This window comes from Chlorocebus sabaeus, chromosome 2 (assembly GCF_047675955.1).
Source record: "Chlorocebus sabaeus isolate Y175 chromosome 2, mChlSab1.0.hap1, whole genome shotgun sequence".
NCBI classification, from domain to species: Eukaryota; Metazoa; Chordata; class Mammalia; order Primates; family Cercopithecidae; genus Chlorocebus; species Chlorocebus sabaeus.
Genome location: NC_132905.1, coordinates 10,534,666 through 10,606,754, shown reverse-complemented (window position 1 = coordinate 10,606,754; position 72,089 = coordinate 10,534,666). Strand labels below are relative to the sequence as shown.

The 72,089-nt window shown below is 45.2% G+C and overlaps 1 protein-coding gene across 3 annotated transcripts; it reads right to left on the bottom strand.

Moving 5' to 3' along the window:
- Positions 1–30,814: 30,814 nt before the first annotated feature.
- On the bottom strand, positions 30,815–58,964 carry ZNF217 (zinc finger protein 217). Of its 3 annotated transcripts, XM_008013770.3 has the most exons (6): positions 58,436–58,548; positions 46,017–47,725; positions 42,877–42,993; positions 40,307–41,860; positions 35,434–35,566; positions 30,815–33,009 (listed from the first exon to the last, which is right to left on the bottom strand). In XM_008013770.3, exons 2-5 carry the CDS (start codon positions 47,380–47,382, stop codon positions 35,457–35,459), a joined length of 3,147 nt encoding a protein of 1,048 aa, XP_008011961.1. In that variant the 5' UTR covers positions 47,383–47,725; positions 58,436–58,548; the 3' UTR covers positions 30,815–33,009; positions 35,434–35,456. The 3 variants fall into 3 exon arrangements, with proteins under 3 accessions (XP_008011961.1, XP_008011953.1, XP_008011972.2); XM_008013762.3 differs by lacking the exons at positions 35,434–35,566; positions 58,436–58,548 and adding an exon at positions 58,786–58,964; XM_008013781.3 differs by lacking the exon at positions 35,434–35,566 and having other exon boundaries at positions 58,436–58,549.
- Positions 58,965–72,089: the final 13,125 nt, after the last annotated feature.

Below are 72,089 nucleotides of genomic sequence, written 5' to 3'. Positions count from 1 at the left end.
GGAAGGTTGAGGTTGCAGTGAGCCAAGATCGTGCCACTGCACTCCAGCCTGGGCAACAGAGCAAAACTATGTCTCAAAAAAAAAAAATAGGTTTCTAATTAGACTTAGGCTCCAGAAATGACTAAATAGAAAAATATACATTATCGGCCGGGTGCGGTGGCTCAAGCCTGTAATCCCAGCACTTTGGGAGGCCAAGACGGGTGGATCACGAGGTCAGGAGATCGAGACCATCCTGGCTAACACGGTGAAACCCCATCTCTACTAAAAAATACAAAAACCTAGCCAGGCGAGGTGGCGGGCGCCTGTAGTCCCAGCTACTCAGGAGGCTGAGGCAGGAGAATGGTGTGAACCCGGGAGGCGGAGCTTGCAGTGAGCTGAGATCCGGCCACTGCACTCCAGTCTGGGTGACAAAGCGAGACTCTGTCTCAACAAAAAAAAAAAAAGAAAGAAAAATATACATTATCTTCCCTCATAAGAAAATTTACAGATGATATTTCTATGAACATGAGATTAAATCCTATGGCCTTTTATTATGACATTTTAAAATTTATGTTCTGCCTCATTTCACAAAAGACTGAGAGCAGAAATTTGGACAACTTCTATGGAAATAACTATTTAGCTGAGACTATGCTCCATTGCTGTAATATTCAAAACGGTTTTTTTTTTTTTTTGAAAATTATATATTCGGAGGAAGGCCTGGGCATTCTAAAGAAGAGACATTAGATCAGAGGACGGCAAACGTTTTCTGCGAAAGGCCAGAGAGTCTGTGTTTTCGGCTTTGCAGGTTATATGGTCCATGCCACCATTGCCTCACTCAGCCCTTGCACCAGGAAAGCAGCCACAGACCACATGCAAACCAACAAGAGTGGCTGTGTTAGCAGAAAACTTTATTTATGGACACTGAAATTTGAATTTTAGGTAATGTCCACATGTCATGAAATATTACTCTTCTTTTACTCTTTTTTTTTTTTTTCCCGAGACAGAGCCTTGCTCTGTTGCCCATGATGAAGTGAAGTGGCATAATCTCAGCTCACTGCTGCAGCCTCCACCTCCCAGGTTCAAGCGATTCTCCTGCCTCAGCTTCCTGAGCAGCTGGGATCACAGGCACGTGCCACCACACCCAGCTAATTTTTGGATTTTTAGTAGAGACGGGGTTTCACCATGTTGGCCAGGCTGGTCTTGAACTCCTGACCTCAGGCGATATACCCACCTCGGCCTCCCAAAGTACTGGGATTACAGGCATGAACCACCACACCTAGCCTTCTTTTACTGTTTTTGAACTACTTAAAAATGTAAAAACTATTCTTAGCTCCCTGGCCACGCTAAAACTGGCAGCAGGCAAGATTTGGTCCACGGGCAGTAATTTCTGGAAACCTGTCCGAGAGCAATATTTTTCAGTGTTTCCTGAGACAAAAATCCTTCCTGGAAATGGTAATTGATGTCTCTCAAAAATAAAGATACGGGCCGGGAGCAGTGGTGTACGCCTGTAATCCCAACACTTTGGGAGGCCGAGGTGGGTAGATCACCTAAGGTCAGGAGTTCAAGACCAGCCTGGCCAACAGGGTGAAACCCCGACTCTACTAAAAATACAAAAAATTAGCCAGGCGTGGTAGTGGGTGCCTGTAGTCCCAGCTACTCGGGAGGTTGAGGAAGGAGAATCGCTTGAACCCAGGAGGCGGAGCTTCCAGTGAGTGAGCCAAGATTGCACCACTGTACTCCAGCCTGGGCAACAAGAGTGAAACTCCATCTCAAAAAAAAAAAACAAAAACAAAAACAAAAGTGACTCTTGGTCAAGTAAAGTTGAATCAATACTAAGTTTAATGAGTATTTTTACTAGAGAATTCTGAATCTTTGTTGTGTTAAGTGCATGGTAAATCCCCAAGAGATGCACCTATTATCCAGTGGTGAATCTTACTATTCATTATAAACATCTTATTAATAATAATAATATAATTAATGTTACTACATGGTGATCTTCTGCCAGAAACCGTGCTTAGCATTCTGTAGGGATTAACACATTTAGCTGGGCACAGTGGTTCATGCCTGTAATCCCAGCACTTTGGGAGGCTGGGGCAAGAGGATCTATTGAGCCCAGGAGTTCAAGACCAGCCTAGTAATATAGTGAAACCCTATCTCTACAAAAAACAATAGAAAACCATAGCAGGGCATGGTGGTGCACGCCTGTAGTCCCAGCTACTCGGGAGGCTGAATTAGGAGGGTTGCTTGAGCCCGGGAAGGCGAGACTACAGTGAGCTGTCATCGTACCACTGCATTCCAGCCTAGGCAACAGAGCAAGACCCTGCCTCAAACTCAAAACATGGATTCTTCACCAGAGTTAAGAATTCGTGAGATAAGAATCATTGTTGGCCGGGCGCAGTGGCTCACGCCTGCAATCCCAGCACTTTGGGAGGCCAAGGTGGGCGGATCGTGAGGTCAGGAGATTGAGACCATCCTGGCCAACACGGTGAAATCCCGTCTCTACTAAAAATACAAAAAATTAGCTGGGCATGGTGGTGGGCGCCTGTAGTCCCAGCTACTGGGGAGGCTGAGGCAGGAGAATGGCGTGAACCCGGGAGGCGGAGGTTGCAGTGAGCCGAGATCATGCCACTGCACTCCAGCCTGCAACAGAACGAGACTCCATCTAAAAAAAAAAAAAAAAAAAAAAAGCCAGGAAGAATCATTGTTAATAATCATTGTTAATTCTACAATGTTAATGTGGCAACGAACACAGTTTTGGAAATGCGACTCTAGACCCCAGAACAGGGTTTCTGTACCTCAGCATTATTGATAGTCCAAGCTTCTTTGTTACTAGCACTGTTCTGTGCATTATAGGATGTTTAGCGGCATCCCTGGTCTCTACTCAACATGCTAGGAGCACCCTCCCATCCCAATTGTGATTACCCAGTATGTCTCCAGACATTGCCATATGTCCCATGGGAGGCAAAATCACTCCCACTTAGGAACCACCGCTGCAGGCTGCTCCAAAGATAGTGCGTTATCTCGATTCATTGTTCACAGTCCATTACAGATAGAACTCCTGCTTCTACTCTTTCCCCCTTCTTACTACTGCACTCAACTAGCCTTAACAAATACATTAAAATATATATAATATTTTATATAATATGTTATAACATATAATATGTATATGAAACTATATGTTGGGCCAGGTGCGGTAGCTTACGCCTATAATCCCGGCACTTTGGGAGGCTGAGGCGGGGGGATCACGAGGTCAAGAGATAGAGACCATCCTGGCCAACATGGTGAAATCCCATCCCTACTAAAAATACAAAAATTAGCTGGGCGTGGTGGCGCGCACCTGTAGTCCCAGCTACTCAGCAGGCTGAGGCAGGAGAATCACTTGAACCCGGGAGGCGGAGGTTGCAGTGAGCCGAGATCACGCCACTGCACTCTGGCCTGGAGACAGAGCAAGACTCCGTCTCAAAAGTAAATAAATAAATATATATATATACACACACACACATACATAATTATAACATATAATTTTATATATTGTATATATAATTATATATTTTAAAAAGAACCACTGCTGTAGAGTCTGGAGGAATGTGTGTAGATTTTTTAGTGGAAACTGTGTTAGAAAGATCTTTTACCTGGATTTGAACAAACTTAGTCCTGGAACACTACCTTAAAAAAAACTGGCATTCCTGGCTCATGGTGTAATCAACAAAACAAGTGCTGCTATCTCTGATAAATCATCCTGTGTGCTCCTTGTAACACTTTCTGAGAGATATTCTAAAATATTCTAGCCTTTGACCCAATAATTCCACTTCTGAAAAATCTAACCATGAGGAAATCAGAAATGAGAACAAAAGTAAATGCACAAAAATGTCAACATACTGTTTCTATTAATAACGAACACTCCACAGAAACCAAGACTAAGCTTAGGGTATTGGTGTCAAAATATATGTTTCATTTATTAGTGAAAGGTGTTACATTGTTTAAAAATTATGACTACAAAGAATATTAATAACTGGGGTAAATGTTTTCTCTTATACCATTAGGTAAGCAAAAGAGGATCCAATTTTGATGATAAAGTTTAATCTTGGCCAGGCACAGTGGCTCACTCCTGTAATTCCAGCACTTTGGGAGGCCGAGGCGGGCGGATCACCTGAGGCCAGGAGTTTAAGACCAACCTGGCCAACATGGCGAAACCTCATCGCTGCTAAAAATACAAAAGTTAGCCGGGCGTGGTGGCAGGTGCTTATAATCCCAGCTACTTAGGAGGCTGAGGCAGGAGAATCACTTGAACCTGGGAGGCAGAGGTTGCAGTGAGCCCAGATCGCACCCCTGCACTTCAGCCTGGGCAACAGAGCAAAACTTGGTCTCAAAAAAAAAAAAATTCAATCTCAAAACAAAATTTTAATGTATAAAAAGAACAGTGCTCAAATGTTAACACTTCAAAACTGTGAGATTAGGCTGGGCGTGGTGGTTCGCGCCTATAATCCCCGCACTGTACTTTGGGAGGCTGAGCTGGGTGGATCACCTGAGGTCAGGAGTTTGAGACCAGCCTGACCAATATGGTGAAACTTCATCTCTACTAAAATTATAAAAATTAGCCAGGTGTGTTGGCATGTGCTTGTAGTCCCAGATACTTGACAGGCTGAGGCAGGAAAATCGCTTGAACCCGGCAAGCAGAGGTTGCAGTGAACCGAGATCACGCCATTGCACTCCAGCCTAGGTGACAAGAGCGAAACTCTGTCTAAAAAAAAAAAACAAAAACTGGGAGATTATGAGTATTTTCTTTTTCTATGCCCAGCTAGGGGTAGTTCTTAATTGGCCAAGAAACCTATCTCTTTTCTAGAGCAACTGAAGAAACCAGAGAACAGTAAAGCTCATTTGTAGTTGCTACTGTTTGGATCCACTCCTTAGCAATATGTCCTCACTAGCTGTGTACAGGTGCAAGGTCTGGTGTCCTCATCTATAAAATGGGGATGATAAAAGGTTCTTATCTCAAACAGTAGTTATGAGATTTAAATGAGACAATGCATGAAAAATGCGTGGCCCATTGGACATATTCCGTAACAGTGAACTATTTCCCAGTCTGTGGAAATGTACAATGTGCTCGGGGAAATTCAGATGAGTTATTCTTTCTTTGTTATCTTGATTTCCTTAAGAATTTTTCTCAAACCAAAAGAATTTTTAACACCTTTAAAACAATGCCTTCCAACACTGATCTTTATGCAAGTCTCAATGAAGTTTTCACTGATTTGTTTTTCATGAGGGTTTTTTTTTTAATTTAAAGGACAGTCCTTTAGTCTTCAATTATGTTTTTCCAACTGTCTTGCTTTCTCTTTTGTGAAATGATCATGAGAGTAAGTGCCAGCTGGATTTTTTGAATACCCTTTCTTACCTGGCAAAATCAAAACTTGGTATCCTTACAATGACACCAGTTTTTTTCAACGTTACTGGTTAATGAATTCCAAAACGCTGGGAGCTCTGGCTATCCACCCAAATTAAAGGTCTTCCTGGGACACTTACTTTCATCTGCTGTTGTTGTTGTTGTTGTTGCTGTTGTTGTTGCTGTTGTTGTTGAGACAGGTTCTCAGTTTGCTGCCCAGACTGGAGTGCAGTGGAACCATCACAGCTCACTGCAGCCTCAACCTCCCAGGCACCAGCAATCCTCCCACCTCACCTTCCCAAGTAGCTGGGACCACAGACACATGCCACCACATCTGACTAATTTTTCATTTTTTGTAGAGATGGGGTCTTCTGTGTCGTCCGGGCTGGTCTCGAACTCCTTGCTTCAAGCAATCATCCTGCCTTGGCCTGCCAAAGTGTTGGGATTATATGGGTGGGCCACCAAGGCTGGCTTCATCTGCTTTTCAAATAAGCATGTCATGCAATTGCCTGCCCCACAAAAAAAAAAAGTTCTTCGGAGGCTAAGCAGTGCCCTTTCCTTTGGGTCATCATCCGTGTGTGACAACGTAAGTACTGGGGGAATCAACTTGGGATCTTACGGGGCAGCTCCAGATGCAATTGTCCAGTAGAGAAGAGTGTATGCAGGGAGCTCTTACTCTCCAGCCTAACAGGTCGGAATCCTCACTGTGATGGTATGAGCCAATGGCTAGTCTGGTTTATATTTGTTTACCCAGAGTTCTACAGTTGCTGATTAATTTCCTAAGATGGGCCTAGAAATCCAGTAGCTGGTTTATTTTAGTTTCTCTTGCAGTCTTTGTTTCCAAGTTGCAACCAATTGCTATTCTTAGCTAATACTTCCCTCCTGTGGACAGAAGCTGCATTACCAGTGCCTGGGAGAAAAACCTTTTCCTCTGATCCATTTGACGTGCTCTCTCTATTGGGCTGCCTTTAATAAAACTAAAGGCTGTCTCTACCTGCATCTGGGTTCTGAGTGCTGTACAGAGAGAAGGTAACCCAACTGAGGTAACCCACAGAGACTGCTCTAGGCTGTGAGTGTGAATCTAGGTTTCACTGCTGGGATGACGCTCCCTCGGGCCTCAGTTTCCTAATAAATAAAATACAACAGGCCGGGTGCGGTAGCTCATGCCTGTAATCCCAACACTTTGGGAGGCCGAAGAGGGCAGATCATGAGGTCAGGAGTTCGAGACCAGCTTGATCAACATGGTGAAATCCCGTCTCTACTAAAAACACAAAAACTAGCCGGGCATGATGGCGGGCACCTGTAATCCCAGCTGCTCAGGAGGCTGAGGCAGGAGAATCGCTTGAACCCAGGAGGCAGAGGTTGCAGTGAGCCGAGATCGTGCCATTGCACTCCAGCATGGGCGACAAGAGCAAGACTCTATCTCAAAAAATAATAATAATTATAAAATAGAATAGAACAGAACAGTAGCTTTCACACACTAGGTATAAGACAGAAAAGTTAAAAGGAACATACAGCATAGTATCCCAGGCATAAATAAAAGTTCAATAAACATTCACCATAACTCAGTTATTGTAGAAATTCAATTATATGCCCAGAATTTATGTCACATATATAACAAAGTTTCAAATGTATTCAAATGTTACAGTTAATAAGATATGAAGCCATTGACTAGACAAATAAATGTCTTGGTAGTCTTTGTTATTAAGGGTTGCCTCAACTAGTATCATTCATTCATTTATTCAAAATATATTTATTCGGGCCAGACATGGTGGCTCATGCCTGGAATCCCAGCACTTTGGAAAGCCAAGGCCGGGGGATCACTTGAGCCCAGGAATTTAAAACCAGCCTGAACAACATGGCAATACCCTGTCTATACCAAAAAATACAAAAATTAGCCAGGCACCGTGGTGCATGCCTGTAGTCTCAGCTACTCGGGAGGCTGAGGTGGGAGGATTGCTTGAACCCAGGGGTTAGAGGCTGCAGTGAGCCGAGGCTGCACCATTGCACTCCACACTGGGCAACACAGTGAGATCCTGTCTCAGAAACAAAACAAAAAATGAAACAAAACAAAAAACCCAAAATATATTTATTTAGGTGTATTCACTGAAGACTTAGCCAGGCATGATGGCTCACACCTGTTATCCAGAACCTTGGGAGGCCAAAGAGGAAGGATTACTTGAGGCCAAGAGTTTGAGACCAGCCTGGGCAATATAATGAGACTTTGTTCCTACGAAAAAATTCAGAAATTAGCTGGGTATGGTGGCACGTGCCTATAATCCCAGATACTCAGAGGGCTGTGAGACAGGAGGATCCCTTGAGCCTGGAAGTTTGAGGTTCCAGTGAGCTATGATTGGCATACTACACTCCAGCCTGTGCGACAGAGCAAGACCACCTTTAAAAAAAAAAAAGTAAGTACTATTATTTAGACTAAAAGTCTAGGAAAGAGTATCACACTAATATGGGGTCTTAATATTGCAAAGTAAAGAAAAAAGGAGCAGGGTGACCCATGTGAGCAAGCAGTTCCACTCCTAGTTATATACTCAAAGAACTTAAAAAAGACATTCAGACCAAAACTTGTCCAGCAACGTTCAGAGCACCATTCATTACTCACAATAGCCGAAAGATGGATACCACCCAATGTCCATACTGATGAATAGATAAACAAAATGTGGCCTGTATTAGACCATTCTTACATTACTATAAAGAAATACCTGGCCAGGCACAGTGGCTCACGCCTGTAATCCCAACATTCTGGGAGGCTGAGGCAGGCAGATCACAAGGTCAGGAGTCCGAGACCAGTCTCACCAACATGGTGAAACCCCATCTCTACTAAAAATACAAAAATTAGCCAAGCATGGTGGTGTGTGCTTGTAATCCCAGCTACTCAGGAGGCTGCAGCAGGAGAATCGCGTGAACCTGGGAGGAGGAGGTTGTAGTGAGCCAAGGTCACTCCACTGCACTCCAGCACGGGAACAGAGTGAGACTCCATCAGGAAGGAAGGAAGGAAGGAAGGAAGGAAGGAAGGAAGGAAGGAAGGAAGGAAGGAAGGAAGGAGGGAGGGAGGGAGGGAGGGACAGACAGAGAGAGAGAGAGACAGAAAGAAAGAAAGAGGAAGGAAGGAAGGAAGGAAGGAAGGAAGGAAGGAAGGAAGGAAGGAAGGAAGGAAGGAAAGAAAGGAAAGAAAGGAAGAAAGGAAGAAAAAAAGAAAGAAAGAAAGAAAGAAAGAAAGAAAGAAAGAAAGAAAGAGAAAGAAAGAAAGAAAGAAAGAAAGAAAGAAAGAAAGAAAGAAAGAAAGAAAGAAAGAGAAAGAAAGAAAGAAAGAAAGAAAGAAAGAAAGAAAGAAAGAAAGAAAGAAAGAAAGAAAGAAAGAAAGAAAGAAAGAAAGAAAGAAAGAGGGAGGGAGGGAGGGAAGGAAAGGAAGGAAGGAAGGAAGGAAGCAAGGAAGGAAGGAAGGAAGGAAGGAAGGAAGGAAGGAAGGAAGGAAGGAAGGAAGGAAAGAAAGAAAGAAAAGAAAGAAAGAGACCTGAGACTGGGTAATTTATAAAGAAGAGAGGTTTATTGACTCACGGTTCTGCAGGCTGTACAGGAAGCATAGCAGCTTCTGCTTCTAGGGAGGCCTCAGGAAACTTACAATCATGGTAGAAGACAAAGGCGAAGAGAAGCGTCTCAAATGGCGGGGAGCAGGAGCAAGAGTTGGGTGGGGGTGCTACATACTCTTAAACAACTATATCTCATGAGAACTCACTCACTATTATGAGAATAGCACAAGAACATGGTACTAAATCATTCATGAGGATCCACCCCCATGATCCTGTCACCTCCCACCAGGCCCCACCTCCAAGACTGAGGATGACAAGTGAACATGATATTTGGGTGGGGACACAGATCCAAACCATATTATGGCCTCTCCACATCATGGAATATTATTCAGCTATAAAAAGGAATGAAACAATGATCCACGCTCCACCATGAGTAAGCCTCAAAAACATTATGCTAAGTATCGGCTGGGTTCAGTGGCTCACGTCTGCAATCCCAACACTTTGGGAGGTCTAGGTGGGAGGATCACTTGACGGAGTTCCCGACCAGCCTGGGCAACTTAGGAGGACCTCCTTGTCTCCACAAAAATAAATAAATAAATTACCCAAGTATTGTGTTGAACACCTGGGGCCCCAGCTACTCAGGAGGCTGAGGCAGGCAGGAGGATCACCTGAGCCCAGGAGGTCAGAGCAGCAGTGAGCTGTGATTGCACCACCCAACTCCAGCCTGGGAGACAGAGCAAGACCCTGTCTTGAAAAAAAAAAAGTTACACTAAGGGCAAGAAGCCAGACACAAAAGGTCACATAATTCCAGTTATGTGAAATGTCCGGAATAGGCAAATCCATACAGACAGAAGGTAGATTAGTGGTTACCAGGGGCTGGAGGAGGGAAGGATGGGGAGTGGTGGCCTAACAGGTACTGGGCTTCCTTTTGAGAAATGGAAATTTTTTTTTTTTTTTTTTTGAGACTGAGTCTTGCTCTGTTGCTCAGGCTGACACCATCTCGGCTCACTGCAAACTCCGCCTCCTGGGTTCACGCCATTCTTCTGCCTCAGCCTCCCGAGTAGCTGGGACTACAGGTGCCCGCGACCTCGCCCAGCTAATTTTTTGTATTTTCGGTAGAGATGGGGTTTCACCGTGTTAGCCAGGATGGTCTCGATCTCCTGACCTTGTGATCCGCCCACCTCGGCCTCCCAAAGTGCTGGGTTTACAGGCGTGAGCCACCGCGCCCGGCCTATAATGGAAATATTTTGAAACTTGATGATAAGGTGGTGGTTGTACAACGCTGTGAGTGTACTAACAGCTACTGAATTGTACACTTTAATACAGTTTTTCTTCTTTAATTTTTTTCTTCTTTTTACATGTATTTTGTGTATTGGCCTCCAGCTTTGCATAATGTGATATATTTTACGTTTTGTAAATTTTACCTCAATACAAATAAATATATACATTTTCAAAACATTTTTAAGTGTGTGTGATATACTGATGAATAGAGCTCAGGCTCTTGAGCCCAGCAATCTGTTTCCAGTCCCAACTCAGCCATGTGGCAGCTTTGTGTGTGTATGTGTGTGTGTGTGACGGAGTTTCTCTCTTGTTGCTGGGGCTAGAGTGCAATGCAGCAATCTTGGCTCACTACAACCTCCGCCTCCCGGGTTCAAGCAATTCTCCTGCCTCAGCCTCCCGAGTAGCTGGGATTACAGGCATGCGCCACCACACCCGGCTAATTTTGTATTTTTAGTACAGATGGGGTTTCTCCATGTTGGTCAGGCTGGTCTCGAACTCCCAACATCAGGTGATCTGTTCGCCTCGGCCTCCCAAAGCTCTGGGATTACAGGCGTGAGCCACAGTACCCAGCCCACGTGTAAGCTTTATAACCTTGAACATGTTCCTTAACCACCCAAAGGCTCGGTTTCCTCACCTGAAAATGGAAGAATATGTAGTTCCTTTTCTTTTGGTATTGTTTAGTTTTGTTTGAGACAAGGATCTCATGCCATTACCCAGGCTGGAGTTCAGTCATGCAATCATAGCTCACTGCAACCTTGAACTCCTGGGCTCAAGCAATCCTCCCACCTCAGCCTCCAGAGTAGCTGAGACTACAGGCACACGCCCCCAGGCCTGGTTAATTTTTAAATTTTTGGTAGAGATGAGGTCTCACTATGATTTCCAGGCTGGTCTCAAACTCCTGGGCTCAAGCAATCCTCCCGCTTCTGCCTCCCAAAGCTCTGGGATTACATATAGTTCCTTTCCATGAGTTTGTTGTGAAGATTAAACAACACATTTATCCCAATTAATATAGCATCATGCTCAGAGTGAGGACTGAATATATTGTAGCAAAGTTTTTGTCTTGTTTTGTTATTTGGAATCAATGGAGCAAAAGCAAACACACACACACAGGCACACACACACACACAGGCGCACACACACACAGGCACACACACACACAGGCACACACACACACAGGCACACACACAGGCACACACACACACACAGGCACACACACAGGCACACACACACAGGCACACACACAGGCACACACACACACACACAGGCGCACACACACAGGCACACACAGGCACACACACACACAGGCACACACGCAGGCACACACACAGGCGCACACACACACAGGCACACACACACAGGCACACACAAGGCACACACACACAGGCACACACACACACACAGGCACACACACACAGGCACACACAGGCACACACACAGGCGCACACACACACACAGGCACACACACACACAGGCACACACACAGGCACACACACACAGGCGCACACACACACAGGCACACACACACAGGCACACACACAGGCACACACAAGGCACACACACAGGTGCACACACACACACAGGCACACACAGGCACACACAGGCACACACACACAGGCACACACACACACAGGCACACACACAGGCACACACACACAGGCACACACAGGCGCGCACACACACAGGCACACACAGGCACACACACAGCCACACACACAGGCGCGCACACACAGGCACACACACACAGGCACACACACACAGGTACACACACACAGGCACACACAGGCACACACACAGGCACACACACACAGGCACACACAGGCACACACACAGGCACACACACAGAGGCACACACAGGCACACACACACAGGCACACACAGGCACACACACAGGCACACACACACAGGAACACACACAGGCACACACACAAGCACACACACACAGGTGCACACACACAGGCACACACAGGCACACACACAGGCACACACACAGGCACACACACAGGTGCACACACACAGGCACACACACAGGCACACACACACACAGGCACACACACAGGCACACACACATAGGCACACACACACAGGCGCACACAGGCACACACACAGGCACACACACACAGGCACACACACAGGCACACACACGCACACACAGGCACAGGCACACACACACAGGCACACACACAGGCGCACACACACACAGGCACACACACACACAGGCACACACACAGGCACACACACACATACACAGGCGTGCACACACAGGCACACAAAGGCACACACACACACAGGCACACACACACAGGCACACACGGGCACACACACACACAGGCACATACAGGCACACACAGGCACACACAGACACAGGCACACACACAAGCACACACAGGCACACACACACAGGCACACACATAGGCACACACATGCACACACACAGGCACACACACAGGCACACACACAAGCACACACACAGGCACACACAGGCGCACACACACAGGCACACACACACACAGGCACACACACACAGGCGCACACACAGGCACACACAGGCACACACACACAGGCGCACACACAGGCACACACACACACAGGCACACACACATACACAGGCGTGCACACACAGGCACACACACAGGCACACACGGGCACACACACAGGCACACACACAGGCACACACACACAGGCACACACACACAGACACACACAGGCACACACACAGGCACACACACACAGGCACACACACACAGGCACACACAGGCACACACACAGGCGCACACACACACAGGCACACACACACAGGCACACAGGTGCACACACACAGGCACACACAGGCACACACACACAGGCACGCACACACACAGGCACACACAGGCACGCACACACAGGCACGCACACACAGGCGCACACACACAGGCACACACACACACACAGGCACACACACAGGCACACACACGCACACACAGGCACACACACACAGGCACACACACAGGCACACACACACAGGCACACACATACACAGGCGTGCACACACAGGCACACACACAGGCACACACACAGGCACACACGGGCACACACACACACAGGCACACAGGCACACACACAGGCGCACACACACAGGCACACACACAGGCGCACACACACAAGCACACACACACAGGCACACACACACACAGGCACACACATAGGCACACACACACAGGCACACACACAGGCACACACACACAGGCACACACAGGCACACACACAGGCACACACACAGGCACACACACACAGGCACACACACAGGCACACACACACAGGCACACACAGGCACACACACGCACACACACACAGACACACACACAGGCACACACACACACAGGCACACACACACAGGCACACACACACAGGCACACAGGCACACACAGGCACACACAGGCACACACACACGCACACACACAGACACACACACAGGCACACACACACACAGGCACACACACACAGGCACACACAGGCACACACACACACAGGCACACACACACACAGGCACACACACACACAGGCACACACACACACAGGCACACACACACAGCCTTTGAAGTGAGAGACATGCATTGGAATTTTGCCTCTGCCACCTACAGCCTGAACCACAACGGGTAAAGCTGTTTGGACTCTCAAATCCTCAGTTTCCCAGCTCCTCAAGTACAGGATCACATCTGACCTTCCTCATTAACACTGAATCACTTCAATTTAAGCAACGCCTGCATATATGAGTGCTTACTAAAATATTATCTGTTGAGGCCAGCGTGGTGGCTCACTCCTGTAATCCCAACACTTTGGGAGGCTTAGGCAGGTGGATCACTTGAGGCCAGGAGTTCAAGACCAGCCTGGCCAACATGGTGAAACCCCGTCTCTACTAAAAATACAAAAATTAACCGGGCGTGGTGGTGCACACCTGTAATCCCAGCTACTCAGGAGGCTGAGGCAGGAGAATTGCTTGAACCCAGGAGCCAGAGGTTGCAGTGAGCTGAGATTGCACCATTACACTCCATCCTGGGCAACAGAGTGAGACTCCATCTCAAACTTTAAAAAAAAAAAAAAAATTGTTGAAATGATAAAATAGAATCTTAACTTTTCCAGTTATTTTATAGGCTGTGATAATCAAACATGTGACAACATTAAGCACCCTGGTAGAGGCATGATTTGCCAGGTGGCTCTCACATCCCCCGCCTCCCACAATACGACGAGATGGCAAGGCACTTTACCTCTGCATTATGCTCCCCAAAACCCATAATTCCAAACCATCATGAGAAAACATCAGACAAACCCAGATTGGCAGACATTCTACAAAACACCAGCGAGTACTTCTCAACACTGTCCACGGCACGAAAAACAAGGAAAATCTAAGAAATGGTCACAGACCAGAGAAGACTACAGAGGCATGATGACTGAATGCAAGGTAGGATCCTGGGACAGAAAAACAATCCCACCATTAATGGGAAAACTAGGGAATTCTAAATAAAGTAATATACCAGTGTTAATTTCTTAGTGTTGACAGATGCATTGTGCTTATGTAACATGGTAGCACTAGGGCCAGCTGGGCGCAGGGTTGGAACTTAGGTTGGAATTCGGGAACTCTCTGCAATCTTTTTTTTTTTTTTTTTTTTTTTGAGGCGGAGTCTCGCTCTGTCGCCCAGGCTGGAGTGCTGTGGCCGGATCTCAGCTCACTGCAAGCTCCGCCTCCCAGGTTCACGCCATTCTCCTGCCTCAAGACTCCCGAGTAGCTGGGACTACAGGCGCCCGCCACCTCGCCCGGCTAGATTTTTGTATTTTTTAGTAGAGACGGGGTTTCACCGGGTTAGCCAGGATGGTCTTGATCTCCTGTCCTCGTGATCCACCCGTCTCGGCCTCCCAAAGTGCTGGGATTACAGGCTTGAGCCACCGCGCCCGGCTCTCTGCAATCTCTTTACAACTGTTTTGTGAATATAAAATTATTCCAGGCTGGGCGCAGTGGCTCATGCCTGTAATCCCAGCACTTTGAGAGGCCAAAGGCAGGAGGATCACTCGAGGTCAGCAATTCGAGACAAGCCCGGCCAACATGGTGAAACCCTGTCTCTACTAAAAGTGTAAAACTTAGCCAGATGTGATGGCGCCTGTAGTCCCCTCTACTTGAGAGGCTGAAGCATGAGAATCGCTTGAACCCAGGAGGTGGAGGTTGCAGTGAGTCAAGATCGAGCCACTGCACTCCAGCCTGGGTGACAGGGCAAGACTAAAATTAAAAAAAAAAAAAAAAAAAAAAATCCAAAATAAAAAAGTTTTTTTAAAAAAGTGTGTATATAGGCTGTGCGCAGTGGCTCACGCCTATAATCCCAGCACTTTGGGAGGCCAAGGCAGGAGGATCACAAAGTCAGGAGTTCGAGACCAGCCTGGCCAACATGGTGAAACCCCGTCTCTACTAAAAATACAAAAATTAGCCAGGCATAGTGGCGGGCGCCTGTAATCCCAGCTACTTGGGAGGCTGAGGCAGGAGAATTGCTTGAACCCAAGAGGCAGAGGTTGCAGTGAGCCAAGATTGTGCCACTGCACTCCAGCCTGGGCGACAGACTCCATCTCGGGAGGATGGGGGCGGTGTTGGGGGAAAGTGTGTGTATAAAAACGTTTTGCGAGCTATAAAATGCAGCCGAGGTGACCTTCCTGTGGCCTCCTGGTCCTCTAATGACCTCTGGCCTGTTGCCACCTCTGCAGCCTGCCAATCCGATTTGCCTAAAGCTAATTCACTGAATAATCAAATATCAAATGATCATTTCACTGACTTTTCCAATCGTGTTTTTAACACCTTTAACAGCTTTTTTAAAAGCAAGAATATTTTAACAGCTTTAACAGAAAAGTACAATTTTGATTGCTGATTATGAAATGCAATTGTCTGAATAGTACCTAACCAAAGCTGATATGCTCTCTGAGAAGCTGCTGGAATAATCCTGAACACGCTAGACAGTTGGCAAAATTTAAATCAATACAAACTAAAATATTCCCTTATGAAGTGTTACTTTTTCCAACCAAAATTCTAACTTTTTTTTATTTTTTTGAGACGGAGTTTCACTCTTGTTGCCCAGGCTGGAGTGCAATGGCCCAGTCTCAGCTCACTGCAACCTCCGCTCCCAGGTTGAAGTGATTCTCCTGCCTCAGCCTCCTGAGCAGCTGAGATTATAGGCATCCGCCACCATGCCCGGCTAATTTTTGTATTTTTAGTAAAGACAGGGTTTTACTATGTTGGTCAGCATGGTCTCAAACTCCTGACCTCAAGGCAATGCCTGCCTTGAACTCCCAAAGTGCTGGGATTACAGGCGTGAGCCACTGTACCCAGCCTCCAACATTCTTTATACAGTAGGGTAGGTTTGGCTATTCACATTCTTTCAAAATTTTTTTTTTTTTTTTTTTTTTTTTTAGACAGAGTCTTGCTCTGTCGCCAGTGGTGTGATCTCGGCTCATTGCAATCTCTGCCTCCCGGGTTCAAGCGATTCTCCTGCCTCCACCTCCCAAGTAGCTGGGACCACAGGCGCCTGCCACCACACCCAGCTAATTTTTGTATTTTTAGTAGAGACAGGGTTTCACCATGTTTTCCAGGATGGTCTCCATCTCTTGACCTTGTGATCCGCCTGCCTCGGCCTCCCAAAGTGCTGGGATTACAGGCGTGAGCCACCACACCCAGCCTTCAAATGCTATTGAATAATGTGTTATATTTCATTTATTAGGCAAATTTTAGTTCTTTTTTGTCAATTTCACCAACGGCCTATCAGCCTTGTTTTTGTTTTTCTAAAAATGAACATTTCTAATTAAGTTTAATTTACATAATTTTATTTATTACGCTATTTCTCCAGCTCCTACGACGTACTGGGCAGAATGTCGGGTGCTTGGCAGAGAGTTACGAACCAAACCGAAGTCATCCTTGACCTCCAGGAATTAGTGGTTTACCAAGGGCTGAGGGCAAATAAACGGGGGCTCACAGCCCCGCAAGTACCAGGAAAGTGGGAGTGCTTCGGGATCAGGCAGGAGAGGAGGCCCTACATGTGCGGGCAGCCACAGCTAAAAAAGAACTGCCAGCTGAGATCTGAAAACTGAAGAGAAGTAACTTTTTTATTGTTATTTTTGACATGGAGTCTCATTTTGTCTGGCATCACTTGAGGTCAGGAGTCTGAAACCAGCCTGGCCAACATGGTGAAACCCTGTCTCTACTAAAAATACAAAAATTAGCCAGGCGTGGTGGCGCACGCCTGTAATCTCAGCTGCTCGGGAAGCTGAGACAGGAGAACCTCTTCAACCTGGGAGGCAGAGGTTGCAGTGAGCCAAGATCACGCCACTGCACTCCAGCCTGGGTGACACAGCGAGACTCAGTCTCGAAAAAAAGAAAAAAAGAAAACCCAAAGCCCATCATTGTTTGAACCCACAAGATTCAAATCTACTTTCAACAAGGAGGGGACCAGCCACCCTAAAATAAGATTTTTAGAGCATTTCTAATATTGTGGGATTCACATTATTGCAAATTGGGTACATACTGTGGAACTCTAACAAGCCTCTAATTCACAACTTCAGATTTGCACAATTCAGATTTGCAGAAAATAAGACCTCACCGTGTCAGCTAAAGTCCAAACACCGAATGCTACTTCTCAAGGTCTTTCAGCTTCTCAACTCCAGGTGTCTTCTGTATTGTAGATGAAACGAGGTCATTGCGCCGGTTACGACTTATGACTATTTGCTTTATATTAAGAATCAACAAAAATCAGGGCCAGGCACAAGCCTATAATCCCAGCACTTTGGGAGGCCGAGACGGGCGGATCACGAGGTCAGGAGATCGAGACCATCTTGGCTAACACGGTGAAACCCCGTCTTTACTAAAAAAAACACAAAAAACTAGCCGGGCATGATGGCGGGCGCCTGTAGTCCCAGCTACTCGGGAGGCTGAGGCAGGAGAATGGCGTAAACCTGGGAGGCGGAGCTTGCAGTGAGCTGAGATCCGGCCACTGCACTCCAGCCTGGGCAACACAGCCAGACTCCGTCTCAAAAAAAAAAAAAAGAATAAACAAAAATCAGTAAGAGTCACTAGAGTGTTTCACTCTTTTTTTTTTTTTTTTTTTTTTTGAGACGGAGTTTCACTCTTGTTGCCCAGGCTGGAATGCAATGATGTGATCTCGGCTCACTGCAGCCTCTGCCTCCCAGGTTTATGTAATTCTCCTGCCTCCGTCTCCGGAATAGCTGGGATTACAGGCGCCCACCATCACCCCTGGCTAATTTTTGTATTTTTAGTAGAGATGGGGTTTTGCCATGTTGGTCAGGCTGGTCTCAAACTCCTGACCTCAGGTGATCTGCCCACCATGGCCTCCCAAAGTGCTGGGATTCCAGGCGTGAGTCACCGCGCCTGACCAAGGTTTCACTTTTCAATGCGCGCTGCACTCACCTGATCACCTTCAACTCTAACTGATAGTATCAAGGACGAACCAATAAAAGTTCAACCAAAAGTTTGTCTTGCATTTGATTTTAAATATTGCATGTCCACTTCCGGTCAATGAAATGGTAGATCTTGTCATTCTGCGACTTTGCACTCTTCGTTGTCTTTTTTTTGTTTTGTTTTGTTTTGTTTCAGACAGGGTCTCACTCTGTTGTCCAAGCTGGAGTATGGTGGCACAATCATGACTCACTGCAGCCTTGGCCTCCTGGGCTCAAGCGATCCTCCTGCCTCAGCCTCCATAGTATCTGGGACTACAGGCACATGCCACCACCCCTGGCTAACTTTTTTGGTATTTTTTGTAGAGAGAGGGTCTCACTATGTTGCTTAGGCTGGTCTCAAACTCGTGGGCTCAAGCAACCCTCCCACTTCAGCCCCACAAAGTGCTGAGGTTACAGGCATGAGTCATCATGCCTGGCCTCTTCAGTGTCTTTTTATTGACCACAAGATAATGCCCAAACTTCCTTAACCAGCTCACCACCACCTCTTCAGCCTCTTCATACCCTTTGCTGGCAGAAAACTCCCTACTTAACGGCATCCCCCTCCTGATGATCCCCGGAACATGCCTTGTTGCCTTTAACCTCCTCCCAAAAGGGAAGTTCAGAGGAAACAGCAGGTGCAAACCCTCCCAGATCCTTGTGCAAGCCTGTGATTAGACAGTTCTTCTTCCAGGAAGCCCTCCCAACCCTCCTCCTGGGGGTCAGGGGCACTGACAGATGAAGGGTTCCAGAAATGGCAATCCAGTTCAACAAGGTGGGAGGAGCAGCTCCAATCAACCCCATCGGTGTCTCTACTGCATAAATATTCAGCCTCATTTGGAGTTAACATCAATGATGAAATGACCCCCAGGTCAGACACCGTGATGGAAAACACAGCTGTGCTAAGTCCAGTCACTTATATCCTCTGCTAAACCTCCCCACAACTCCCCATCACACTTAGAGCAAAAGCAAAAAATTGGGCCGGGTATGGTGGCTCACGCCTGTAATCTCAGCACTTTGGGAGGCCAAGGTGGGCAGATCACCTGAGGTCAGGGGTTCAAGACCACCTGGCCAACATGGTGAAACCTCATTTCTACTAAAAATTACAAAAATTAGCTGAGCATGGTGACACAAGCTTGTAGTCTCAGCTACTTGGGAGGCTGAGGTGGGAGAATCGCTTGAAACCAGGAGGCGGAGGTTGCAATGAGCTGAGATCGCGCCATTGCACTCCAGCCTAGGTGACGAGAGAAAAATTCCGTCTCTAAAATAAAATAAAATAAAAATTGGGCTGGGTGTGGTGGCTCACGCCTGTAATCTAAGCACTTAGGGAGGCCGAGGTGGGCAAATCATCTGATGTCAGGAGTTGAAGACCACCTGGTCAACATGGCAAAACCCCATTTCTATTAAAAATTACAAAAATTAGCCGGGCCTGGTGATGCATGCCTATAGTCCCAGCTTCTTGGGAGGCTGAGGGCAGAGAATCATTGGAACCTGGGCGGCAGGGCGGACGGCAGAGGTTGCAATGAGCTGAGATCATGCCACTGTACTCCAGTCTGGGTGACAGAGTAACACTCTGTTTCAAAAAAAAAAAAAAAAAAAAGGAGGCGTATTGTGAGTCGTAACCTCAATTTGTTCACACTTCATTCTGCTACTTTTTCCTTTTTTAAATTGAAGTATAATGCAGCCAGGTATGGTGGCTCATGCCTGTAATCCCAGTACTGTGGGAGGCTGAGGCAGGAGGATTGCTTGAGGGTAGAAGTTCAAGACCAGCCTGGTCAACAGATCATCTTTACCAAAAAAAAAGTTTTTAAAGGATTTTTGAAAATTAGGCATGGTGGTGCATGCCTGTAGTCTAAGCTACTCAGGAGGCTGAGGCAGGAGGATCACCTGAGCTCAGGAGTTGGAGGCTGCAGTGAGCTATGATCACACCACTGCACCCCAGCATCCCAGTGACAGAGTGAGACCCTCTCTGTAAAACAAATAAAAAAATTGAAGTATATATACACATATATATACTTAACATATATACAAGTATATATATATATACTTGAAGTATATATATACATATACTGAAGTATATATATACACATACACACACACACAGTGCCCAAATCATAAGTGTAGACTTCAATTTATTTTCACATAGACCAGCACCCAGACTATGAAATAAAAAGTCTGGAATCCCAAGCGAGTCTGTACCCACTTTTGTTTGCCCACCACCACCCACATAGCACACACCATCCTGACTTCCAGCAGCATAGGCTAGTGCTGCTCATTTTGGTCGTTTGCATGAGTGGAGTCATATGGAACACACTCTTTTGTGTCTGGCATCTTTTGCTCCTCATTACATTTGCAAAGTTTCTCCATATTACTTTATGATTGTAGATCATCTGTTCTTGTCACTGTGTACTGACCACTGCAAGGAGTTGCCACAATTTACTCATCCGTTCCATTCTTGGCAGGCTTTTGCACCTTTGCTATTTTTTTCTTTGTTTGTTTGTTTTGTAGACATGAGGTCTTGCTATGTTGCCCAAACTGTTCTTGAATTCCTGGGCTCAAGTGATCCTCCAACGTTGGCTTCTCAAAGTGCTGGGTTTACAGGCAAGAACCACCACGCCCAACCTATGTTATTTTAAAGTACCGAACTATCAGTATTATTGTTCATGTACTACCATTATTTCTGTACTTAACAAAATCTGTAATCAGAATAATTGACATCACATGGCACACCCAAGGAGGTATTTGTGGCATTAAAGTTGCATCTGGGCTGGGCACAGCTGCTCACGCCTGTAATCCCAGCATTTGGGAGGTCAAGGCGGGAGGTTCACTTGAGGCCAGGAGTCTGAGACTGGCCTGGCCATCATGGTGAAACCCACCTCTACTAAAAATACAAAAATTAGCCAGGTGTGGTGGCACACACCTGTAGTCCTAGCTACTCGGTAGGCTGAGGCATGAGAATCAATTGAACTTGGGAAGCAGAGGTTGCAGTGAGCTGAGATTGCGCCACTGCACTCCAGCCTGGGAGACAAAGTGAGACTCTGTCTCGAAACAAAACAAAAAACAAAATAAATAATGTTGCATCTGAATAGAAGTTCCAGAAGCCTTGTGATCTCAGTCATCCTGAGTTTCATTCCCATTTGAGGCAAATGGTGAGTTGGATCAATTTTCCTTGCTAGTCATCTTTAAGTCCCACAAGCCATACTAAGCCTGGTCCATTTCCAGAAGTGTGTTTTATTGTTTTGTTTTGTTTTGTTTTTGAGACGAAGTTTCTCTCTTGTTGCCCAGCCTGGAATGCAATGGCATAATCTCAGCTCATCACAGTCTCCGCCTCCCGGGTTCAAGTGATTCTCCTGCCTCAGCCAAACGAGTATCTGGGATTTCAGGCACACGCCACCACCCCCAGCTAATTTTGTATTTTTAGTAGAGACGGGGTTTCTCCATGTTGGTCAGGCTGATCTCAAACTCCCAACCTCAGGTGATCCACCTGTCTCGGCCTCCCAAAGTGCTGGGATTACAGATGTGAGCCACTGCGTCTGGCCCAGAAGTTCTTGATGGATCTATTTGCAAATGAGGGATAGAGGAAAGAGAAGTGGGGAGACAAGAAGGCAGGAGGAAGGGGTGAGAGAACCAGGAGGAGAGGGGAACGGCTCCAGGCTCAACCCCACCCCGCCTGGAGCCTGAGCAACTCCTTCCCTTCCTTCAGGACTGGCTTTCTCCCTTTTCCCTCCAGGGCCAAATCCTGTCTCTGAGGACTTGACTCCTCCTTCCCAGGGTAATTTACTTTCCCCTGGGCTTTCTTGCCTTATAATACAAGCCCTGCCCCTGGGGATCTCAGAGCCCAGCACCTGGGGCAAAGTGGAGAACACAAGGGCAGTGAAGGTTCCTTTTTTCTTCTTCTTCTTTTAATTAAATTGGGCTTTTGGGGCCAGGTGTGGTGGCTCACACCTGTAATCTCAGCACTTTGGGAGGCTGAGGCGGGCAGATCACTTAAGGTCAGGAGTTGGAGACCAGCCTGGCCAAGACGATGAAACTCTGTCTCTACTAAAAATACAAAAAGTAGTCAGGCGTGGTGGCGCATGTCTATAATACCAGCTACGCAGGAGGCTGAGGCAGGAGAATCGAACCCCAGGAGGCAGAGGTTGCAGTGAGCAGAGATCACTCCACTGTACTCCAGCCTGGGTGACAGCAGGGCAAGACTCTGTCAAAAACAAAAAAGGAAGGAAGGAGGGAGGGAAGGAGGGAGGGAGGGAGGGAAGGAAGGAAGGAAGGAAGGAAGGAAGGAAGGAAGGAAGGAAGGAAGGAAGGAAGGAAGGAAGGAGAAAAGAAAGGAAAGGAAAAGAAAAGAAAAGAAAAAAAAACACCTGGGCTTTTGGTGTCACTGGAAATAAAAATCCAGATAATAGTGGTGTCATTTTGCTCTGCTGTTACAATCACTAAGCACAAGGACTACACTAGGTAATGAACATAGCTCAGGGAACTTTGAATTATAAAAAATGTAAAGTTTATTAAAAGCATTACTAATAGAGTATCATATTTTCTGCAGCATTTGAAATAACACAAATGTTCCATCTTTGAAAAGTTGCTCCAACTATCAAAGTTGAATTTCAAAGCTGCTAGAACAAGGAACTGGTGAACTTGTTAACACCCATTCCACCTGGAGGTGATACTTTATAGCACTAAGTAAAATGCCCCATCATTGGTCAGTTAGTTCCATTGAGAAAAATAGCTTTGAATAATTCAGGTGTTCAATTATTGATGGTCTTCAAGAACGCACTTCTCCCCTACGATTTGGTGGAAGTGTATTGTGCTCATTGCATTCTTCATAACTAGAGACTGGTTTGGTTTCCAGTGCAACCAAATCCTCATTACCGCTTTAGCTAAATTCACACAAATAACCATTTTGCAAAACTCACCCAGCTTGGGTAATGTAGCAAGACCCCATCTCTACAAAAAAAAAAAAAAAAAAAACCACGAAAATTAGGCCGGGTGCAGTGGCTCACAGCTGTAATCCCAGCACTTCGGGAGGCCGAGGCAGCAGATCATTTGAGGTCAGGAGTTCGAGACCAGCCCAGCCAACACGGCAAAACCCTGTCTCTACTAAAAATATATAAATTAGTTGGGTGTGGTGGCATGTACCTGTAATCCCAGCTACTCAGGAGGCTGAGGTGGGAGGATCACTTGAACTGAGGAGGCAAAGACTGCAATCAGCCGAGATCACACCACTGCGCTCCAGCCTGGGTGACAAAGTGAATTCTGTCTTAAAAAAAAAAAAAAAAAAAAAAAAGGATTAGCCAGGTATGGTGGCATATACCTGTAGTTCCAGCTACTGGAGAGGCAGAGGTGGGAGAATCAATTAAACCCAGGTCAAGCCATGATCGTACCACCGTACTCCATTCTGGGAGACAGAGTGAGACTCTGTCTCAAAACAAACAAACAAACAAAAAGTTATTATTATTTTTTCCATTGAGATGGTCTTGCTCTGCTGCCCAGACTGCATGGAGTGCAGTGGTACAATCATAGCTCACTGCAGCCTCCACCTCCTGGGCTCAAGTGATCCTCCCACCTCAGCCTCCTGAGTAGCTGGAACTACAGGTTTGCACCATCAGGCTCAGATAATTTTGTTATTTTATTTTACGTACAGACAGAGGTCTCACTCTGTTGTCCAGGCTGGTCTTGAGCTCCTGGCCTCAAGCAATCCTCCCATCTTGGCCTTCCAAAGTGCTGGGTCTACAGGCATGCACCGCCATGGCCGGCTAATTTTTGTATTTTTTGTACAGGTGAGGTCTCTCCATGTTCCCCAGGCTGGTCTAAAACTCCTGGGCTCAAGCGATTCACCCTCCTCGGCCTGCCAAAGTGCTGGGGTTACAGGTGAGTACCCCACACCTGGCTAATTTTTGGATTTTTAGTAGAGACGGGGTTTCACCATGTTGGCCAGGCTGGTCTCCCGACCTCAGATGATCTGACCACCTCGGCCTCCCAAAGAGCTGGAATTACAGGATTGAGCCACCGAGCCCAGCCAGATTTTCTTTATATTAACATGTAGTGGGATTATTGCTGTTCTTGAATTTATAAATTATTTAATTGTTTTCCTTATCTAATAAGGTAAATATCAATAGCTATAACCTATATAAATAAAAACTTTTGAGGATCCTGAAAGCTTTTTAAGAGTGTAAGGGATTCTGAAACCAAAAATTTGGAGAATGGTCATTTTATGTTAACTTTTCCTACAATGAATGTTAATGGATTGGCATGAACCAAAGAATGTCTTTTCTGTGACTGATGAATGTCTCAGTTTCTCAAATGCACATAATGCCCTTTCCCTAGGATCTGTAATCTTTGATGATCTGATTATGATACTCTGCCCTCCAGCCTCCTGTACTTCCTCCACCATCACTCACTCCCATCAAAAACAAAAACAAAAACCATTCAAATACTTCAGCTCTCTTGATCCCATCCACCTTTTATTCTTCTAAAATACTCGCCACACCCAACCATCATTCTTTCTCTAAAACTCCTTTGAGGGCCAGGTGCAGTGGCTCACGTCTGTAATCCCCGTACTTTGGGAGGCCGAGGTGGGTGGATCACCTGAGGACAAGAGTTCCAGACCGGCCTAGCCAATATGGAGAAACTCCGTCTCTACTAAAAATACAAAATTAGCCAGGCGTGGTGGCACACGCCTGTAATCCCAGCTACTAGGGAGGCTGAGGCAGGAGAATCACTTGAACCCCTTTTTTTTAAGAAGGAGTTGCTCTGTCGCCCAGGCTGGAGTGCAATGGCACGATCTCACTACAACCTCCGCCTCCTGGGTTCAAACAATTCTCCCGCCTCAGCCTCCTGAGTAGCTGGGATTACAGGCGTCCGCCACCACGCCCAGCTAATTTTTTGTATTTTTAGTAGAGACAGGGTTTCACCATGTTTGACAGGCTAGTCTTGATCTCCTGACCTCAAGTGATCCGCCCACCTCAGCCTCCCAAAGTGCTGGAATTACAGGCGTGAGCCACCACACCCCACCAATTTTGAATTTAAGTTACAGGAGAAACTGTGTAGAAAAAAATGGCTTGAATGCACAAAAGCAATATCCATGATTTTTCTGGTTTCTGTTTATCTCCAGTAATTAAGTACTAAGGCATGAGGATATTTAGCTCCACTCTGACCCCCCAGAGTATTTCCCTACAGTATCCAGAGTAATCCTAAAACAGAAATCTGATCCCACCATCTGCCCAGATACATTCAAAGGCTGCCACTGTACTTAAACCAACCCCCCAGAAACAAAACAAAAAGCCCAAATTCCTACCGAGATTTAATATGGCATTCTCCAAATTTCTCCAAACTTATCCAGGTCAGTCCTTCAGCAGGGACATTTTGCACCCCCAAGGACATTGGGTTGCCTGATGACATTTTTAGTTGTCACCACTGGGGAGGGGCTGCTACTGGCATCTACTGGGTAGAGGCCAGAGATGCGGCTAAACATCCTGTGATGTCCAGGACAGCTCCCTGCACCCAACACAAAGAATTATCTGGTCCCAAAATGTTCATAATACCAAGGTTAAGACCTCTGCTCTGTAGCCACGCTGGTCTCCATTCAGGTCTTCAAATCCATGCAGCTCTTTCTGACCTGAGTCAAGCCCTGTGCTTTCTTAAAGGGTGCCCTAGGCTGGGCGCAGTGGCTCGCACCTGTAATCTCAGCACTTTGGGAGGCCAAGGCAGAAGGATCACTTGAGCCCAGGAGGTCGAGGCTGCAGTGAGCCATGACCTCCCCAGCCTAGGTGACAGAATGAGACACTGTCTCAAAAATAAAAAAAAAAAAAGGACAATTGCTTGAACCCGGGAAGTGGAGGCTGCAGTGAGCCGAGATAGCAACACTGTACTCCAGCCTGGGCAACACAGTGAGACACCGTCTCAAAAACAAACAACAACAACAAAAAAAACAAATAATGAATGGAAAAACAAACAAAAAGATTTTTTTTTTCTTTTTTGAGATGGAGTCTCACTCTGTCGCCCAGGCTGGAGTGCAGTGGCGCGATCTCGGCTCACTGCAAGCTCCGCCTCCCGGCTTCACGCCATTCTCCTGCCTCAGCCTCCCGCGTAGCTGGGACTAAAAATTTTTTTGTATTTTTAGTAGAGACGGGGTTTCACCGTGGTCTCCATCTCCTGACCTCGTGATCCTCCCGCCTCAGGCTCCCAAAGTGCTGGGATTACAGGCGTGAGTCACCGCGCCCGGCCAAGATCCTTTACCAAGGCATTAATTACATGGCCACCTCCTTTCACCCTCTAGGACCTGTTAGGACCTGTCCTGACCACCCAGCTCTCATGGGTTCTCCTAATTATTCTTAGTCTCCTGCTGATTTCCTCCCCAGCCACTACAGCAGGGACGTAACTGGTCTGTTGAACTCCCCTCCCCTCCCCTCCCCTCCCACTTTTCTTTTGTTTTGAGAGTCTTGCTGTGTCACCCAGGCTGGAGTGCAGTGGCACTCTGCAACCTCCTCCCACCAGGTTCAAGCAATTCCTGTGTCTCAGTCTCCCAAGTAGCTGGGATTACAGGCGCCCACCACAACACCCGACTAATTTTTGTAGTTTAGTAGAGACAGGGTTTTGCCATGTTGGCCAGGCTGGTTTGGAACTCCTGACCTCAAATGATCCACCCGCCTGGGTCTCCCAAAGTGCTGGGATTACAGGCATGAGCCACCGCGCCCAGCCATGATGACCTGCGTTCCATACATCTTCCACCCCCAGCAACCCCACGAAGTCAGCCCCAGGAGGGTAGGAAACGCTACCTGGTTCATGAGACACATGTCCCTGGCACCCAACCAGTACTAGCCTCGAGTGCCTGGTACTTAGTGAAAGCTCAATAAGGATGTACTGAGAAATAAAAGCAGGTGGAGAAAAGACCACCAACTTCAACCTCTCCAAAGTAGATTCCTTCGAGTCATTTGATGTTCAGCAGAAAACCGTGTTCTTTTTTAAAACATTTTTTCAGCATCTGACTTTTCCTGTGCGTGCGTATGTGTGTGTATGTGTGTGTGTGTGTGTGTATGTGTGTGTATGTGTGTGTATGTGTGTGTGTATGTGTGTGTATATGTGTGTGTGTGTATGTGTGTGTGTATATGTGTGTGTGTGTATGTGTATGTGTGTGTGTGTGTATGTGTGTGTGTGTGTATGTGTGTGTGTATGTGTGTGTGTGTGCTGTTTCATTCTCCAGGAAAACAATGAAACAGTGCTAAAATCAGCCTGTGCTAGTGTGGACTGTAAACTCTTTTATATAAGAAAGGGAGATAGAAATAGACCTGCAAATATGCCTGTATTTTCAAAAAGAAATAATGGAAAGATAAATCAAAATAATTTTTAGGCTGGGCATGGTGGCCCACGCCTGTAATCCTAGCACTTTGGGAGGCTGAGGCAGGTGGATCACCTAAGCTCAGGAGTTCAAGACCAGCCTGACCAATATGGTGAAACCCTGTCTCTACTAAAAATACAAAACTTAGCCGGGCTTGGTGGCATGTGCCTACAATCCCAGCTACTCGGGAGGCTGAGGCGGGAGAATTGCTTGAGCCTGGGAGGGGGAAGTTGCAGTAAGCCGAGATTGTGCCACTGCACTCCAGCCTGGGCTACACAGCAAGACCTGTTCTCAGGAAAAAAAAAAAAAAAAAGATCATTTTAAAAAATGGTTACCTTAGGCTGGGCGCGGTGGCTCACGCCTGTAATCCCAGCACTTTGGGAGGCCGAGGCGGGCGGATCATGAGGTCAAGAGACGGAGACCATCCTGGCGAACACAATGAAACCCCGTCTCTGTTAAAAATACAAAAAATTAGCCAGGCGTGGTGGCGGGCGCCTGTAGTCCCAGCTATTCGGAGGCTGAGGCAGGAGAATGGCGCGAACCCGGGAGGCGGAGCTTGCAGTGAGCTGAGATCACGCCACTGCACTCCAGCTTGGGCGACAGACCAAGACTCCGTCTCAAAAAAAAAAAAAAAAAAAAAAAGGTTGCAAAAGAACAGGGTGAAAGGATGAAAAGCTAGATCCCTCTGAATATACCTGGTTTTCTAATTTTGACTTTGAAACTATGTAAATGTTTTGCATAACAAAACATGAAAAAGAGCACAGCAGTGTCTAAAGATGGAAAACGATGATTCTGCGTGTGAAGGGGTTGGCATAGCCACACACAGTTTCAACAGGCTCGGTGATGCCCACTCGGTATTCCTTGAGTGGAATCTACCCAGTAGAGACCAGTGTCCACTGGGGGGCTTGATCGCTGGGCCCCACTTGCCGAGTTCCTGTTGGAGCATGTCTAGGGCAAACCTAGTAATTTGCATTTCCAACAATTTCTCAATGATTCTGCCCCTCAAGGACAATTTGAAAACTATAGGCAAACAGAACTATAAAAAGAAATTTGAGGCCGGGCACGGTGGCTCACGCCTGTAATTTCAGCACTTTGGGAGGCCAAGGCAGGTGGATCACAAGTTTAAGAGATCGAGACGATCCTGGCTAACACGGTGAAACCCCATCTCTACTAAAAATACAAAAAATTATCCAGGTGTGGTGGCGGGCGCCTGTAGTTCCAGTTACTCAGGAGGCTGAGGCAGGAGAATGGTATGAACCCGGGAGGTGGAATTTGTCACTGCACTCCAGCCTGGGAGACACAGTGAGACTGTCTCAAAAAAAAAAGAAATCTGAAAAGTTCACTGGGCAGTGATATGAGTAATAACATTGACATTGTTTTATACAGGTTAAAGCCAGGTAACCCAGCTTTTCAGAAAATCAAAAAACAAAACTCTAAAACAAAATGGCAGTATAATTCACTGAGGTTTCCTTTTTGATCATTTTTCCCTACATCAAAAAGGCCGGGAGCACAACCACCCAGGTAGGACTAAGCACCCCTTGCGCCCAAATCGCCCTGATTACCGCTTCCCATAAAAGGAACCCGGGATCCTCGGATAAACGACAGTTCCCAGGTGTGGGTCAGTACAGGTGGGATTTGGAACATCTTGGGTTTTGTTTTGGGGTTTTTTGTCTGGTTTTAAGAGACTGAGTCTCGCTCTGTCGCTCAGGCTGGAGTGCAGTGGTGCAGTCTCGGCTCACTGCAACCTCTGCCTCCTGGGTTCAAGCAACTGTCCTGTCTCAGCCTCCCTAGTAGCTGGGATTACAGGCGCCAGCCACCACACCTGGTTAATTTTTGTATTTTAGTAGAGATGGGGTTTCACTGTAATTTTGTTATTACAGATAACAAAAAGTTAAGCAGCCTTCAGGCTGTTGTCCTGCAAACATTGGGCCAACTTGAAACTCCCACTGATCAAAAATGAGAGACTTGAGGCATCGAAATGACATGCTCTCAACATATCAAGTGTATAAAGACTTGTGAGCTTGGGCGGGCGCAGTGGCTCACGCCTGTAATACCAGCGCTTTGGGAGGCTGACGTGGGCGGATCACTTGAGGTCAGGAGTTCAAGGCCAGCCTGACCAACATGGCAAAACCTGTCTCTACTAAAAATACAAAAATTAGCGGGGTGTGGTGGCGCATGGCTGTAATCCCAGCTACTTTGGAAGTTGAGGCAGAATCTCTTGAATCCAGGAGGCAGAGGTGGCAGCAAGGCGAGATCGTGCCAGTGCACTCCAGCCTGGGCAACAAAGACCCTATCTCCAAAAAAAAAGTGTGTTTTTTTTTGAGATGGAGTCTCACTCTTGTTGCCCAGGCTGCAGTGCACTGGTGCAATTTCAGCTCACTGCAACCTCTGCCTCCCAGGTTCAAGCAATTTCTCATGCTTTAGCCTCTTAACTAGGACCACAGGTGTTTACCACCACACGCAGCTAATTTTTGTATTTTTAGTAGAGATGGGGTTTCACCATGTTGGCCAGGCTGGTCTCAAACTCTTGGTTTCAAGCGATCCACCTGCCTTGGCCTTCTGAAGTGCTGGGATTACAGGCTAAGTCACGTGCTGCCTTAAGATTGTGTTTATAAGCCAGGCATGATGGCTTGATACTCGGGAGGCTGAGAGCTGCAGGATCAGTTGAGCCCAGGGGTTCAAGGCTGCAGTGAGCCGTGATTGCACCACTGCACTCCAGCCTGGGTGAAAGAGCGAGAGCACATCTCAAAAAAAAGAAAGAAAGAAAGAAAAAAGAAAGAAGACTAAAAAGTTAAATAAAACAAAATGAGAAACCAGAAACACAATAAACACTAAAACTCAAGATTGCAAAACACCAAATCTATATTTACACTTCCACATATAATAACATAACTTTAAGCTGAAATATATCATAAATAAAACAAGTAATGTCTACTGTTTGACAACTTAACAATTAAAATAAATCAAACTGGAATGAAATAAATACATAAACAAAATCCAACGAATTGTACCTCTATTATATGTACTGTTGTCTCAAAGAAAAAAAAACATATAAAACCAGTAGTATACCAATAGTTAATACTGATGGACACAAAAACATATTTTGAAGTACACAGGGCTGTAGGAAAATAATTGGTATTTTCATACATTCAGAAATGTGGTTAAAAAGAGAAATCTGAAAGCCCAAAAAATTCCAGCGTAACACAAATTGACTTGTTTTCAAATAGATTTGGTGATTCTTTTTTTTTTAAATACAGGTTTAAATTCCAGCCCTCTATTATCACATACCCCCTTTTAAGATTTATGGTTCTAGTCACAGCAAGCTCTCTGTAACACTCATTGGATTAGGCAAAGATTGAGTCAATCATCTTGCAAATGTGTTAATCTTCAAAAATAGGCTATAAAAGTGCAAAACTATGAAAACAAAAATCTAGATTCTGTACATATGGCTCAGCTTGTGAACAGGAAAAAAGGTCAATAGTGTACACTTTCCTGAAACAAAGCACTTCATTGCAATGCCAGCAGACTGATCTCAAATTACTTCTCCCTTGTAACACAGGAGCTAAGACTTCTATCAAGGAGGACATCTTACGCTGCATAATTTAAAAAGAAAAAAAAAATCTTCTAGGACTTTACCCTTGCTCTATGGAGAACAGCGAGGCCAGAAAAATGAACAGTGCAAATTTATTTTTGAAAAAGTTTCTTAATAAAATATTTTGTGGTCGCTACGCCCATGTACTAATAAACTCAGCCATGGACAGCACATTAAAGAACAAAAGTTTAAAATATCTAGGAAGCCAGCTGGTGGCCATCTTCTCTAAAACCCAAATTGCATGTGCACTGAGAAAAATGCTACTGGCTTTATAACAACCAAAAATGGGAAGATAACTGAGGTCTAGAAACAGATTTTCTCTTTCTAGACTCCCAGGAGGCTCGGCCAGCAGTTCCTTATTCAGAATCAATGTGTCTATAATCAACTCTAGTATGTCCACAGTTCACCCAAATGCCAGATACATTAAGACCACCAAATACAAACCTAAAATGTTTCCCCGAGAATTGCCCTTAAAACTGTTCCCCAGTATCTGCAATTCACAGGTATAATTTACCATTTTTGTTTTTATGTACTAATTTAGGCACCCCCCCCCCCGAATCTTCCAACCAAAGTGATTAATTTGATAGAAACAAATATAAATAACTGCACATACAGTTTCTTATGTTTACACAATGTGTGGCTGCCCTACAGGGAAAACGCTTCTCTGTAGACACACTCTCTTAAAAATCCTACGAGCCATCCCAAGACCCTCAGTCAAGGATTCTGGAGGTTCCAGGACAATCGGAGAGGCGAGGAAGAAGGTGTCTTCCCCAGCTGAGATGCTGAAAGTTGCAATAAAATGCTGCCAACTTCCAAATGGCTGACTCAATTATCTGCAGCACATATCATAGAGGGTCAATACTTCCATTAACAATTTTAAGACAACAATAGATTTCGGAGGATTCAACATAATACAAAATCATTGACAGTTTAAAAAAAAAAAAACATACATTTTAAATGAAAGAGCACAATAGCAGAAACTGCTCCAAGTGATGAGCTGTATTAGAGAAAAGGAATACACACAGTATTTGAACAAGCAGGTTTACAACTTAAGATATTTACAGATTTTTACCTGAGGTGCAAGCATTATATACTTTTCCCCCATCCCACCCCACCCCACCCAAATGATTTCTTTTCAGCAGCGCTCAAGTATGCAAAAATTCCACTTCTTATTTGGTCGATTCTAAAAAAAATATTATTCAGGGACAAAATAGAGATTTCCAGTCCCCATGTATGTAGGTTCCAACTGTTCCAACTAGTTTTTATTGCTATTTGGTACAAAAGTTAACAGAACAACTTTACGAAACTGTAGTGTTCCTTGCAGATTCCTTATATGTTTTATGTACAGTACAATCACAGCTTATTTCAGTAGCTTTCACCATTCGCTTCTCAAAGGATGAAGTAAAATTTAATTTCATGGAGAGTAAGCACTGACATCCACCAAGACCTAAGGAAAAAAACATTTTTTAAATGATTAAGATAAAAAATGAATACAGTTTAGAAAATTATTTCTTTAAAAAAGTATAATAAATAGAACCAAATTGACATAGAAATGCAATGGGTTCTGTTTGTTGTTTTTGAGATGGAGTCTCGCTCTGTCACCCAGGCTGGAGTGCAGCGGCACAATCTTGGCTCACTGCAACCTCCACCTCCCAGGTTCAAGCAATTCTCCTGCCTCAGCCTCCAAAGCAGCTGGGACTACAGGCACCCGCCACCACACCCACACACATTTTTTTGTATTTTTAGTACAGACGGGTTTCACCATGTTGGCCAGGCTGGTCTTGAACTAACTTCAAGTGATCCGCCCACCTCGGCCTCTCAAAGTGCTGGGATTACAGGTATGAACCACTGCGCCCAACCCTAGGTTCTATTTAAGTTCGACTTTTGCCATGAAAGTATCAGGAGAATAACTAATTAGATAATGCTGCAAACTTTGGAGCTACTTTTAGTAATTTAACTGAGATGACTTAACCAAGAATCAGAATTGAGTAAAAGGCAATTGCCATGCACAAGAAAATCCCAGCTACTCAGGAGGGTGCGGTGGGAGGACTGCTTGAGCCCAGGAGTTTGAGGCTGCAGTGAGCCAAGATCGCGCCACTGCACTCCAGACCCTGTCTCAAACAAACAAAACCAGTATGTGAGCTGGTCCTTTGGATCAGAAAGAAGAGGTTGAAAAGCAAAGACAGTGCAGGCAGGCAGTTCTCCAGGTGAAGGAAACACAAGCAGAGAAGTTCCGAGCTCCAGAGAGACACCAGCTCCAGATAAAGGAGCGTGGCCGTTTGCTACTACTTATCAGTTGTAATGGATGTTGCAAGTAACCTGCTACTAAAATCTGCTCCGTATAATTCATAAGTTATTTTTTATGTTTTAATATAGAGTGGACTGAATCTTAATCCTGTGATGACAAAGCTTTACTCCCTCGTGTTCTTCAGCTATTATCCTAAGTAGGAGAAAAGGCTGCAGAACCGCATAAGGCTCATGTTGCCCAGGGAGAACGTCATCTCGGTTCCCATGTGAGTCCCAGTGAAAATATGACAGAAATTCCATCCTGGACCACGAGCATCTTCATCTTTGTATCCTAGCAGCCAGCAGGCACTCGGTAAAGAGGCTGCTCGATGAATATACAGTGATGGTTTTACGAGACAAGAGTTATCTGAGAAATAACTAAATCTGCCCGTGAGCCCCAAGCTTTCCATTTAATCTTATTGTTGAATGAGTCATAGTATAACCTGTACACAGACATCACACCTTCTGCTCAAGCGAATTAACTAAATATAAACTAACAAAACCAACACATATAATTCTGATACTACTACTTGAGCCTTATGGGACGGGAGTGCACTACCATCAGACCGTTAACATGTGAACCGCATGCTCACATACTTGCTCCTGTCCCAGTTCTCCTCCAACAGATAAGGACTTGCCAAGTCTTTGAAGGAGCTCTTAACCTAGAACATGGGCACAGAACCTGGATCTTTGCAGACCTAGGGCAAAAACCAGGCTCCTGCCTCTCACAGGCAAGAGGGAGGCTTTGAGCAAACTGCATAATCCACGCCTTGGTCTCATCTGAAAAGCATGCACAATACCTCCTAATGCTAGGTCACCAACTTTTCCTGTAAAGGGCCAGATGGTAAATAGTTTCAGCTTTGCAGGCCACATGGTCTGTCACAGCTGCCCGACTTTGCTGCTGCAGCAAGGAGGTAGCTACAGACCGTATGTTAACAGATGGGCATGGTCATGTTCCAATAAAACTTTATTGATGACGATGGGTGAAAAGCTAGTTTGCTCATCCCTTACCCTAAGCCCTCTGCTGCAACAGAATGAAATGAAATCTTGATTATAAAACACTTCATTCAATGCCTAGCACAAAATAAATGCTCAGTAAATTCCAGTCACCATGACTGTTTTGCCTACTATTTTCACTAATATCCAAAGATCCTGAGGACTCTAATTTTAAACACCTAAAAAAAATCAAAATCAAACTTAAAAACAATTTTGTTACATTATATTAGACAAGTTAACTGTTTATTTCCAATCAAGCAAACTCAATCCCCACCCCCCTCTTTTTGTTAAGACGGAGTCTTGCTCTGTCACCCAGGATAGACTGCAGTGGCGCAATCTGCAATCTGCAACCTCCGTCTCCTGCGTTGTTCAAGTGATTTTCCTGCCTCAGCTTTCTGAGTAGCTGGGACTACAGGCACCCGCCACCACACCCGGCTAATTTGTGTGTATTTTTAGTACAGACAGGGGTTTCACCATGTTGGCCAAGCTGGTCTCAAATGCTTGACCTCAGGTGATCTGCCTGCCCTGACCTATCAAATGACCACCGCACTCAGCCCATTCAGTGTTTTTATTTGAAACGTATGCTCACCTTTTTTCCCCCAAATTAGTGAATCAAGTTTTTTTGTCATTTGGTCGATAATGTGCATTCCCAATAAAATTCTCATAGTTTCTCTTTTGTACCATGCTGTTAGATAAGTGTTGATATGACACAGGCCTTTTTCCTGATTGGGGGGAAAAAAAAAGACTATTTAGAGTTAAGGTCAAACAATTAGGTAAGATGTGTATAGGTTGTTAGAAGTCAATTTTCAAAATTCCTGACACTGATAATGTAATCACAACACATAAGTCACATAGTGGCATGCGCGTTTTCAGTCACACCTGAATTGTGTTTATGACACTTGTTAGCACAAACGTGGTTGATGTCACTAAAACTAAAATTGTCTGTCACTAGAAAGAATTAAAAAGCCAGAAAAAAAATACATCACAAAATACTTGAAACCTATATGCATCATGAACCAAACTATGGAAAAGTGTTGCTTTTTAAAAAAAAATCATTTAAAAGGGGATTTGTCAGCCTGGGCAACATGGTGAGACCTCTTCTCTACTAAAAATAAAAAAGTAGCTCGGTATGGTGGCATGCACCTTTAGTCCCAGCTACTCAGGAGGCTGAGACGGAAGGACGGAAGGATTGCTTGAGCCCCGCAAGTCAAGGCTGCAGGGAGCCATGATTGCACCACTGCACTCCAACCTGGGCAACAGAGTGTGACGCTGCCTCAAAGAGGGGGCAGGGGGGAGGAAAAAAAGGAGGATCTGACTTGCAACACACAGAGCCTTTTCCCCCTTCAGGACAAAGTTTTGATTTCCGTCCATTTTAAGCACCATGGGGGGGGAAATGAACCTTTTTAACCAAAAGGCAGTAAAAACTACTATTTCATCACAATTTTTATAAAATCTACTGAACTGTGTGAAAGCAATTGTTTTTTAATTTGCTATCTCTACCGAACCAATCAGCATCAAGCAAATCTTGATAGAGTGTTGTCACCACACAGAAGTCTCAGTTTGAAACTAACACGAACTGAAATGTGTAAAACCAATTCTGTCTCCTTGGGGAGCACAAACCAGTAGAGCCTCTATCTGATAAAGGAAGGCGCTGTGGTTTGATCAAGTTCGCCAAGGGGAAGATGTCCCTGGGACACTGAGCTCCTTTTTTACACATACAGGTATGTGCCAGACACCTGTACGAAGTGACGCCACCACGACACGTTTCCATGGGGAAAACCCCAGTCATCTACGAGGTCAACAATTTACCTACGGGGGAAATAAGGCTGGTTTTAAATTTATACAGTTGTCTCTAAGTATCCGAAGGGCACTGGCTCTAGGACCACCCCCCCGCCCCTGCCCCACCACCAACAGATACCAAAATCTATGGATGCTCACTCAGGTCCCGAATGTAAAAGTGTCATATTTGCAGTATTCATAGTACTTATAGTACAATTTTTTTGTTTTGTTTTTTTTTTGAGACGGAGTCTCGCTCTGTCGCCCAGGGTGGAGTGCAGTGGCCGGATCTCAGCTCACTGCAAGCTCCGCCTCCCGGGTTTACGCCATTCTCCTGCCTCAGCCTCCCGAGTAGCTGGGACTATAGGTGCCCGCCACCTTGCCTGGCTAGTTTTTTGTATTTTTTAGTAGAGACGGTGTTTCACCGTGTTAGCCAGGATGGTCTCGATCTCCTGACCTCGTGATCCGTATTTTTTTTTTTTTTTTTTGAGATGCAGCCTCGCTGTGTCCCCCAGGCTGGAGCGCAATGGCACAATCTCAGCTCACCGCAACCTCCGCCTCCCGGGTTTCAAGTGATTCTCCTACCTCAGCCTCCCGAGTAGCTGGGATTCCAGGCATGTGCCACCACACCCATCTAATTTTGTATTTTTAGCAGAGATGAGGTCTCTCCATGTTGGTCAGGCTGGTTCCCAAAGTCCTGGGATTACAGGTGTGAGCCACCACGCCCGGCCTTGTAGTACTATTAATTTGTAGTATTCGTAGTGTAACCTATGCACATCCTTGCATATACCTTTTTTTTTTTTTTTTTTGAGACAGAGTCTCGCTCTTTAGCCCACGCTGGAGTGCAGTGGCACAATATAGACTGACTCACTGCAACCTCTGCATCCCTGGTTCCAAGCAACTCTCATGCCTAAGCCTTCCAAACAGCTCAGATTACAGGTGCCCACCACCACACCCAGCCAATTTTTGTATTTTTAGTAGAGACGGGTTTTCGCCAATATTGGCCAGGCTGGTCTCAGATTCCTGGCCTCAAAAGAGCTGCCCACTTCAGCCTCCCAAAGTGCTGGGATTACAGACGTGAGCCACCACATCCAGCCCCTGCCATGTACTATAAATCATCTCTACATTGCCGGGCATGGTGGCTCATATTTGTAAACCCAGCACTTTGTGAAGGTGAGACAGGTGGATCACCTAAGGTCAGGAGTTCGAGACCAGCCTGACCAACATGGCAAAATGCCGTCTCTACTAAAAATACAAAAATTAGCCTGGCGTGGTGGCAGGTGCCTGTATCCAAACTACTTGGGATGCTGAGGCAGGAAAACTGCTTGGACCTGGGAGGTGGAGGCTGCAGTGAACTGAGATCACGCCACTGCGCTCCAGCCTAGGCAACAGAGCGAGACTCCATCTCAAAAAAAAAAAACTCCTTCATTATTTACGACACCTAATATGAAGTAAATGCTATGTAAATAACTGCTACACTGTATTATCTAGGTAACGTGGACAAAAGAAGGAAATCCGCAGATGTTCAGTACAGATGCAACCATCCCATTTTCCCCTCCAGTATTTCAGTCCCGCAATTGGTTGAATCCACTGAGGCACAACCCAAGGATATGGAGAGCTGATGACATTTAACAGCGTAACAGTTCACAAGACCATTTAACTGGAACTTCTTATGCTTTCTGCTCTTGCCAGGTCAAAGGTCCTCATGTGGTCCTTACTGGGCGCCCCCCCCATTCTGCCCTGTGTGGGAAGCATGTGACTTGACGTGTACGTATAAAGCGTGGTTTCTGCTCTTAAGAAGTTTACAGGCCAGCAGGGAATGGTAAAACACCCGAGGAAGAACCCCCAGGCTGGGCGTGGTGGCTCACACCTGTAATCCCAGTACTTTGGAAGGCCAAGGCTGGCGCATCGCCTGAGGTCAGGAGTTCAAGACCAGGGCCGGGCGCGGTGGCTCAAGCCTGTAATTCCAGCACTTTGGGAGGCCGAGACAGGCGGATCATGAGGTCAGGAGATCGAGACCATCCTGGCTAACACGGTGAAACCCCGTCTCTACTAAAAAAAAAAAAAAAAAAATACAAAAGACTAGCTGGGCGAGGTGGCAGGCGCCTGTAGTCCCAGCTACTCGGGAGGCTGAGGCAGGAGAATGGCGGGAACCTGGGAGACGGAGATTGCAGTGAGCTGAGATCCGGCCACTGCACTCCAGCCCGGGCGACAGAGTGAGACTCCGTCTCAAAAAAAAAAAAAAAAAAAAAAAAGGAGTTCAAGACCAGCCTGGCCCACATGCTGAAACTCTCTTTCTACTAAAAATATAAGAAAAAATATAAGAATTAGCCGGGTGTGGTGGCACATGCCTATAACCCCAGCTATTCAGGAGGCTGAGGCTGGAGAACTGCTTGAACCCAGGAGGAGGAGGTTGCAGTGAGCCGAGATTGCGCCATTGCACTCTAGCCTGGGCAACAAGAGCGAAACTCGTCTCAAGAAAACAAAACAAGGTCGGGCGCGGTGGCTCCAGCCTGTAATCCCAGCACTTTGGGAGGCCGAGGCGGGCGGATCACGAGGTCAGGAGATCGAGACCATCCTGGCTAACACCGTGAAAGCCTGTCTCTACTAAAAGATACAAGAAACTAGCCGGGCGTGGTGGCGGGCACTTGTAGTCCCAGCTACTCAGGAGGCTGAGGCAGGAGAATGGCGTGAACCCGGGGGGCAAAGCTTGCAGTGAGCCGAAATCCGCCACTGCACTCCGGCCTGGGGCACAGAGCAAGACTCTGTATCAAAAAAAGAAAACAAAACAAAACAAAACAAAACCCGCAACTCCAAGTGGATTGGCTACTGAGCACGCCATAAATGTGCAAAGGAAGAAAAAGGGCTGCGATGAAGTGAGGCAAGCTGGGGCCTAAATTAGCTGCATCTGGAATTTCAATAGCAAGACAAAAATGGACTAGATAGACCAGTGTTCTCACCCGCTGTTTCCATGATCACTCCCACAACAGAAAAATAAAATGAACGAGAAAAATTACTCAAGAATAAGGCTGGGTATGGTGGCTCACGCCTGTAATCCTGGCATTCTGGGAGGCCGAGGCAGGAGGATCACTTGAGGCCAGGGGTTTCAGACCAGCCTGGGCAACAAAGCAAATCCGTGTCTCACAGAAAAATAAATTTAAGTTAGCCAAGCGTGGTGGAGTACATCTGTAGTCTCAGATACTTGGAAGGCCAACACAGGAGGATCACCTGAGGCCAGGAGTTCAAGACCAGCCTGGGCAACTCCATCTCTACAAAAAAAATTTAACAATCAGCTGTGCATGGTAGCAGCACAGTCTCAGCTACTTGGGAAGCTGAGGCAGGAGGATCTCTTGAACCCAGGAATCCCAGACTACAGTAAGCTATGATTAGACCACTGCACTCCAATCTGGATGACAGAGAAAGACCTTTTCTCTAAAAATAAAACAAGACTAAACAAATAAAAAGAATAAAATATTCAAGGTGAGAGTTACACCCACAAAGTAAGCTTTGGAGGACCACAAACCACTGCCGTATCTAGGAATGCTTCTCTCCGTGACCCCCAAGAACTCTGTGCTGCCCACCCCCGACCCTTGGGAGTGGTACCATCTCCATTGAGAATGCATGGATTAGCTGTTAGTCACCGTAGGCATCAGTGCCATTTAAACACGACACCCCTCACGCAATACCTTCTAACGTCGAGCTGGACGCTGGACTACTAGCAGGCACACAAGTATAAAGCGGCCCGGAGCCACCGTAGGGCTTCTGAACCGTCAGCACATTTGGAGAATCGACCTCGCTGGAGCTCAGGAACCTCGGTTTGGGAGGCAGCGCTGGCGACGGATACACGCAGTCCTGCGGTAACAGCGAGGTGATGCCTCTGACCATATGGTACTTGGGAAGGTCATAGCCTCTTCTGTAATTGGCCCCAGGCTGGTCAACGTCAAGGGCAACCACGGTGGACTTCAGTCTTTTTGGAAGGGGTTCACCAAATTCTGCTGCAGTGTTGCTGGCACTCCGATTACAGAAATAGTCTCTTCCCGGAGGTGCCCACGGGCTGTCGCTCTTGGGAGGGTAGTCGATGGAACCATTGATGTTACTGCTGCCGAGGGTGGGCTGAGGAGGAGCTACTGGGAGAGGTTTCAATTTTGTCTCAGGTCTTTTTGTCTTATCCGGTGCAGGGGAAACACTGGTTTTAGGAAACATCTCAGATTGCTGTGGTCTGGTGGCGGCCCCTTGGACCCCCACATTCTGCTGTGGTCTGTGGGACTTCAGGTTACTTGGGGCTAAAGTGCTAGAGTCTATCCCTGAAGTCAGAGGGGCCTTGCCTGGCCCAGGAGGGCTCTGCTTCCCCTTCGCAGATGGCAGGGATTTGGACTGCGCTGGGAAAGCAGACTTCGGCTTGGGTTTACAGACACTAGAGAGGGGAGGCACATCTTTTCCCAGCAACGCCGGCGGGCACCCGGTACGTCGACTTCTAAGCGAGGACTTGTTTCGACAGTTTTTATGAACGTCAGGATTGTATTTATGCTCCAGTCTCTGGTGCATCATTAAAACTTCTGGATAAAATGTCTTGAAGGTACAAAATGGACAGGTGATACTTGGAATTAAACTTCTGCTCAAAGACATTGCCGGGCAATTGTGAAGAGCCCCCAGGGATAAATTTAAAGGTTTTTCGTGACAATCCACGCTTGGCCTGTATCTGCAGTCAGCTGCAGTCTCCATTTGCTTCTCTTTGGGGTTAACTTCAAGGTTATGGGTGGCACTGCCGTCCGGAGGAGGAGTAACATCCGCCTTGGTTCTACAGATGAGGTTATTTGCCTGAGTTTCAACTGCTGATCTCTTTTTTAACAGGTCCAGGTAAGCAGGGGTAGGGTTTTTATTCACTTTATCAGCACTGTCATCAGCTGCATTTTTATGGAAATCCTGAGTATCTTTGTGTGCTGGTGAGAGGACAGCGCTGCCCAGAACATTCTGAAAAACAGAAGGCATCTCCTTAGGCTGCTTTGCAGGTGGACTGCCTGTAACATCTTTGGCACCATCAAAAAATCTTTTCAAATTTTTGGTTTGCGCACTGTCAGCGGTTAATAGTGCATCTTCAGTGTCCTGATTTTTACCATCGTTCTTGACTTCAGCAGCAACATCGGTTTGTTTCTCCTTGTGATGTCTCTCCAAGTGATACCTCAGAGATGTCTTCTGGGCTGCAGCATATTCACAAAATTCACATTTGTATGGTTTTTCACCTAAGGCAAGAAATGGCACTTAATTATAGAAGTGTATGAAAAGCACTGAAATAGAGCAAAGGGCTATTTACTGAGAAAACAGGCTTCTTTCCTCCATTTGCTTTCTCTATCTGCTATCACCTAGTATTTCTCATCAGTTCTTTATCACCCTTACTGTAATGAATATTTGAAATTGTGAACACCTATCTTCAGTAGAAAAATTAACAGCAACACTTCTAACTCATTTAATCTTCCTAACAGCCCTAGGGAAATAGGTATTATTCCACCTTTACAGTGAAGAAAACTAAAAGCACAAAAAGGTTAAATAACTTGCCCAAGGGTGCACAGATAGTAAGTGGAAGAGATGAAATTTCAAATCTACGCAGCCTCCTACACCATGATGTCATACCTCCTTTCACAATCTCAAGACTACTAAATAGATTCTCATTTCATTCTCAATCATAAAGACATAAGATGCAGCATTTTAAAATATTGTAGTTTTAATAAGATGAGAGTCAGGACATAGCAGTCATAAACTAAACAAATGAACTTTGTCCTCACGCCTGTAATCCCAGTGGGAGGCCAAGGTGGGTGGATCACTTGAGGTCAGGAATTCGAAACCAGCCTGGCCAGCATGGTGAAACCCCATCTCTACTAAAAATACAGAAATTAGCTGGGTGTGGTGCCAGGCGCCTGTAATCCCAGCTACTGGGGAGACTGAGGCAGAAGTATTGCTTGAACCAGGGAGGCAGAGGCTGCAGTGAGCCGAGATTGTACCACTGCACTCCAGCCTAGGTGACAGAGCAAGACTCCATCTCAATAGACAAAAAAGAAATCAACTTCAAATAACAACAACGGCTCAAGTTACAATGGCACTAAAAGAATAATAATAACCGCTGTAATCAACATGCTACATATTTATCCTTAAGCTAGTCCAAGGATCTGGCAGAGTATCTGAACACCACCACCAAAAAAATCAGATAGATAATTACATAATTTTTAACTAATGCATGGTTAAAAATATAAAAGTTCTTTACCTGTATGCGTTCTGAGATGAATATTGAGGTAATAATTTGAACGGAAAAACTTTCCACAATAACTACACTCTCTTGAAGATGTAAGATGCTTTATTTTTCCTCCATCATCATTTTTATCTTAAAGGAAAAACAGAAACATTTATGTAAGAAGGTAGCTGAAGTACGGGAATAAGGCATGCTGACTTAAATATTCTTGACAAACATTTTTGGAAAGCATGAAAAAATTCTTTAATATAATATCGGGTTAGAACAAAAAGGCTAGACACACACCAAATGCTGTTTTGAGGTTGTCTGAAGTTTTAGAGTGTTGTAACGTGTTTTTTTTTTTTTTCTGGGTACAGCAGAGTACACTATTAAAGATTCAGTTCTTTGTTTGCCTTAATCACGAGAAAGATCATTTAATAGACTGAATTGCCCAGGCAGCTTCCGGTTCTCAGTATCTCTGTGAGCAGGCAGGATCTGGCAAACTGAAGGTGGACACACATACTGGCGGGAAAAATGATCTTCTTCAGAATCATTTAGAAAAACGAGCCAATTACAAACCACCAACCACCATGGGAAAAATAAGCCGTTGAAGGTTAAGATTAAACAAGTGACCACTAGAGGGCAGCAGGCACAACTTAATCTTCAACAGAAAAGAAAGTTTGGCATCGGGCAAGCACCTAGGAAAGTTTGTCAAAATTCAGCGAAGTTTTGGAAAGCAGGCTGTATTGTCCACAAACACTCATGTGGGTGAAACAGATCTGACGAATGAAAACCTGTCCCTAAATGACACAGTGTTTGGCTTCAGTCTCTGCAGGACAATAGGACAATGTGTCTCACGTGCATCAGTGAAGTCCACTCAAAGGAGGACAAAACTTCAAACACATATCAGCCCTCCAAAAGACTGAGAGGTGCCGCCGTTAAAATACCACCCCCAACACACGTGAATGTTTAACTTTTAAATAAATGTCCCCTTACTGTAGATCATGACTATCCACCTGTAAGACAGACACACCCCTGATCTATAGTCTAAAGAACGACTTAAAAAAAATTTACCTGATCTTCTTAAATCTTAAAAAAGCCAGGTTGATAGTACAATATGATAAATCTAGACTACTAAGATAATATAAATTTAGGAAAATCAATTCCCCAAATACAGAATGACCAGCTTTTTTTTCTTACAATCATACCCAAACTAGCTGGGTTTATAACTGGGTGTTGTTGCAATTTCCGACTCCCAACTATGTGTCAGGATTTATGGTATGTTGCGTCATATCCAAAAAGCTATGAAATGCCTTTTCTTTAGAACAAAGGACATGACATTTCCACATCTACCTGGTTCCTGCTCTTTCAAGCATCACCTCTGACTTTACAGTTATATTTTTTAAAGGACTGTGATCTTTTTACAAATAGGCTGTTCAAATTGTCCTTGGGAGGTGGAAGACAAGGGTCAATGAACCATTTTGCAAACAGGGAAACAGTGGCAAAGAAAGGTTAAGCAACTCATAATTGGTCACAAAACAATGCAGTGGTAGAACGAGAACTCAGTGCCAAGCTGTGGTGCTTCCACCCACAGCCAGGTATTCGGTCCTGCCTGATGATCTAGCCCATGTTTTCCACACCACCCGCCAGTAACCGGCCTCTTCATTTCTTTCAGGGCACTGGGGCATCTCACAAGGCCCCTACAACAGTACCGGCACTAGCAGAAACCACTTCACTAACTGGAGTCTGTGTTTAAAGCCTCTTTTTATGATGCCAGTAAGACATCAGATTTGTAGTATGCTAAGCGCTAGGTTTCCTGTGTCCCAGGAAACTCAAAAACATTCTAAAGATGTGATACACAGACTACAGTTCTCATGTCAATCACGTGATCAGAAAAGGAACTGGCACTGCCTGAAGAGCAGGTGAAGGACGACTCTGATCAACTGTGTGGGCAAATTCACCGTGGGTCTCATATACACAGTTCTCCAAAGAATTCACACGCAGCCAAGTTACACTGAGAGGAGGAGGCACTTGTTTGAACCGAGGACCACTTTAATAAAGGCTTCCCCAAGACCAATTCATGTTCTCATCATTCACTTGTCAATTATGGCCTGCCCATCAGGGGTCTTTTTCGACTGTTTTAAGCAGCAGGATCCTCTATTCAAACAAAATATTAAACTCTGATAGGAGAAGCTCCGGCTACAATGAGGATGGGCACAACTCCAAACACAGGTGGAATCCTTTGCGCCCTAGATAACGCCCACCAGGGTTCAGGAATATTATGTGAGCATGCCTTCAGTGATCGCCTTCTGTTTCTATAAATGCCGTTAGTACAATGAAAATTTTGCGAGCAAATGAGCTTTCTTAAAAATGTCTTGGTGTGCCCAACATTCCTTGTATTTTATGATAAATCATTTGGGTTCTTGAAGTACCAATTAATGGATACCAGCTTGCCAGACAGAAAGGATAGGGTTTCGGACAGCACCAAATGGCTGCCCAAGTAATATTCCTGGCTCTAGTTGATCATCACTCCCAGTGCCTTTTATGACCACTGGAAATTCACTACAGATAAGATCAGGAACACCAGAAAACCTTAGGTGAAGGCTAGGGTCTCTCAATGATGAAACTATTGATACTTGGGACCAGATAATTCTTTGATGATGGGGCTGTCCTGTGCGTTGTACCATACCGAGCAGTGTCCCTGGCCTCTGCCCACTGGATGCCAGTAGGCACACAAGCACACGTGCACGCACACACCCCCACACACAGTATAACCACCAAAATGCCTCCAGACATTGCCAGATACTGACTGGGAGCAAAATCATCCCAGTTAAGAAGCAGTGCATTTGGACTGGATGCACAAGTTATTTTAAAAAAAAAAACACCATGTTTTGTGAGCAAAACGTTCAACGTTTAAAAAAAAAACACACAAGATTTTCAGAACAAGGAGACCTTTTAACTCAACCCTGTTATTACAGAAATGAGAAAATTAAGGCCCCGAGAAGTTAAATGGCTTACACAGAGTGATACCAAAAAGAGCCTGGATTTGACTCTGGCTCTCCAAACTCCATTCCTGGCCAGCGTTGTCTAGAGATGGGAAGAGAGGGGGAGGGAGACAGACAGACAGACAGACAGGCACAGGCGGAACAGCACGGGAGGGAGACAGGGCAGCTTACCCAGATGGATTCCTTCGGGAAGCCCATCCTCAGATCCGTCTTCAGAACCACCTTCCCCTCGATCCACGGCTCCGTTTTCATCCAGAGGGGTGGCGAGGTCAGGAGAGCATGTCCCCGGCTGCCTCCCCTCCACAGACATGGTGGGCGACTCCGCGCCAGCCCTCCGGTCCTTCTTGTGGACCCTCGAGTGCAAGACCAGCTGGTGGTAGGTTCTGAAAGCTTTGCCGCACTCGGAGCAGTGCGTGGGCTTCTCCTTGCTGCTGGGTAACTTGGGATCCGCGTCCCCGGAGGGCGCGTCACCGTTGGAGTGTCTGCACTTCTCTTTCTCTTGCGAGAGGCCTGCACAACTGCCCTTATTTTCTCCAAGCTCCTTCTCGGAGCTCGAATCATCGTTGTCGGTGCTCCCTTCTTGTCCCGATTCCTTCACTTCTTCTTGGCAAATGGCAACTTTTCCTTTGGTAGCCAGCTGCCAAGCCTGGAAGGTGGTGAACGGATCGAGCTGAGGTATGCATTTGACAAGCTTCTTCCCCGTGTCAGGGTGAGATTTTGGTCTCAAGTTGAACAACCGCAGGAAGTCTTCCCTGGAGGACGGCATTCCTTCTTGTGGAGAGTCTGTCTGCGCGCTGCTGGTACCGGGAGCAGTTTTTTTGGTGTGCACCTTGCTGTGCTCAATTAGATTTTCTTTATTTGTAAATAGGAAGCCACAAACCATGCAGATTTTGTAAGGAGAGGGTATGCTCTCAGCCGCGTGCACCTGGACGACCTCGTTGATCGTCGCGGGACTCTCCATGCCTTGCTGCAGTTTGCTCCTGGCCCCCGATTTGCCATTATGTGTCCGCATGTGATTTTTCAGAAACCAAGGCTCCTTGAATCTCCTTCCGCACATGTTACACCCGTAAGTGAAAGAATCTTTGTGTGTCCTCATGTGGATCTCAACATCAAAAGCCACTCGAAATGTCTGCCCGCATATCTCACAGCTCAAGTCTTCATTTTCCTTGCAATTCTTTTCCTTGGGAGGTTCTGTTCGTACTTGACTTTTATCAAGGGGACTAAGATACTCTGCTTCAACCCGCAGAACTGCTGGTTCACAAAGGGTAGGCCGGTGTTGCATTAAGACGTGTTTATTAAGGTCTTCCGAATGTGTGAAGGTCTGGCTGCAGAACATGCAATCCAAGGGCATATACCCCTCTATTTGGATGACATTTTTCTCTTGCGTAGCTCGGAATGGAACAACAGCGGCCCCTTTCATTGACATGGCATCCTCCATCTCCACCTGACTGCCAACAGAGCTGCCGATCACTTCTGGCCCATCCATGTACATCAAGAGGGATTGAGTTGGCATGTTTCCTGTCACTTTCGATTGCATATAATCTCAAAGTTCCCTTGGGGAATTTCTGGAGTTGGAATAAGGCCACTTGTAAGACTTGTCACTCACCCCTCTAACAGCCCTGGGCTTCAAAAACCAGAACAAATATTTATTATAAAAGTTCAAAAGAAAGTGTCTAGTCCTCTAACTTCTTCGGAACTTTTAGGAAGCTCAGTGGTGGTGTCACTGGTTCTTTCCACAAACAAGGCATACAGACTCCCCAATGCTTTGATTCAAATATGAATCAGCACAAAGCATGAGTTCTCTTTGTCTCCATTGAATGAGTGTTTCAATTGAGCAAGAAGTCAATCCCAGCAACCTGGAGACAAGGGATTTCCAAACCCTAGAGGAAAAAAAACAGAAACGGTTAGCTACACTCAGAGCAGAGAGAAGGCTGGTGTGGGTGAGTCAGACCGTCTTTTCCATGCAGCAGAGAAGATAACCTAATTCAATTGCTTCACTTTTAACTAATATATACAGCATCCTGTTAAACATGCTTGTTAATTAAGTCACTGGCATTTTATCCAGTCAGTACACTTATTAAATCAGAATTCCATCCAGTTAAAATCCAGTTGAAATCAGTGCTTTACTGACTTAAATCTAAAATGTCAAGTTTTAGGTCAGAAATTGTTAAATTCAGCTGAACACATTTTAAATGTCACTAAGATGCACATGTGGATGCCATCAACAGCCTTCCTAAATCTAAAGACTGTAAGAACTGTGAAAATTAAGATGAAAAAATTTTGTAAACTAAAAAATTTTAAATCCAGTGTATATAAAACAATTTAAAATGTTTTGTATACAAGCAAATCTGCATCCAAGAAATCTAAGTGCCCAAACACACCCTCAGAGATTGCACATACAGAGATCAACAAAATGAGCACAGAAATACAGAAACTTTTCCTAAAATCCCCATTCAAGAAATATGAAACACCTCAGAACGGTCACTCATCTTGGGCAGGGGAACCCTGATATATTTTGGTTCACTGTATATTCCAAACCTCAATCCACTGTTCAAATCCGGGCTTGCTTTCAACAACTTTCTGCCTTCAACAAGCACTGGGTGGGGCTTCCTAGTCCAAACAACAAATAGGGAAAGACATACACAAAGCTCCTTTGTGAATGTATAGATTTAAAATAAAATCCTCAAACAGGGCTGTTTCAACAGGGCTTAGTCTTTCATCAGAAAATGGGTCCTCTCGTTTTTTAATCTACCTTTCACATCATGCACTGGCCAGGTGGAAAATTACTTTATTTAGCTCTGCTGCTTCTGGTTTAGAAGCTACTTTTTCACTCCTGGAGAAGAATTAACTTCTAAAGCCAATACCCTCTGCCTTTATGGCAAACATTGGATAGGCATTGTTTTTAAATAGTCCCAACTACTTAAAACTTTAGTCAGTTAATTCCACCCAAGAAAATCAAAAGGCATGCAAACTACTCCCAGCAAAGTAACCATAAAAAACAAAAACATAGTTTATTTTCCTCCCTCTCTCTACTTCCTTAAAGAGTAAGGAGGGCCTGTAGACTCAGAGAAGGCAAGGAAACATCTCCTTTACACTCCAAAATAAATTCTCATACTCCTTGTTATCTTTAGTTTTGAATAAACTAGATCTTTAACATTAAGCTTTTCTAAATAAGACTGCAGATCAAGGATTAGGGTAAAAGAAAGAATGTCCTGAAGTCTTTTCTTTGTTGCAATCACAATGGAGGATCAACACATGGGCTGGTGACCAGCTTGGTGTGATATAATAGAACACACCAGAGACCCGAGTTCTAGTCACAACCTTCAAGCTGTCACTGCCACATACCACCTCCTTCTATTATGTATTTAATGCAGTTGGTTAAACTATAGGATGACCTTTATAGTTCCAATATTCTGTGATTCTGGGGATAGATCTACACACTGAAAAGAATATTCAATTACTCTGCTAATCAGAATGCGAAGTGATATTTGGACATGAGTCTGACAACTTAGGTTTCTATACATAGAAGTTTAAGTTTCATTTGCTTATTCAACAAGTATTTAGTGAATGCCAGCATCCCAGGCAATATTTTAACTGAATAACAGCACATACCCTAGAAAAACAGTTATCAAACTCTGACAACGTTTTCTCTGGCCAAGAACAAAGACTCATTTATTTGAGGTCATTCCTACTTTTAGATGCTAAAATACGCTTATTTTTCAAGAAATCAAATAGTGGCAACAGGCAATAGTGGAGTTTTTTTTTTTTTTTTTAAATGTCCTTATTTAGCAAAATCAAAGTTAGGTGAGAATTTGGGGGAAAAAAAAAATCTAAGTTAGTCCCTATGTCAGCTCTCAACATTATTACTGTATTTTAGAAACTTGACTAATATGTGAAACTGTAATTTTGGGGAACTCCACTTCTCTACTGACATCCTTTCCAAAAACAAGACACCAGCTCTACACTCAGTCTCGGGATTAGAAATAAGATGTGAGGCCGGGCACAATGGCTCATGCCTGTAATCCCAATGCTTTGGGAGGCTGAGGTGGGTGGATCACTTCAGGCCAGGAGTTGGAGACCAGCCTGGCCAACATGGTGAAACCCCTTATCTGCTAAAAACACAAAAATTAGCTGGGCATGGTGATACACACCTGTAATCCCAGCTACTTGGGAATCACTTGAACCCAGGAGGTGAAGGTTACAGTGAGCCAAGATCGCACCACTGCGTTCCAGCCTGGACAACGGAGCAAGACTTTGTCTCCCCCCACCCAAAAAAAAAAAAAAGAAAGAAAAGAAACATGATGGAGTGTAACTTTATTATTTCCCACTCAGGGAGACAGCATAACTTACTGAAAACATTTACTAACAGAAGAATGTTTTGGTTCCAATTCTCAATTATCTGAAGTTACCATCACTCTCCACCCAAGACCTTGCAGGATTATTTCACTGCAGTGAAGGACAATGAAGGAGGTTCAGTGGGAAACGATCTAAGAAGAGAGGAAGCTTCCACTTTGCCTGGGAGGGTGAACAGCCTGGGAGACCTGGAGATGAGGGCAGGCATTCTAGGCCAAGGGGTCTTCCTGTGTGGTCAGATGGGGAAGGAAACCCTCCTGGCAAAACAGCAGCAATTCTTTCTCAAGGGAAGCTTCTGAGACAGACTCTGATAATCAATTGTGCCTAACTGTCCTAAGCTCCCAGGGTCACAGGAATCCTTAGGCACCCCAAAGGTGCCATCCCTGACTGCCCAGCACACCCTACCCCCAAAGCATTGTGACAGCTCAGGGATGACTTCCTCTGAAAACTTCTGTCCAGATCTAAAACCATCCTGCTTGTTTGCTTGTAACTGTCTTTTTCGAAAAGTAACACCTCAGGATCAAGACTCTGTTGCCTTGTCCACTGCTGCCCCCAATGCCTGGGACAAGGTGCTGGACACAGGGTCAGGCACTCAACACACAGCTGGGGAATAAACGTCATGGAATTAGCATACGTGTAGAATCAGTACACACATGTTTGGCCACAGTCACTAACCGTAACTGATCAGAAATTAAAATTAACTTGCATATTCATCAAAACTTCTACATGGCTATCAGTGGCTGTCATCTAATTGCCATTCTGCAACCTCAAGAGTGCCATTTCAAGTGTAATAAAAAAAATTGCATTAAACACACCATAAAGTTGATCAGCACAAGCAAAAAAAAAAAAACTGCACCATTTGAATTTATACTCACTCCACTTATGACCCTCCAAAATAAAAATGCTGGGCATCCTAGGGCTATCTCTGACAGCAAATGCCTTCAGCTCTTGGCTTAGAAACTGTAACATACTGGACAGAACACTTCCTTAAACTCTAAAACAATGAATAATTTTAAACCAGGTTTACATCGATTAAAACCAATTAGCTAATCAGTAATCAAAGTGGTTGTAACAATAAAGACGTTAATAACGGAATACAGCAAAATAGAAACTCTAATCTACTAACAGCAAATCACCATTCCAATTGAATGGGGTGTGTGCGCAAACACAAGCCTTCCCAGAAGCCTCCAGCTCTCCACACTCCTGCACACATAAGGCAGCAGTAAACTGATGGCACTGCTGATAGAGTCCATTGTCTTTCTTGACAAAGAACTGAAGGGGAAAAGGAGGATATTATAATCCAACACTATAATCTAAATGCTTCTAGTTTGCAAGGAAGTGAGCATTATGAACACACTAAGCTTACTGAAAAGTACTTCACAAAAATGTTTTCCAATGTTTAAAAACATTTTAAAATCTTTACTCCAGTAAACGACAGAACTTAACCTTAACTCAAATACCCCCTAACACCTAAGGCAAGTGGCTATGCAGTATAGCTATATTTTGAGAGACTACTAGGGTTTAATTTATATTGGGATTATTTAAGTAGACACTTTTACAATTTGCCAGAGCATAATCTTTGAAATCCAGTAGGAACCATACTGCTAGAAAAGGCTGGACTAGAAACGTGATGTTCTTTAGATCACTATTTACACACTGATTTGCGACTAAAGCTACTATGAATTCTACCACTACCCGTAGATCTTGAAATTAGCAAATACGACACATTATACACTGCTTAATAAAAACCACAGTAATCTGTGCTTAAGTACAACTAATTAGGTACAACAGCCACTTTGCTGACAATTACTGTAACTTGGGAATATTTTTCTTTACATCCAGATGTACTCAAACTGTTAACTTTTAGAAACAGCACAGCCTCTTTGTCTCAGCTTCACAGGTTATCTTACATTGTTGATATGAATCTACCATAATATGAAGCCATAAGGTATTCAAAGTCCTCAAAAACACAGAAAAATTATATTTATACACAATCTGTCATACTGCTAATAAGGCTACTTTTTCCCAAGTTACTGAAGTGTCCAAATCAGGAGTTATTAAAAAATTCAACTTAAATATCTATTCTCTGGTCAATGCATTTGTACCCTGAAAGCTACAAAATTATCTTCAAGACCTGGCTAGAAGTTTACACTTTTTCTGAAAGTTTTCCCTCTGTATCTTACACACAGTATTTTTTCTTAATCTGACAAGTGAAGAAAACTCTGTATAGCCATCTACTAACAATCAAAAAGCTACAGGTTTTTTTATTTTTTATTTTTAATGCTCTAAATTCTTCAACACTGTTTCAAGGAAATTACTAGGGGTCACACCCATCAGGCTAAATGGTCAACCCAATGTTCCTAATATAGCTGTGGAAAGATGCTTCCAAGGTAAGCAAAAGAAAAAGATGGGAATATTCAAAGTTTTTATTTAAGGTTACAACCTCAACTCTTCAAACTTGGGAAGCTCATAAAGGAAATAACTTCATTTTGCTGAAATTGTTCATAAATTACCAATTATAACTAGGATTAGAGATCAAAGTACTATAAAAATATAATCATATAGCATATTTGAGTGTCATTAACTAGAAACTGCCTGATTCATCACAAAATCAGTTAAGGCCAGTTAGGGGATCTTAATAAGAACTTTAAGTATAATATAGTAGCTTTAGTTTCAGTATTAACAGGTACTGTCATATCCAAAGTAGTTTTTAAAAACATCCTGATCTGAAAAAAAGAGTTATAAGGAAAGTGAATTTTTAAACACTTTAATTAAGCAAGATTAAGCATTGCTATCCATTTCTCCTATTACTACTACTTAACCAGTACAATCTCGTATCTGTAAAAATTTGACAGGCCTAACTGCACCAAAAAGATTTCAGCAAATTAATAAACTGTTCTATCTTTACCTGCACTAACTCTCTGCAATGAAAACACTGAACGTGTGTGTATTACACACATCTATATATATATATACACACACACACACAAATAACTATGCCCATTACTAGACCACTACACTATACCGCTTTTTCCAGTGAGCGCTCTGAATTAAACACAATTCAAGTAACCTACTTAAATACAAGCTTAGGCAATGCCTTTTAAGGCATAACATCTTTCTTCTGCAAGATTTAAATATTCCCATCCTATCTTTTGTTGACTACATACTAAAGTTGTGTATCTGGCTCTTTCCAGTCACCTGTTTGCTTTCAAAATCAAGGGGAAAAGTCTCCTTTCAATTAATAATACAATCACTGTTCAGTAGATTTATAAACTGAAAAAAATATATATCTGGCTCTTTCCAGTCACCTGTTTGCTTTCAAAATCAAGGGGAAAAGTCTCCTTTCAATTAATAATACAATCACTGTTCAGTAGATTTATAAACTGAAAAAAATATATATATTGATTACAAAAGAAAGAAACACACTTCTTCAGTATAACTGAGATGCTTTATGTTATCCTTATTTGATACAGGTAGAAGTATTATTCCTAAGGTTGATTCAAGAAATGTCTAGAGTCTACATTTCCGGTCCATTTAACTATATTTTAAATTTCAAAGGTTTCCAGACACACCCGAAAATAATGGAACACCAATACAGAAACACTACACAAATCCGTTAAAAACCTAGCTTCTGAGTCTAGGGGAGCTTATCCATAGGAAGTACATGCATGTGGAGGTCAGAAACAAGTTTTGTAAAGCTTAATAAGAACAAAGGCTAAGTAAGGAATCCAACTCACTCTCTCATACAACTTCTTCAGCTGTCTTTTCAGGTTTAGTAATTTTATTTCTCAACTTTATCATAAAATTACCAAACTGTCCCCAAATTTCCAGTAACTCAGTTATGCTGATACCCTGGGCAGGAAGTAATGGAGATGTTCAGAACAGTCAGTCAACAAATGTTCAAATGGAAAGCATTCCAACGTTAAATATAAAAGGGTAATATGTGGCGGCAGCTGGCTAGCAGGGGCTTCCCCCCTATTTATCTGGAAGATAGATGTGTACAAGAATTGAGCATGTCATCGTGAGCTGCAGATTTTAGGAAAGAATGGTCCCTGTTCTTCTACTTCCTTAAAGTCAGATTTCTATCTGCCCTCGTGGTCTAAATTCAAAAACCTTTGCCCCAGATACCACTGCAAATTTGTCTGTTATTACTGGTTGGGGAAAAATAACCCAGTTCACCTTACTCCAAAAACATGAGCATTTCAGAAAAGTTTTTACACTGCCTCTAAAATGAGGCCCTTAAGTGATATTCAATAATCAGGCTTCCTTTACCCGAATTTAAGAAATTTCCTGCCGTCTTTGTGTAATACATTTTTTCTTCCACGTGCATTTAAACTAGTTAACACCCCTCCCCGCCAAAATCTGGAGATGAGGTGTGCGGATCAAGACCCCCCCCCCCCCCCACCCCGCCATTGTCTCAAGTTTAATTTACATGCTGTAACCAAACCCTTCACTCTTTAGAATATTTAACAAGATTGAGATTCCTTTAATTCCATTTTGGTAGCTGTTCTGTAAATACCTTTCAGGTTTTTATTTTTTAATATCCCAGTAATCTAAAAACTAATTCTGTATATTTCAATTGTAGTAACTGGATTTAAAATTTTATTACATTTATTTTATTAGTGCAATACTCAGTTTATGCAACTGTCTCATGTTTTTCATTCCTACTTTCTAATTCTAAGGCTTGAAAACAGCCATTGCTCAGTCCTTCAGCTTCACCTTCCCAATTCATTCATTAAACATTCTGCTCAGGGATTAAACTGAAATGGGAAATTAGGAATGAACCATTTAAAACAAATCATACGCAGCAACCTCAAAATCTATACATACAGGCCATATGGGCATACAGGAGATGGGACAATTTGGATTTTTTTTTTAAGCAAATGGAAACAAAGCTTCATATAAAACATAAAAAGGGTCCAATCATTTACTTTCAAATAGCGTCAGATAAAGTTAGCTCCTTTTTTAAAGTGCCATCTTTGAGGCAGTCAAGAGTCATTAAAACTACTCCAAAGTTCTTACCAACCAATATCATGTTTGTGACAACTGTGAGAAAAGAATGTAATTTTATAAAGTGGGAAAACAGCACATCTTCTGGGACCCCCGAGGCTCTAATCAGGCATCTCAGAATTAGCAGTGCTCCAGGGTTGGGAAATGGCTACCCTGCTGTGGCGAAAACATGCCATTTCATAATAAATGTTGTTAAGAGAGAAAAAAGTGATTAGCATGTATCTGCAATGAGGAGATAGAAGGACTTAGTCATTGCCAGGCCATTATATTCCTTAATTATTTCATCAGTTTATAAGTGACTTGATGATTAAGTCTTATTTTGAGATTTCCTCCAAAACAAGTCCACTGGAAGGGGATTAGGAGCTCCTACTCCTCCCTGAAGTTTTCCTGCCAAAAATGGAGGCTTATAAAGAAAATGCAAATTTACCCCCACCTTAAAAGTAAAGGCAGTCAAAGTCAAAACCTTCATCGCTCCTCCTTCCTCCCCTACTACCTGGAAAAAAATTTTGACCTATTACCAAAATAGATTCCTCAGGGTAAAGGGGAGAAAAGTTTTCTACAAATTTTTTCTAAGTGGTGTATTAGTTCCTTTTTCTGAGTAAGAAGTGAAAGGGAATAGGAACCCAACAGAACTGCTAAACTTCGATCTCACAAGTTATTAAAAAACAGCAAAGGTCAAACTGCAAAGCGTTAGGAAAGTGTTGTGAAGACAAAAGGATTAAAAGAAGTGGGACACTAAAGAAAAAAGTGTGTGTCCTTCACCAATAAAAATCATATCTTGTCCTCTACTTCCTCCTTCTGTAGGCAAATAAAGACACAATTCTATCTAAAGGACTAGCTTTCCTCATCACGCCAAATAATTAAAATTCCAAACAAACAGATTATTAATCCTATTCTAACAATTAAAATAAATTATAAATCTGCCTTGTAACTACTGACAACTGAATTTTAAATAAGTCACTGCCTCTTGAATTTAATCCTTACATAACCGATTAAAAATGGCAGCAACATCAGGGTTAGGAAACAAAACAAATCGAAACACTATTAGTCTCTGGAACACTGAACAAAACAGTATCTAAAATAAATATGACTTCTCAGAAGGAAAAAGTTATCTACCATTAAGGACACACCTTAAAAGTTCTTAGCACACATTAACTAAGCAAGCACAAACTAGTGGCTTGCCTGTTATATTTTCAGACAGAAAGAAATGAGGTTATTCCTCTACACTTGTCACTGCAGACACATAAAGGCTTTTAGAAACTACATCTATTACTCAATGTCTAAGTATCATAAAACAGCATTTTAAGTCTTGGTATCAGTCAAGAAAGAACATCCATTTCAGGGGAAAGAAGTACAGTGAAATAAGAATATTGTGAATGTCCTTCTTGACATATACAAAAGAGAAGGTAAAAGGCCTCCTAAGACCCCTACCTAGTGGCCAGGCCTGGACGGCAGCTGTTGCTACCTCGCCTTTTCTTTTGTTGAGCTTAATCTCATGTCAAGTCACTCAACCAACTCAAAAGCGATGAAGACATAATTGAATCAACCTGAACTAAATCAGACCTAGGCTTCTTAAAACATACAGCTTAATGCTTCCAAACGATCTAGAAAACTAAGAAACCTAGCTACGCTGTAGGACATACGGTGGCCAATAATACAGGACCCCCAAACTGGCCAATGGACCACTGCAACCGCCATTTACTTCCTCTGTGTTCAGGAATGTTCAACGCTTCAAGCCCCATAGGCTGATTCAGGAAGATAAACTGAGGCTCAAGGAATTTCGAAGTGGAACAATACACCAAAGCCTTAAACCTGAAATGACTATCCTTTTATGGGGCGGGGGGGCAGGGAGAATAAAAAAAGAGAAAAGACTTTCTGGGGCTCCCAGGGTGGCCCGGATGCCAGGGTCCCAGAACGGGCCTTTTCTAGCTCCTGTAACTAAACCTGGCGGAAAACTCCCCGCCTGCTCACCCCACCCCCACCCCACCCGCCCAAGAATGCGCCTTCCCGTCTTTGGTGGCCCTACCCAGAATCCCAAAATGTGGGTTCCAACCGGGGCCCTGAACGTCTTCCCAAATCCCCGGGACCCAGGTTCCGGCTGCGCGCCCCGCGTGCCGGGTCTAGCCCCTCGGGCGGGACCGCCCAGGCGGCCCCAAATCCAGCCTCCTGAGCCCCCAGCAGCGCCCTCCGCCCCTCCACCATCCCGTCCCGCTCGTAGTCGGGGCCAAATCGAGACACAAGAGGGCTGTGCATCTGAAACTGAGCGGTTTCACCACTCGGCACCTCCTGGCAGAAACTTCCCTTTAAAAAAAAAAAAAAAAAAAGCAGCAACACTTTTGGGCTAGCATTTCAATCCTTCCTGCCCTTTAGAGCTCCCAGTTCTGCTTCCAGCTGGCTTTGGGTGTTCCACTACAATTGAGTTGTAAAGACATTACGTGTTTTATACAACATTAAGACTCAAATAAAAATCTTTAAAATTAGAGGGGAAAAAAGCCACCTTATCGCACATATCCAGGAAACGCAGCCCGTGCATCCCTACTCAGGGATGAGCAGGCGCCCCGAGACTCCCGGGGACAGATTTTTGGGCACCCGAGGGAATCACCCGGTCGCGCGTCGAGGGCCGGGGCGCGCGTCGGGGTCCGCGGCGAGGCCCAGCCCCTCCCGCGGTCCCTTAGACGCGCCCTCCGCCCGGCCCGTGTGGACCGTCCCGGCCATTGTTTGCGGGGGATGCCCGTCCGGACGCATTGTTTTGGCCGTTTCCAACTTGCCCCGACCCCTCCCCGGGCATCGCTGGGGACCCCACGCCGACGTACTCTCTCCGCCCGCGCCCCAAGGGCCGAGTGGGCAAATTGGGAGACTCGCCCCGAGGGGCGACCCAACTTTTCGGAACAACCCCCTACCGCCCACCCCCGCAGCCCCCGGACCCCTGCTCCCGGCGGAGATTCTGGGGACACCGCACCCCAAACCCTTCTGAATCGTGCGGCGTGAGTGTGACGGCCAAGAGCGGATGCAGTCCGGAATCGCCCGCACCTTCCCGCGGGCGGAAACGCCGGAGCCGGCTGGGGAGGGGGCGCCCTAGAGGAGCGGATAGAAAGCTGAGGCGGGGAACTGGAGTCATCCTGGGGGGGACAAGACAACGAGCCGGGCGCCTCGGGGGCGGCGCGGGAGCCTCCGCAGGACCGGGCGGGCGCCCCGGGTGGCGCGGGCGGGGGGCGCGCCCCCTTTACCTGCGGCTCCGGCTCCTCGGCCATTTCCTCGCGCGGCGGCGGCCGGGACTGAGCTGACACCACTCGGGCCGGCCGGGTTTGAATGAGGAGGAGCGGGCGCGGAGGGGAGGGGGCGGGGAGGGCGGAGGGAGGGAGGGAGGCGTCGCGGAGTTTCTCTCGGCCTTTTGTGCGGACACCTCCCGGATTCCCCGCCCGCACCCGGCCCCCCAAAAGACACGGGGAGCCCCGGGCGAGGTGTGCAGCCATCCGCCGGGGCGCCTCGTAGCTTCGCGCTTCCAAGACCCCCCCCGACAAAAAAAAAGCGTCCCCCACCCCCACCCCCGCCCGGAAGATTTGGGGGCCGGGCTCACCTCGGGCGCGGGGCTAAGGTGAGCGGGGCGGGGGTGCGCACGGGGGGCAAAGGCGCGGGCGCCCCCTACTCGTCCGCGCGGGGACAGTGCAGGCACGGGGGGTCCCTAGAGCCGCCGGGGCGCGGCGCGTCCGGCGCTGGGGGACTGTTGGGTCAGAAAGTGTTCAGGGAGCAGCTGTTGCGCCCTCCCTCGGCCCCGCCGCTCGGAGACGCCCCGCCCCCTGCCTTCACCGGCCGCCCCGCCCCGCTCCGCGCCCGGCCCCGCCCCAGCGCCCACGTGACCAGCATAGGCGCGCCCCCGCTCCGCCCCCCGCCGCGACTCCGCCTCCGGGAAGCGAGCGAGCGCGAGCGCGCGCCGTGCCACCCTCCCCGCGTCCTCGGCCCCGCACCCCTCCTCCCGCCATCCGGCTTAACGTGGCGGGCGCGCGCCGCGGCCGTAGCCGAGACAGGTACTAGGGGAGGGGGACCGCGAGGGTGTGCGCAGGCGCAGACCCGGGCCTCGTCCCCCGTCCCCGTCGCCCCCTCCTCTGCAAGGTGTGCCCGGGCGAGGGGAGGGGCTCGGGGCCCGAACCCCTGGGTCACCCCGAATTACAAACAAAAACCTTAACGCAGTTGGGCGCGGGTTAGACGGCAGCTGTGCGCGAAAAACACCTCAGATTTTCTTCAAGCGTGAAGAAGGTCGAGAAGATAAACAGTTTTTAAATGAGTATCTTCAGAAAGCTATTTAATTGTTCTGATTTTTTTTTTTCCTGAAAGGGCCGGGCTTGCGCTATTCTAACTTGAGATTTCTAAACTTAGTCTAGGTTCCAAGAATCTACTTGGTTTTGATAGAAATCCATTTGGAGGAAACCGGCGACAAAAAAAGTGGGGACAAAAAAAAAAAAAAACGCTACCCTTTCCCCCTCCTTCCTACGCCCAACTCATTTAAAGCGTTTCCCAACTGTTTTTTTTTTCCTTGCTAAAAAAAAGGACAAAAATAGGTTCTGATTCCCAAAGCCTGTGATATTTCCCCATTTTAAGTAAGCCTCGAGGAACCATAGACACAACAAGCACACCCCCAACTTTTCTGCCCCAAAATGGATACTAATGCAAATGTGAAATGGATCTATGCAAGTCGCTACCAACAAAATAGCCAAATATTTATCTTTTTACTGGCCTTCGGCATATCCAAAATGAAACTTTAAAACACATCAAGAAAAGCATTTAAAATATGTATTTCCTAAATCAAAGAACGCACTACAGAAATGATCCGGAGCTGGTGAGCAATGCAATCTTAATAAATAGGAAAAGGAATTTGAGAAGACAGCTAGCTCAGCAAAGGGGAAGAATTTGCCAAGTGTCATGTTTTGCTGTCATTTTATATATAACTACTAACCCCACATATGGTCTGGTTAGTCTTTTTTAAAAAGGAAGTGAATCAATTACTTACTCACACTTAATTAATTAGCAGTGCCAGTAGATTCTTAGGCCAGCACTAAAAACCTAAATTGGGTGATTTTTTTTTTCACTCAAGTCCACTGATAGTGATCACTTTTAGTATTAGGATTCCTTTTCTCACAAAAGATGAATACCTTTCTTTAAAATATATTTTTTAATCTTATTGGCACATTCTAAAACACAGTCCAAAAACACTCTTCATAAACAAGAAACTTCATTTAACTTTATGAAAACAAATGACTATGAGCCTTGCTACACAACAAAGAAACTGAACAAGTGGAACCAGGTTGAGCCTTAAGTGTAGCCTCATTCTACATGTTAATGGATAACCTTTGAACTCTGAGATCTTGAATGCTGTAAACACAATAGCACTGATAGTTAAAAATTCCAGTGTCAAAATCGAGCATAAAGAAAAGTCCAAACTTTTCAGGGGGAATAGGGAAACAATCAAATATTTTGACAAATAATCGTTTCAGTAAGAACAAGGAGATTCCTGGCTCTCAGACCTTGCCGCTACTGAAGTATTTTCTGAGCAAAAACGGTTGTGCTTGTTTTCCCCTGTGCCCTCCAAAGCTACCACTTTGTTCACATTATAGCATCATGATTTGTTACTGTTTCACCGCCTCCCTCAAAAAAAGAAAAAAAGTGCCTTATTATGTTGTAGCTTTTAAAATTGAAAGATGATTATATTCACTGATCTATCTTCTAAGAGTTTTATTTATATGTGATCCTCCTTATGTTTGAGCAAAGAATTACAAAGAACCTTCTCCTGGAGTCTTGCCAACAAAACTGGGAAATCGTTGCAAAATTCTGCCAGTGACTGACTGCTGGGTTGCAAATACATACTGTGTTTCCCGAAGGACATAGAGGGATCTGAATTCGCCCGGGAGGGCTTCCCTGAGACACATTCTTCCCTTAGAATGTGAGACTCATACTTCACATTTATTTGGAAAGCATGTATAGTTCAAACAATTAAAATATGGAAACTCCAAAAGTAACAGGAGAACACTGGAAACATTTGGTTTTGTAATAAAATCCAGGAACTCATATTGCACGAAGTGAAAACTGAAAATCGAACGTTGGTCTTCCTACGCTTAGCTCCACCCACAAGAAATCCAGCTTCGCCATCACTCCCTGCCTAGGCCATCTCTAAAGGAGTCAGGTGCTACTAGATGCCAGCAACAAAAACAAAGAATGGAACCCAAAGAAAAGCTCTGCATATGTTACTTGGAGAAAGGGCAGAAAAGCTCCACTTCACCTTGTTTTAATGCAGCAAACATCAGCTACACTTCATTTTTCACAATTATCCAAACAGACAGGCCCTCCTTAAGACATATTTCCTAGTATGCGCTTATAAAATCACACCATTATCTCTGATTTAATTCTAGTGATATAAGGCCTCTTCGTTTAGTCAACATCTGATTTTCTATCCAGATCCTGCCAGTCACAGCATGCTCATGCTCAGAGCTAGTAACATAACAAAAAAAAAAAAAAAAAAAAAAGAAGAAGAAAAAAACCAAAACTTCTGATTTGCTGTATTTAACACTTACTGGAATCATCTGTTGAGACTCAGCCTTAATTAGAAGAACAGAATGAGGTATGATCTTCTTATTTCACAAGTCTTTATTTTACTGTGGAATTATTATAGAAAAACTATTTGGAAACTGTGTGTAAATCCCTGGAGCTGAAACAGAGCCAACACAGATACGGGACGTAAAAGAATTCAGTGTTCAGAGCAGGAAAACCTGAAAAACTGCAGCGAGGAGTTAGCAGGAAAAGAACATGAAAAAGTTAGGCAAACCTGCCAGCATCTGCAAACTACAAAGGACATTTGAGAAGGAAACAGGGACAGCCCTTTGAACGAGACTGAATGCACTAAAGTAAGTAGGAATAACAGCTCGAAGGAGCAACACATTGCTCTCTTTTCTATTACGTTTCTTGATCCCATGCAACTCAGTCCTCTGTAAAGTATCACAATAATATACAATTAAAATATATATATGTGTGTATATATATATATAGCAGAACTTACCTTTCAGAAGAGAAGGCAGGGTCTGGAACCTGATAACTGTCTAGGACAGGACTTCACTCTACCTGGCTCTAAACAATACTGGAAGAGATGTGATTGCTGGTTTTTATAAGCACACCAAAAAGGGAGGGGTCAAGAATAAGGCTCAATTTAAATAAAGGCTTTAGTACCCTCCCAACTTGATTGGATTAGTCAATCTTGATAAGGTTGACAGCATTTTTTTAACTGGATTTGTCCCATTGGTGCGTTTGATGAGTGCCCTCCCCCACTGCAAACACAACTCATGACTCCTAATATTCTGGATCGTTTTCTGAAATTACCTTCACTCAAAAAGTTAATGTAAACTCCCTTAAAAATGGCACACAAAACACAACACTGGGAACACCTCTTTAAAGTTTTCTGCCTTCATCACATATTCCAAACGGGTAGCTTTGGAATGAGGGATGGAGGGGAAGAAGAAGGTAACTAACATTAATTGAAATTCAATCATCATTATAATCTCCAGCCAAAATCTTAAAATCTAATCAGGATATTTAATCTCCACCCTACTCCACCCTACACAGACCTTGCATCTGTCAGCAAACCCTCATATGTCTCAATTGTGTCCATTTACCTTTATCTCTAACAAAAGCCTACACCAAGGTGTCACTGGCAGGTGCCATGCACGTGAACATGGAGTCTGCTGTTGGAAATGCGTTGGGAAGGGCAAGTTCCCGGTGAGAATCATGCACATTTAGGAGCTTTCCAAATACTGATGGCATGTTGAGTCATCAGACTGGATAAAATTGCCCGAAAGAGGTGCTAGTATTGGGCCCTAGGGTGGTTCGGCGCCTGGAAGTCAAGGAGAAGAGAAAGAGAGCAAAGGGGACTGACAGGGAGCAGGCGGTGAGGTCTGAGGGACCTCAGGAGAGCATGGGGGCCCAAATGCAAGGGAAAAAAGGGTGTCAGTGCCACCACATGTTCTCCTCCAGACACAGACAGTACTGTATGTACAGGTTTCTCCAAATTTCTTCCTTTCTAGGTTTCCCTTAATGCTTTCTCTACCTATAATCCAAGATTTTTACCCAGAAAGACCCAAGTCTTTTACCATGCATATCAAATAAGTTCACTACCCCTTAATGGCTTCCTATTGCCTTGAGGGAAGAAAAACTCCATAGCTTGCCCCACCAGCCCTGCAGATCTGGCCCCTGCCTAACTCCAGCCTCAAGTCCTGGCAAGCCCTTCAATTAGGCATCTGAACTCCAGCCTTCTCTCTGACCTAGAGCCTTCAGCCCTGCGGTTCCCCTAGCCTAGCACCCCCTTTCTCATTCTCTTCAAGAACTTGGCTTCTGTTCTTTCTGAGAGTGGTTTAAACTCCCCGGTTCTCTGGGAGGGGGAGGAGAGGGGGAGGCTCTGACACAGTGTCCTGGTTATGAACATTTTCTCTCCAACAACTTGGGCTCAGATACTCAGATTCTACCTCTGGAGAGCTGCATAGGCCTAGAATATTATTTAGTCTCTCTTGGGTTTCAGTTTCCTTATCTATAAAAGGGAAATGATGAAGATGATGAAGAAGACAATTAAAATAATTGTTTGTGTTACTTATATAAGTAATAGTCACATTTCTTCAAGACTCTGGAGAATGAAATGAGACACACTACAGAGCTTGTGAGCCCAGAGTTTTGGGGGCCCCGGCACTGTTCTAGGCATGGGAGATAGAGCAGTAAGCAAAACAAATGAATTCCTTGTCCTATTGGGGCTTATCTTCTGGAGGGAAGCAGACAACACACAGGTAGTTATATTTGCAACCTACTGGGACTGGGTCATAGGAGAGGGGAAAAGCCTGCTGTTTTAAATTGAGGCTCCCTGAGGAGCAGAGACCCTCCAGGAAGTCAGGTGGCAAATCATACCAGGATGGAGAGAAGGGTTCCATTCATTCAGAGGGAACAGAAGGGGAGAAGGACCAGAGAGGAAGACAGCCAAGCTTGGAGAAAGAACTGGAGGGCAGCCAGTGTGTCTGGGGGCCATGGAATGAAGACAGGGTAGGGACAGAGGAGCAAGAAATCAAGGCAGGCCCATGTGAAGACCGGAGATTTGACTCTCGTTGCAGCAGGATATCAGTGACCAGTTCTCTGTTCCCTGGTATTTGCCACATCTGCAACACTTGATAGAGCTCTTTCCTGCCTTGCAGTTGGATCCCCATGCTCTCCTGATCTCCATTAGTCCTCTCTGGCTGCTCCCTCCCAGACCCCGTGGCTCCTTCTTTAGACTCTTCTCCTTGACTTCCAGGTGCTGACATGCCCAATGCTAGCAACACTTTCTTATTCATGTGATTTTATCCAGTCCGAAGGTTCAACATGCCATCAATATTTGGAAAGCTCCTAAATATACGTATTTCCCACCTGGAACTCTCCCCTCAACTCCCAAAACACATTTCCAGCTGCTGATTTGTCTCTGCATGCAAGGTCCCTGTGTTTACAGGGCAGAAATGTAGGCCGTCCCATTCTAAGTGGCCACAACTGACCTTTTCAAAAGCCGTCGTCTGGTTATGTCATGGCCCTCATGCGTCTTAGAATAAAAACAAAATTCCCGATAACACAGCCCTCATGCGTCTTAGAATAAAAACAAAGTCCCCGGCTGGGCGAGATGGCTTGTGAGATGGCTCACGTCTGTAATTCGTAATTCCAGCACTTTGGAAATGTGAGGTGGGAATAGTGCTTGAGTCCAGGTGTTTGAGACCAGCCTGGGCAACATAGCGAGACCCCCATATCTACAAAAAAATAAAAAATTAGCCGTTGTGTGCCTATACTCCCAGCTACTCAGGAGAATGAGGCAGGAGGATCACTTGAGCTAGCGAGACAGAGGCTGCAATAAGCCAAGATTGTGCCACTGTACTTTAGCCTGGGCAACAGAGTAAGATCCTGTCTCAAAAAACAACAACAAAACAAAACAAAAGTCCTGAGAACATGGCTGGCAAGATCTGGTGGACCATGCTAAGACTCTGGGTTTTATTCCAAGAGCACTGGGAAGTCACTAAATGAAACGGAAATAAAACCAAAGGAACCATCGAACGTCAACTAAGTCTTTCTTTCTCAAGAGATACTAGTATCTCCTAAAGACCCCATCCTGGTTTAACAAAGAGGACATGACAAACTCTAAGAAGTTGGAGTCCTGCTGGGTGCGGTGGCTCACACCTGTAATCCCAGCACTTTGGGAGGCTAACACGGGTGGATCATAAGGTGAGCAGTTCAGACCAGCCTGACCAACATGGTGAAACCCTGTCTCTACTAAAAAAATACAAAGGGAGGTGGAGGTGCAGTGAGCTGAGATCACGCCACTGCACTCCAGCCTGGGCAAGAGAGTGACACCCTATCTCAAAAAAAAAAAAAAAAAAGAGAGGGAAAAGTGAAAACTAAGGCTCAGGATCATTAAGTAACCTGCCTGAGGTCACACAGCTAATAATTTGTTTCCCTCTTTTCCCGACTACAGTGAAGCCAATGCACCAACTGAACCCAAAGTCAGACTCCCCCTTTAACACCAACCTAAATTTCCTCAATTCTAAAAATTGACACTGATGCATATTTCTCGACCCCCTAGTTCCAGGATGTTTACCAGTCAGTCACGTGTGGCTCCGGGGCAAGGTTGAAACGTCCTCACCCGCTGTCCTCCCCTCCCCACATTCTGGAACAGCAATAGTGTTTCACTTGGTTGCCTGAAGGCTAGTTTCCTCCCACCTGTGTCACTCCCTTGAGTTCTTGGTATACCTGCGTACAGGACCCTCTTCCTCACCAGACTCTAACAGACTATAAATCTTTTTTTTTTTTGAGACGGAGTTTCACTCTTATTGCCTAGGCTGGAGTGCAATGGCGCAGTCTTGGCTCACTGCAGCCTCCACCTCCCGGGTTCAAGCAATTCTCTTGCCTCAGCCTCCTGAGTAGCTGGGATGATGGCACCCGCCAACCCACCCGGCTAATCTTTTTGTATTTTCAGTAGAAACAGGGTTTCGCTGTGTTGGCCAGGCTGGTCTGGAACTCCTAACCTCAGGTGATCTGCCTGCCTCAGCCTCCCAAAGCGCAGGGATTACATGCGTAAGCCACCATGCGCAGCTGAAATCTCTTTTGAAAAGGAAACTGGGCACAGTGACTCATGCCTATAATCCCAGCACTTTGGGAGGCCAAGGCGTTCACCCGAACCCAAGAGTTCAAGATCAGCCTGGGCAATATGGCAAAACCCTGTCTCTATGAAAAATTAGCTGGGCGTGGTGGCTGGCACCCATGGTCCCAGTTACTCAGGAGGCTGAGGTGGAAGGATCTCTTGATCCCGGGGAGCTCACGACTGCAGTGAGCCGAGATGGCATCACTGTACTCCAGCGTGGGCCACAGACCCTGTCTCAAAAAAAAAAAAGACAGTGAGGAAGAAAAGGTAATACAAATTAATATACCAACAGCAATTAGTGAGTGCTTTTTCCATGGAGCTGGGAGAGAATAAATGTTTGTAAAATTAAAATGTTCTATGCTAGATATCAACTTTCCTTCTATGCCTTCTTTATTTCACACCTCATAGCTAGTTAGTAAATCTCACAAATTCTATCCTTCTAATCTCTCTGAAATGTACCTTTTCCTTTCTATTCTCACCACCCATGTTTCTTTGTTTCCTTCTGGCCTGTGTAATAATCTCATAATCGCTTCTCCAGTACCTGCCTTCTTTCTAGTCCAGAATACTTTTTCCTAAATTCCACTAATAACCATCCTGCTACTGCTTTGTGTGAAATTCTCCAAAAAAAAATTTTACTTTTCCAAAATAAGTCAAGCTCCCTCTCTTGGGATACAAGAACCACACCACGGTCCCAGCCAATCTTTCAGCCTGATTCACTCAATATATATTTATTGACCACTCCTTTCTCCCAAGCACTTGGCTAGATAGTAATTCAAGAGTGAGGCACAAAACAAATTGGATTCCTTCCCTCATGGAGCTTCTATTTTAACAGGAAACATAGACATCAAATAAATTAAAGCACAAAAAAATAGACAAGCGTATAATTACAGTATCTATCCTAGAGAAATATCACTTGTGCAGAAAGCATACACAAGGATGCAGCACCGTTTACAATAGTGAAAGGCTAGAAACAACCTACATGTTCATCAAAAGAAAATGGCCTCATAAAACATACCATATCCAAATTTTAGAATATAGACAACAGGCCGGGTGCGGTGGCTCACACCGGTAATCCCAGCACTTTGGGAGGCCAAGGTGGGCGGATCATGAGGTCAGGAGTTCAAGACCAGCCATGGCCAACATGGTGAACCCCGTGTCCTCTAAAAATACAAAAAAAAAATTAGCTGGGCGCGGTGGCTGGCACCTGTAATCCCAGCTACTGAGGAGACTGAGGCAGGAGAATTGCTTGAACCCAGGAGGCAGAGGTTGCAGTGAGCCAAGATCACGCCATTGCACTGTAGCCTGGGTGACAGAGCAAGACTCCGTCTCAGAGAAATATGTATATATAATATAGACAACAGGCCGGGTGCAGTGACTCACGCCTGTAATCTCAGCACTTTGGAAGGCGGCGGTGGTCTGATCACCTGAGGTCAGACGTTTGAGACCAGCCTGGCCAACATGGTGAAACCCCGTCTCTAATAAAAATACAAGAATTAGCTGGGCGTAGTGGCGTACGCCTGTAATCACAGCTACTTGGGAGGCTGAGGCATGATAATCACTTGAACCCGGCAGGTGGAGGTTGCAGTGAGCCGAGATCACGCCACTGGGCAACAGAGAGAGACTCCCTCTCAAAAAAAAAAAAAAAAAAAAACCCACTGTGTTAATTACTGTGCAGAACAAAAACTTAGGAATAAAATGTTTACTAGTTCCATATCCTGCTTTTGGATAAACATTTGATAAACCATTCTATACTTACTCCTCTCTTTGCTTTATTCCAACTGCCTACACCCCTCCCCTGCCACCCAATCCCCCAACATATATGCCATATATATAAACATCAACCTGTAACCACTCTAATCAGCCTCAAGGTCACTCCAAATGCCACCTCTTTCAGTTACTCTCTCCTTTGTTCAATGCCTCCTCTATGACACTGTCTGCATTATGCCTAGCCCTGGGTATGTTATTTCCCTTACCACCTGTATAGGGTGGAGGCTTTTCCGAGGGAAGACCGGTTTCCTCCATGTTGTGGAATGGTCAACACACAGTAAGTGCTCCAATCAATATTTAGCTGTCCCAATACTTAGCTGTTCTGTGCTCCTTGGATTTTCTTTTTTTTTTTTTTTTTTTTTTTTTGAGACAAAGTCTCACTCTGTCGCCCAGGCTGGAGTGCAGTGGCGCGATCTCAGCTCACTGAAACCTTTGGGGTTCAAGAGATTCTCCTGCCTGAGCCTCCTGAGTAGCTGGGATTACAAGCATGCACCACAACACCTGGCTGATTTTTAAATGTTTAGTAGAGACGGGGTTTCACCATGTTGGTCTCCAACTCCTGACCTCAAGTGATCTGCCTGCCTTGGCCTCCCAAAGTGCTGGGATTGATTACAGGTGTGAGCCACTGCGCCTGGCCTCCCTGGAATTTTTTTTTTTTTTTTTTTTAGACGGCGTTTCGCTCTTGTTGCCCAGGCTGGAGTGCAATGGTGTGATCTCAGCTCACTGCAATGTCTGCCTCCCGGGTTCAAGTGATTCTCCTGCCTCAGCCTCCCTAGTAGCTAGGATTACAGGCACCTGCCACCACACCCAGCTGATTTTTTGTATTTTTAGTAGAGACAGGGTTTCACTATGTTGGCCAAGCTGACCTCAGCCTATCCACCCGCCTCAGCCTCCCAAAGTGCTAGGATTACAGGCATGACACACCTCGCCCGGCTCCTGGATTCTTTAATACACTCGTTTTTTTTACTCTCTTATGTGACATGTACATAGTAAACACCCACCACGTACCAGGCATTGTTCTAGGTGCTGGAGATGCCACAGGAAACCAAACAGATCAAAATGCCTATCCTCATGGAGTTAACATTTGATATTATAGTCTGTTAGATATTATAATAAGTACTATGGAGAGAAATACAAGGGGCAAAGGGGCTACAGAGTGGAGGGATGGTGAGGGAAATGTTAAATAGATTGCCCCCGAAAGGCTTCATCATAGACATATCTAAATAAAGATCTGAAGGGGTGACAGTGGGAGCCTCAAGAGGTTCTAGGGGAAGAACATTCCAGGCTCAGGGACAGGCAAGCGAAATCCTTGAAGCAAAGTGCGCCCGGTGTTTCAAAGAACAGCAAGGAGGCCAGCATGGCATTGAGGTTGGTGTGGAGACAAGCCAGGAAATTAGGATGGGGATGGTGCATTTTGATTGCACGGATCTTTCTGGCCATGATAAAGATTTTGGATTTCATTCTTTTTTTTTTTTTTTTTTTTTTTTTTTTGAGGCGGAGTCTCGCTCTGTCGCCCAGGCTGGAGTGCAGTGGCACTATCTCTGCTCACTGCAAGCTCCGCCTCCTGGGTTCACGCCATTCTCCTGCCTCAGCCTCCCGAGTAGCTGGGACTACAGGCACCCGCCACCACGCCCGGCTAATTTTTTTGTATTTTTAGTAGAGATGGGGTTTCACCGTGTTAGCCAGGATGGTCTCGATCTCCTGACCTCGTGATCCACCCATCTTGGCCTCCCAAAGTGCTGGGATTACAGGCTTGAGCCACCGCGCCCGGCCTGGATTTCATTCTAATGGGCCTGAGAGCTCTGAATAATCTGAGCAAAATGACCTGGCTCAGTTAGTAAGTGGCGTATTAAACGGGTGGACACAGTCCTAAAATAGTAACCCAGGGTCTCTCTCCTTTGCCGAAATCACTCAGATATTTAAATGTATCTATTTCAGGTACTTTTACAACCATAACAGTAATAATAATAATAATAGTAAGAAGAGGGCCAAGTACAGTGGCTGGCTCATGCTTGTAATCCCAGCACTTTGGGAGGCCGAGGCCGGCGGATTGCTTGAGTCCAGGAGTTCAAGACCAGCCTGGACAACATGGTGAAACCCTGTCTCTACAAAATACAAAAATTATTACAATATTAGCCAGGAGTGGTGGCAGGCACCTGTAATCCCAGCTACTCAGGAGTCTGAGGCAGGAGAATCACTTGAACCCAGAAGGCGGAGGTTGCAGTGAGCCGAGATCACGCCACTGCACTCCAGCCTGGGCAAAACGAGTGAAACTCTGTCTTAAATAAAATTTAAAAAAAATAAAAATTAGCCGGGCTTGGTGGCACGTGCCTATAATCCCAGCTACTCAGGAGGTTGAGACAAGAAGATAATTTGAGCCCAAGAGGTCGAGGCTGCAGTGAGCAGTGTTTGTCCAGCCTGGCCGATACTCTCAAAATATAAAATAAATAAATAAAATAAGAAGAATGGGGAGGAGAAGAGGAGGGATAAGAAGGGGAAAAACAGGCCAGGCTCGGTGGGAGGCCAGCACTTTGGGAGGCCAAGGCAGGAGGATCACATGAGGTCAGGAATTCCAGACTAGCCTGGCCAACATGGTGAAACCCTGTCTCTACTAAAAATACAAAAATTAGCCAGGCGTGGTGGTACACGTCTGCAATCCCAGTTACTTGGGAGACTAAGGCAGGAGAATCGCTTGAACCCCGGAGGCGGAAGTTGCAGTAAGCAGAGATTGAGCCACTTCACTCCAGCCTGGGCAACAGAGACTCTGCCTCAAAATAGTAATAACAATAAAAGGGAAAAAAACAAAACGATTTACTGCAGCCCCGCTATGTGCCACTCTCAGCTCCAAAGCTGATTTGTATTATGGTGTTACTTAGTTCTCCTGATAACTTTCATGCTTAAATCCATTTGCAGATGAGGAAACTGGGGCCTGAGGTTAACTTTCTGACTTAATTCTCTTACTTGAAGATCTACAACTAGAAGAAAGTGGGGTTCTAGCCCAGATCCAGCGCCAAAAGCCATGCTGACTCATACCATTATTTTGTGTCCTAAGTGGTTGACCTTGGCCTTAGGAAAACAGAATAATAATAACGATCACTGATTGGGCATTGACTCTGGGGCAAGCACACCACACTCCATTTCGAGATCCCCCCGCAGAGTCGGAATCCAAGTCTCCCAGAGTAGAAAGTAGCGCCTAGGACGGTGATCCCGCAGCAGGTCAGGGCTGAGCTCTTGAAAATGGCTCTCTGGGTTCAAACCAAAACTCGATTCCCCAGAAGTGCCGCTTTGGGGCTTTCTCTGAACTCTCTTTGACTCCATTTTCCCCATTTTACAGATGGGGATAATAGCACACCCTAATGGCCGGGCGCAGTGGGTCCCGTTTGTAATTCCAGCACTTTGGGAGGCTGAGGTGGGCAGGTAGCTTGAGTTCAGGAGTTCAAGACCAACCTGGGCAGCATAGCGAGACCCCCCCCCCTTTGCCATCTCTACAAAAAATACAAAATTTAGCCAGGCATGGTGGCTGAAGCCTGTAATCCTAGCACTTTGGGAGCCCGAGGCAGGAGGATTGCTTGAGTCCAGGAGTTCAAGACCAGCCCTGGCAACATAGTGAGACCCCTGTCTCAATTTATTTAAAAAATAAAAATAAAAACCAATAGGCCGGGTGCGGTGGCTCACACCTGTAATCCCAGCACTTTGGGAGGCTGACGTGGGCGGATCACGACGTCAAATCGAGACCATCCTGGATAACAAGGTGAAACCTTGTCTCTATTAAAAATACAAAAAATTAGCCGGGTGTGGTGGCACGCACCTATAGTCCCAGCTACTCAGGAGGCTGAGGCAGGAGAATCGCTTGCTTGAACCCGGGAGGCAAAGGTTGCAGTGAGCTGAGATTGCACCACTGAACTCCAGCCTGGGCAACAGGGCGATTCTCTGTCTCA

Coding starts and splice junctions, on each gene's coding strand:
- ZNF217 (XM_008013762.3), bottom strand. CDS start 47,382: ATGCAATCGAAAGTGACAGGAAACATGCCAACTCAATCCCTCTTGATG. Junction 42,994..46,016: donor TCCCGAAGGAATCCATCTGG/GTAAGCTGCCCT, acceptor TTTTCCTTTAAG/ATAAAAATGATGATGGAGGA. Junction 33,010..40,306: donor GTCCAGCTCGACGTTAGAAG/GTATTGCGTGAG, acceptor TTTTTTCCTTAG/GTCTTGGTGGATGTCAGTGC.